The 72,089-nt window shown below is 38.2% G+C and overlaps 2 protein-coding genes and 2 pseudogenes across 2 annotated transcripts; 2 read left to right on the top strand and 2 right to left on the bottom strand.

Annotated features, from left to right (window-relative positions):
* Window positions 1–15,821: 15,821 nt before the first annotated feature.
* On the top strand, window positions 15,822–20,262 carry LOC137722771 (ras-related protein RABE1a). The gene is made up of 8 exons (XM_068461857.1): window positions 15,822–16,012; window positions 17,574–17,646; window positions 17,742–17,842; window positions 18,764–18,829; window positions 19,128–19,225; window positions 19,311–19,373; window positions 19,454–19,546; window positions 19,961–20,262. Exons 1-8 carry the CDS (start codon window positions 15,940–15,942, stop codon window positions 20,039–20,041), a joined length of 648 nt encoding a protein of 215 aa, XP_068317958.1. The 5' UTR covers window positions 15,822–15,939; the 3' UTR covers window positions 20,042–20,262.
* A 6,986-nt stretch (window positions 20,263–27,248) lies between these two features.
* On the top strand, window positions 27,249–29,641 carry LOC137723043 (WAT1-related protein At2g37460-like). The gene is made up of 8 exons (XM_068462195.1): window positions 27,249–27,360; window positions 27,467–27,705; window positions 27,814–27,876; window positions 27,962–28,078; window positions 28,197–28,434; window positions 28,586–28,747; window positions 28,974–29,125; window positions 29,240–29,641. The coding sequence occupies exons 2-8, from the start codon at window positions 27,515–27,517 to the stop codon at window positions 29,406–29,408; spliced, it is 1,092 nt and encodes a 363-aa protein (XP_068318296.1). The 5' UTR covers window positions 27,249–27,360; window positions 27,467–27,514; the 3' UTR covers window positions 29,409–29,641.
* A 41-nt stretch (window positions 29,642–29,682) lies between these two features.
* On the bottom strand, window positions 29,683–32,738 carry LOC137723042 (uncharacterized; annotated as a pseudogene).
* A 1,413-nt stretch (window positions 32,739–34,151) lies between these two features.
* LOC137723653 (type I inositol polyphosphate 5-phosphatase 8-like) lies at window positions 34,152–38,232 on the bottom strand (annotated as a pseudogene).
* Between the last annotated feature and the right edge of the window lie 33,857 nt (window positions 38,233–72,089).

Genomic DNA, 72,089 nt, shown 5'->3' with positions numbered 1-72,089 from the left:
TATTTCTTGGTTATATTACAATATTATTTGTTCTTGTTTTAATATATATATATATATACATATATATATATATATGTATATGTATATGTATATATACAAATCACTAGTTCGTATCGATGGTAAAGAAGGGGGCATCTTCGTTAAATCCTACAACTACATGGAATGCCCACAATATATATATATATATATATATATATATATATATATATATATATATATTGTGATGTATGCATCAAGGAGGTTAAGGCTGGACATCGTCCGGGCACTCACTTTGACAAAGATGGATATGCAAATATTAGAGCTAACTTCAAGGCAGAGACAGGGCATGAAACATATTATTTAAAATAAGTCCACAAAATTCCATGTATGAATTCTTCCCAAACAGGTAATATTTGGTTGATGGAAGTACTACAAGGAAATGATGTGTGATGCTATAGAATGTTTAGGATGAACAAAGATGTCTTTTATAGATTATCCAATGACTTGCAAACTAATTATGGATTGAAAGGTTCAAGGAGAATGAGTGCAACTGAAATATTAGGAATGTTTTTGCATATGTTGGGACATGGTGTGAAAAATAGATTAGCACAAGAGAGATTTCAACATTCTGGTGAGACTGTTAGTAGATATTTTGGTGCTATGTTGGATATCGTATGTAAGATGACAATAGATATTATCAAACCAATGGATTCGGAGTTTCGTGGCATTCCCCAAGAAATAAGGAGAGATACAAGATACATGCCTTATTTTAAGGTAACGTTTGACTCGTCTTCTAACTTATTTGCAAACTATAAGTGTAGGTTGACGGTTTTCTTCTATGTTATTATTTTTAGGATTGTATTGGTGTCATAGATGGAGTACATGTTGAGGCTTCAATACCACCTCCGAATCAAGTTTCATACATTGGTAGGAAAGGAATACCGACTCAAAATGTTATGGCTGCATGTAATTTTGACATGCAATTCACATTTGCTTGTGCCGGATAGGAATGCACTACACATGATAGAATGGTTTTTCTATCCGTGCTACGGAATCCAAATTTAAACTTTTGTAAGCCTCCAAATAGTAATCTTTATTTTTATTATAATGTTTTATATATTTGCTTTGTATAATTATTACAATACAAAACAAAATTTTCAATTGTCAGGAAAATATTACTTGGTAGATGCGAGGTACCCACAAATGAGAGGATATTTGGGACCATATAAAGGTGAAATATATCATCTCCCTGACTTTCGTAGGGGTGGCGAACTAACGGGTCATAAAGAGGTATTCAACCACATGCATTCTTCTCTTAGGAGCATCATTGAACGAACTTTTGGGGTATGGAAGAAAAGATGGGCATTTTTAAGGGACATGCCTAAGTACCTGTTCAATAAGCAAGTGAAGATTGTCATTGCTACAATGGCTCTTCATAACTACATACGAAGGTATTCTGAACGTGATCATCATTTTGATGACCCCAAGGACTTTTGTGAAGAGAGCGATAGTAGTGATGAAGATAATGAAAAATACCAAAATTATCAAGTTGAAGGATCACATGAGATAGAGACATTAAGAAATAGAATAGCGGCAAGTTTGATGAATGCATCTGATTAGACTACTTTCAAGTACATTAACAATATTGTACTAATGAATCCTAGCTATTCAGTCTAAAATATTTCAATTGAAGTAGTTTGTCATAGTAATTAATATTTAAGATAAAATTTACAAATATTTTTCTTTTAAAAATAAAGTATATTTAGTAATTCATCTTTATTTGTTAAGAAAATTAAATTAACAGCACATCTAGTATTATACCATTTTTGGTCATTTCACACAGTCATAGACAGTCATAGCTATTTTATATAAAAGTTTACCAAACACTATCATACTGCTTTTTTTTTTTTTTTTTTTTCCCAAAGCACTTTTACAAAAAAATTTACCAAACACTGTACTGCTTTATTTCACAGCTGCTTATTCTCACAACACAACAGAAGCAGACTTTTTCAAAGCACAACAATACCAAACCAGCCCTTAGTCTTCTTATCGGTTCTATCTACTCACAGTAGAGACTTTGATTTGATATTTGAATTGGTTGGCATGTGCTTACATGCGGTTGGGTTGGATTGTTTTTTGGTTTTTTTCTTCTTTTTTATTTCTTCTCCTTATCATTAAATAAAATTAATATATGATTTTTTTATTTATTAAAATTCAAAGTTTTGAAGTCATCTACATTAGTTTTCTTTTATATAAATTGTTGTACTTGAAAATGATCAAATATAAAGTAAAACAGTTAAGCGTTTGATTAGGAGTGGATACTTAAAATCAAAATATTGAAATCGTACAAAAACGATCTTATACCAAACCAGTTTCGTTTGGTTTTGTGTTCAAAATCTTCAGTTTCATCAGACTAATTTTATATAAATGGTATGGATATTGTTTGTACCATATTTCGCTAACCCCGATACCACCGAGTATTGGCCAATTGTATACATTCAAAGACCTATTGAAGAGTACATGTTGAGGTGTCTGCCAAAGCACATGAGTTTCTCTCCAATCAAGAGACCAACAACAACTCGGCACACGTCAACACCAAAATAAACTTTAGAGTCCCACTTCGACTGCAAACGAAAATGGGGGACTTTCCTCAACTATAAAATGAGATCATTCTCCATAATAAAGATTCTTCTGATTGAATACCTTTTAATCTATTATTGAACTCACTAATGATGTATCATGCTTATACCTTCGTAGACATAGCCCAACTTAAGATAAACCACGTACATCTTGTGTTTATTTTCCTCTCTATCTCTCTACACACTATCTTTACTTAGTGACTAAGCAACCCTGAGAAAGGTCACACATTGACACTTAACGTTATTTCAAAATCAACCCGATTTTGTAAATCAACAAATTCAATTCTCATACTTTTGAAAAAGTTGATCATTACCGTAGTGAGCCGAATTAATAATTATTTGTTTATTTATTTATAATTATTTAAATTAATTCATAAAAGCCATCAAACTTTACATTATTAGGAATTACATTTGAAAACCAATTTTGCAAGTTTCTTTATGAGTTTTTAATCAAAAAGTTTTCTTACATTAAAACTAATTTCAAAGTGTATGAGTAATAAATCTTCTGGTTGGTCATAATTTTTTAATTGGTAAATTACACTTTACCACCTTAGGTTTGAGGTCTATTATAACCTCATATGTAACATCCCACATCGACCAACGGAGAGGGGGTGATATGCCTTATATGTACATGCCCACCTCCATTTAGCACGAGGCATTTTGGGAACTCACTGGCTTCAGATTCCATTGGAACTCTGAAGTTAAGCGAGTTCGGGTGAGAGCAATCCAAGGATGGGTGACTCACTGGGAAGTTCTCGTATGAGTTCCCAGAAACAAAACAGTGAGGGCCTGGCTGGGGCCCAAAGCGGGCAATATCGTGCTATGGCGGAGCCAAGACTGGGATGTGACAGAATGGTATCAGAGCCACTCTGCCGTGTGGTGCGAGTGTGCCGATAAGGACGTCAGGCCCTTAAGAGGGGTGGATTGTAACATGCCACATCGACAAATGGAAAGGGGGTGAAGTACCTTATATGTACATGCCCACCTCCATTTAGTATAATGCCTTTTGGAAACTCACTTGTTTTGGATTTCATTGGAACTCCGAAGTTAAGCAAGTTTGAGCGAGAACAATCCCAAGATGGGTGACCCACTGGGAAGTTCTCGTGTGAGTTCCCAGAAACAAAATCGTGAGGGCGTGGCCGGGGCCCAAAGTGGACAATATCGTGCTACGGCGGAGCCAAGACTAGGATGTGACATCATACAACATCTTCAAAACATTTCACTTTCATACCTTAAGTACTGTTTTATTTCAATACAATACATCCGTTACATTTTCCATCCATTGATCCGTTAAGAGCTGACGTGGTCGCCAAATTTGTACCATGTGGCAAAAAAAAAATATTTTTTATGCATTAAAAATATTATAATAATTTATCTTATTGAAAAAAATAAAAAATAAAAATGAAAACCCAAAAACCCATTTCCCTCGACCACCTCCCTCTCATCCACTCTCTTCACCTCCCCTCCCATCCAAAAACCCACCCCATCCCACCCCACCCCTACCTCTTTGTTGCTTATCATTTTTCCCAACCCATTCCCCTTCCTCGCAACCTAAACCCCCTATCTCACCCCACACCTACCTCCCCACCCCGAGCGATCCCTAGATCTGGACCTCGACAACTAGTCAATGACCCAAATGCGCTGAACAACCCAGAAACCTCTGAATCCGATGATGGTCTTCTTGCCATGCTCAAGTCTATCCACCAGTCACATCAGGCCCTGTTATCGAAGTAGGCGGTGATGGATGTTTGGTTATGAGGATGAAGGAGATGGAGGTGGTTGCTCCGGTGGGAGGGGAGGATTGACATGGTGGTTGTATGAGATGGGTGGTGGTGATGGAGGAGGAATGACATGAAGTTGGGAGGCTCAGGAGGGATAAGAGGGGTGAGGGGGGTTGCGGGGAAGTGGGGGGGGGGGGGGGGTGTGGGGGGGGGGGGGGTGGGGTTTTGGGGATTCAATTTTTTTTTTTTTTTATAGATAAAAAAGTTATTATTTTTTGCCAGGTAGCATAACTTTGACAGCCACGTGATACAAATGTGGCAGTCACGTCAGCTCTTAACGGATCAATGGATAGAAAATGTAATGGATGTATTATATTGAAATAAAATAATACTTGAGGTATGAAAGTAAAATTTTTTGAAGATGTTGTATGGAGTTATAATAGACTTTAAATCTGAGATGGTAAAATATAATTTACCCTTTTTTTAATTTTTTCTCAACATACTTTGAAATTAGAGGTTTAGCCACTTCATTTCCCCGCGGAAAATAATGGATTGAAGTGGGCCAATGTTGTAGGCCGAAATTATGTGGTATCGAACTAAGCCAAAACTAATTGGTATCAATATGATCTGGTTTCATGCTTGAAAAAGCCTAATACTGAACCATACCTAACCGTTACAAATTTTTGGTTTCAAAGTTTCAATTTTTCACACCTGCAACCATGGACCATGCATGGCCTAACCAAAGAGAAAATTTTCATTGTGACCGGAGTACGAATAGTATATCACGTACTTTTATGTAAGTGGTGGAAAATTTTATTTTTTAAGCTATTAACTTTTAACACATATATCCTACCATTTGCATAGTAACACGTGGTGTATCACCCTGTATTCCGGTCACATTGAAAAATCTCTCTTAACCAAGTGACGTGGATGATGCAACTGACGATATGGCAACCAAATATCAACGTTTTAACAATGTTATATAGACGTATTAATACGAATTATTAACATCAGATCACCATTGTTAATCAAATATTAGTGTAATATCTATTTATATCAGCGCCCCATAATGTTGATATTTAGCCGCACTATCATTGTATGCTTGACTAGCGTCGTTATACAAATCATGTGCAACCCACATATAAAAGGAAGAAAATATGATGATCTAAATAAGTTCTTCCACAGTAAACTTGAAAAAAAGTGAATGTGAAACCAATAAATTAGACACATAAAAATCACATTTTTATAGTGGATCGGAAAATTTAAGTGTGATACTAATATACTCATGAGTTCAATATATTAAGCTTATGAGTGTGATATATTAAACTCATAAGTGTGAAATCAGTATATTGAATTCATATTAGTATAACAATAATGCTATATATATATATATCAAATTCAACTTGTCCGATTCCTATATATAGTTATTGGACTCACTTAAAACTACTGAACCATATCTAACGGGTAAAATTTTAGGTTTCAAGTTTCAAATTTTCACACTTGCACCCATGGACCGTGCATGGCCTAACCAAGAGACATGGATGACGCAACTGACGATATGGCAACCAAATATCAACGTCATTTTAACAACGTTACATTGACGTATTAATACCAATTATTAACATCATATCACAAATGTTAATCAAATATCAATGTAATATCTATTTATATTAGCGCCGTTACCATAACGTTGATACTCAACCAGTCTGTCATGGTATGCTTGACTAGCGTCACTATACAAATCATGTGCAACTCGCATATAAAAGGAAGAAAATTTGATGATCTAAATAAGTTCTTCCACAGTAAACCTGAAAAAGTGAATGTGAAACCAATAAATTGGACACATAAAAATCATACTACTATAGTAAATCGAGAAATTTAAGTATGATATCAATATATTCATAAATTCAATATATTAAACTTATAAATGTGATATATTAAACCCATAAGTGTGAAATCAATGTATTGAATTCACACTAGGATATCAGTAATGCTATTATCTATTCTAAAACTAGGGAGCAATTGACTGTTCATTGGGCTACAGTCAATTGTTTGCCCCTCGATTTCACGCTATTTACAACAAAAACCATCAGATCTGGGCTGGGTTGGAAAGGTAATTCCCAAAAGTTAGGGGGTAATTTTGTCCGTAGGATTGGGCCGAATTTCACTTTATTTACAAAATTGCCACCGCCTTTCCTTTCCCTCTTTCTCTCTCCCTGCTCTCTCGATAACCATCCATCAAATCCCCCGTTCTTCCCTTTTCTCACTCTGTAACCCTAGCACCGTTTCTCTCTCATTTCTCTCAAATTCGAGACTTCTCTCTCCATTCTCTCAACCTAGCCCCAGCGCTGCTCACCCCATTCCTCTTCATAATCTCAGTTAAATCCATCGTCATGGGACCTTCTTCCTCAGACCTTCATGTGTACGTTACCTTTTCATCTAAATTAGGATCAGGGTTCTGAAATTAATTTCCCCCCAATTTTCCCTCTCTCTTTGCAATGGAAGAACATCCATCGTCTTCCTCATCTTCTTCTTCTGCTGCTGCTTCGACCAGTAGGAATACTTCAGGCGGTGCTGCTGTTGCTGCCACTGCCGCTATGACGTTTGAGAGCTTCGCAGGTTCGGGAGGAGGACGATGACAATCAGTGCTACCAACACACCCATTTCTGGCATCCGGAGCTGGAGCAAAACCACGAAATCGGCACTTCGTACGGTGGTAATATGCCGATGAGGTGTCAACATGATTACAGATGACACGTGGCGTGGTCCTGCATCATCGTCCTCCTCACCTTCTGGTTCTTCGGTTTGTATCCAATTGTCAGATTATATTTTGGAATTTTGATGGCAATTCATTATTTGATTATACATAATTTGATGGTAGTTGGATGTTCTGCAACATAACCCATTTTTTTGCTCTCTATAAAAGTTGTTTTCTTTCTAATTTTACCATTTTCTATTTTTTACTTATAGGCCTGCTGCTTTTGCGGTGAGGAATTCGAAGGATATGTGCTTCTGAGCAATTCCTAGGCACTAATCACTCACCATATCCTTTTCCACTTACTGGGATTTTCTTAGTTTGAACTATTTTCTTCAGTTTAATTCAAAACTTAATAGTTATTTAAAGTGTTTTATCCAGTTTTTACAATTACTCTCATAAATTGTACCTGATTTGTGGTTCGGTAGGATTGAGGTGATGGGGACGATTCGTGAGGTTGCAGCCATAAGATATAGGGCCTACGCGCGGGGTTTAGGGGTTTCACGGGGGGAGAGTTCCAGAGGGAGGGGCTGCACACGTGAATTGCAGAGGGAGAGGGAGAGGGAGAAAGAGGGGGAGTAGGGTTGCTGATTTGCTATATTCAAGTTCTTTATTTATTTATTTATTTTTTTTTTTTTGTTTTTTGTGACAGGTTGAGAATGTGAAAGCTTTGCTGGAGGTGGAGGTGAGAAGTTTAATTTAATTCATGATTTATTGTTGTTGTTGTTTTTTTTTTTTAACTTTATTTTTGTGGGATTGTGCTGTTCTGGGGAAACAATATTAAATTGAAGTAAAGTTTAGATATTTCTGTAATTGGGATTTAGAGTAAGAGATGAAGAACTGAAAGTGATTGCAAAATTAAAAGCTTAGAACTTTTTTGATTCTCTCATAAGAAAGGATCTCCTCTTTGGCTTTCTGGGCCAAGTCATCGAAGCTCTCTCTGTAAGTAATTTCTCACCATTTTCATCATATTTACCCCCGTCGTAGTAAAATCGGATTTCTTTGGTTAAATTGATTGCGCCAATCAGTTCATTTGCTTTCAATTTCTTAGTTCTCTGCTTGGTTGCTGGGAAAGTGTAGGAAAAATGATTTAAATTTACTTCCTTTTATGTTTTCGACTTCAATCTTCGTAGTAATTGTACCTAAATGAGCTGACTATTGTTACAGTTTTTGTGGAATTCCATCTTCTTTCTGTTATCTGATTGATCTAATTGATCTAATTGATTTAAAATGTATATAAAAAGTGACTTGATTTTGTTTTTTGCTCTGTTGACTTCTGATTCTGAACTGTTTAATTGGATTCATTATCAAAAAAGCTGATTTTTTTAAATATTTATTTATTATTATTTTTTTTTAAAGAAAAATGATTCTTGAATGCACAATGTTGATAGGTTTTTATTGCCCATCTCAAAGACTGATAAATTCACTTTTGGGGGAACATACATGCCTAGCATTTTTTTCCTGTGCTGATTTGAGCTGCAAATGTACGAGGGTTGGTCTGAATTGACGATCATAGATTTTGCGTATGCAAATGTATACTAATTTAGGATCTTGAGCATTGTGGTGGTATGATCTCATGATAAAATGTCCAAGAATATATGATTTTTTTTTTCTTTTGATTCAGTATCATGGCTCAGTTGCAAAGCACTAAACATTGTAGTTAAATACTTGCATGCTAATGGTTTGGTGTAATGGTAACTCATTTAGAGAGAGAAAGTGGCAGCAGTAGTGGGGAAGGAAGAAGGACTATTCATGTTTCTGTTATCATTTTTGCCATTCGAAGCTCTGGGGTTTGGCTTTGGCTCTGTTAGCTGTTGAGGTAATTATTAATTGTAATTTTTTTTTTCAGTATTCGGTGAGTTTGATCATATGGGTTTGACCATTATAAACCGGTTCACTTTTTAGGGTGGGTAATTTTGTGGTTTGAAAATTATGTGTTAGAAGTGTGTAAGTTTGGGCTTAGAAATGGGTTTTCTGTTAAAATTTCATTTTTGTGATTTTGGGGGTTTTGTTTCAAGCAATCTCATCCTTTTAATCGGACTTATTCCAAATTTTATTGGTGGGTGTTGGGTGCTTTTGAATTTGGTGAAATTTGTGATTTTTCAGTGCTTCAATGGTGTTTTGGAATGATTGGTATTTTGGTGACAAATGCAACTAATTATGTGGATCTTAATTTGATGATTCATTTCTTTCACTCAGTGTGTCAGGAAATGAGTTCAACCATGGATTCATATACATTGAAGTCCACATCAAATTTGTCTGCTCTCTGACCTGATTGAGTGAGGGAGGAGGGATACAGCGCAGAGAGAATATGACGGAAATTGAGGAGGAAGCCCAAGCTTTCAGAGAGTTAGTGAGATCTGAAGCCCATGCCTGGATGAACTGATTTAATTTGAGCACACAGAGCTCAAATCTGGTGTTCAAAAATAAGGCGGAGGCCACAAAGTTCTCAAATCCAAGATGAAAAGGTATAATCCAAGCCTCTGCAACTATTTGTCTCCTTGATATATATATATGCCATTAATTGTTAAAACAATATCTTCGTATGATTTTTTTTTTTAAGTTTATATTTTTGGTCTGCGTCTATTCCCTCTACTCTCATCCCTCTCCTCCACCACACCTCCCCCCCCCCTTCCCCCCCAGAGGCGCGCATCCCATCTTTGTCGTTGTCCATATTCTTCTCTGTGAATCAATGTCAATGTTTAATTTGCATGGGAGGTGCAAAAAAAAATTTGGACTTTTTGTGATCCCACAACCCCACCCCCACATATAATTGGCTTTAAAGGGTTCTGGGTTCTGTAGATTTTGTTCATTATTTCAAAGTATTATTATTTTTTTTAGAAATTTGAAAGATTGTTTTAAACATTGATATATAAAAGCAGTGCAGTTTGGCATATCAAATCAACCTGCTGCTTTCTTGGGACTCTAATTCTTAGGTGAGTTCTTCTGTTTCTCATTTTATTGATGCTTTTTGGTTTTCCTTTCATCTAGGTTCTGTAATTTTCATATAGTTTTTTGTTCTTTTGATGCATTTGCTGCTATGATCTTCTAACTGCTGAAGTTTCTTCAGTCTGGTATGTCATTTTAACGGTTGGAATTCCACAATTTGATTAGTTTTGATAATTTCAGAAAGAAGAAGAAGGCCCTGTGTCCAAGTTTTAAAAGGCACACTTTGTAATGCTTCAAAATTTCATGCTTTTTTCAGGAATTCAGACAGGCAGGATGCGGATACTTCTGACTTTATTGAGGTTAGTGAATTATGTTATTTCTCCACGGGGTGCAGTTTTATTGTTACACTTTGTAAAGCTTCAAAATTTTATGTTTTTTTCAGGAATTTAGTAGTCCCCATCATCATCAGTTTGTCTGCTATTGCAGTTAGAGAAGCATTCCACAGAAGAAGGCGGGGTTACACCTTCAGTTTATTCGTGCAAAGAACCAGTATGTCCAAAAATATATGTTACTCGATTCTTAAAAACTTTATGGCATGACAAAATAAATTTACAAATTGCTAATTTTTCTGTTTTGTATAAAATCTTTGTTCACTCTACCTGAATAGGTACACATGTTAAGTTTTCTTTCATCTTATCTTTGGCACAGAAAGCACCATCAAAATTTAAACTTTTTTTTTTTTTCATTCGGCTGTTGAGGAAGGGATTGTTGTTGGTGGATGAAACCTTTAGGTAATTATCTGTTGCTTATTGAACTCCCCCAATCATGAGTTTTGACTCGGAAGAAGATTTTGATGATGACAGATACTGAATTAAATTTTGGCTCAAATTGTATTGAAAATTGCAGTTCGGAGCAATTTTTATGAGGAAGAAGGATGAGTCCCAAACATATGTATGAATTTAGTCAATTTCTACATGCTCCATTCAGTAGATGAATTGTAAACATATGAATTTCAAGCACCTGAATTGAATAGATGCTTTTAATTCTTCTCTCATCTAAACCTTAGATTTTTCTGCAATTTTATTTCTATGTTGTTTATATCATTGTTGTTTGAATATATGGTTAAACTTATTTCATTAATTCTTGATGCCGTGTGTTGATAATCCTGGAAAGGTAGGGGTGCGATGGTCGTTTTAGTCTGTAGGGTTTCGAACGGATTGGGTGGGTTAGGGAGACTTTCATTTCCTTTCTTTCTATGAGCTGCAGAGGGACTCGGTGAAAGCATGCCGTCAGGAGAGAGAGCAGGAGGGATAGAGATAGGGATTTGGTGAGAGGAAGGCATGCGGCTTGCAGAGAGGAGGAGGGGAGAGAGAGGGGGAGGAAGGAAGAGTGAGAGCGATAGGGATTTGGTAAGGGGAAGAAATACGACTTGCAGGTAGACAGAGTCATAGGGGTGTACGATTCAAGAGAGAGAGAGAGAGGAGATTGAGTCGTTGCATCACTCTCACTACCTGCACTCTTGAGCCATGAAGGCCTGAGATTGAGGACAAAGGCCATGGTTGCACAGAATGACTGAGATTTGAAGCGCATGACAGCCTCAGCTGATTGAGGTGAGGAGTCGTTTTCAAATCTTTTGTGCTTTAGGATTAGGTTTACAAACTCTATTCATATCATGCAGCTTCAAATTTGAAATTGTGATTTTGGTCAGCAAGAATTCTAGGGTTTGTGACGTTTGTGAGGTTTACACATTTTAAATCTCCTTTTGTCTTCCAATTCTCTCTACTTTATATGTGATGTAACTCTTATTCTGTATATTTTACTGACCAATCGAATGTGCAAAGATAGTGATTGAAGCCTTTTGTTGCTGGGAGATCGTTTAGAGGTAAAAACCCAGCTTCCTTTTTTATTTTTTATTTTATTTTTCTTCTTTGTTTAAATCTATTAGTTCTACTTAAGGAATGAATTATGATCAGAATTTGTTTCAAGGAATGCGAGAGTGAAATTCGAGAAAGAATGTGATGAATCATATTAATGTAGAGAACCAGTGCGCCGACCAAAGACGTTAAGGCTGCTCTCATTGATAGCAATTGGGGCTTGATATAGGTTACTTTTCGATATTTAGGGTTTAGGGTTGAGCCTCAAACATGGCGGATGCGTACTGGATGACAAAGACAGAGAGAGAGTGAGAGAGAGAGATTTGGTGCGGATCTTTGATTCCGGAGTGGGAGTTTGATAAAGAATGTGACTTTAAGATGACAGTTTTTGAAATTGTGTTGTGGGCATGTGTGAAGCTGAATGATGCAACCTTTGATCTCTCCCATCTGAATAAAGCTTAATTTTTATTTTAAAATGTAATAATATTCAAATGTATACTAAGTTTCTCGGTAGCCAAAACAGACCCTTTACATGATTTTGTGTAGAATTCGTTTAAAGATTTAAAATTTCTCCACTCTGTTAATGGGTTTGATTTTTCCCCATCTGTTTTGCAGTTTGAGTCTACTGAGTTTTGTGGATTCACTCAACTGCAATCATCTCTTCTGCAAGTAATCTCTACCTTCATTGTTATTCACATATGAATGTTAGGTTTTATTTGGATGTATTAATTGTCATTGGCAGTACTATAAAAAACAATCTTTCTGCATTATTCTAGGTTTAATATCTAGCTTTTTAGTTGTATATTACTTATATGGGTCTTTAACTACAATATCAAATTTCTTACCTTTTTTCATGTTTTTACTTTTAACTTACTGATATTTATTTTAGAATGTGGAATTATATCTAATATTTGTTTATTTCCTGACTGTCTTAATCCCTCACTCTCTCTAGATTTTAAATTTTGGTAAGAACCATGAAAATGACTGAAAAGCATGATGTTGTTTTCGAAATATATATTAGTATCCCCTTCTCACCCAAATGCCAAAATCAGGTGGCTTGATTTGAGGTGTTTTCAGATATTGTAATTGAATGAACAATTAGGTTACACTTTAACAAAAATGTGTAAAAAGGGTTGATAACCACATCTTTAAGAGAGAAGTACTATTTTGTCTTTGATAGTTGTCAACAGATTTGTGGCTGAGTCAATAACATGCTCTGAGTCTGGAATCTTTGCTCCTCTTTTGCATTCCCAAAATTTGTTTCATGTAGCTTGGGAAGAAAATTTTGAGCATGGGTGCAAGATCGTTTACATGTAAGACCATTTGCTCATGCAATTTGGGATGCTCATTTTGCAATCCCACAATAGAAAAAAAGTTTAAAGTCTTAATTGAAAACGTTAATTCCCAGCCATTTATAACAGGATAGCTTTTTAAGTGTGAATAATCATATTGTTTGTTACACATTGTTGTATAACCATTTGTGTTGAAGATTAGCACTAAACAAGTTATGTAAATCCAATCAACTCTTTACATATAGAAGGTTCTGCAAATATAACTAAGCTACCAACTAATACTTAGTAGTCAAAGTACTCCAATGTTTGGAGTCATCGGTAAAATAGGAGCAACTATATTTTGGGCATCTCTTAATATGTATATAATATCAGTGTACATAGTCAAGCTATAAACTACTACTTTATACTTTATACAAACCCTAAACCCTTCTGAGTTCCCACATATTTTCATTGTTTCATTTATACATCTATTGGAGGATTGGAGAGGATTGAGAGGCAGATGAGTGAGACTTCTGATGGTTACACAGAAATAAATGGTCTCTCGCATCTTGAACCAGATTACTCTGGGTTTGGCAGGTATAAATAATTCTAGCCTTTTTTTAGAGGAACTACGCTTTCCATATCAATCAGAATATTCTGTTATTAGAAGCAATTACATTGAGTTAGGCCAACTAAAATGGCTGGACAGAAAAAATGGTCCTAATTGTTCACTCTCTAATGATGTTGGCAAGTAACGTTGATTGTTAAAAACGCTGGTGGTGCTTCTGTTTTCCACAATGTAAGCCCAAGATTATGCGATGGTGCTCAATGTAAGCCTGAAATAATGTTGTCAAGTGCTATACTGAAGCTATCAGATTGAACATGATGTGTGCAACTTAGATTGCAACCATGCAATTGCTTACTTGGAGGTAATAGTCATTCTATTGCATGCATATCTTTAGAATCTTTGTTTTTTATAACTATTGGTGAAAGCACTGCAGACCAAATCATGTTATATATGCTTATTGTAAACAGTTATGTTTGTAAATTTGAAGCCCAAATTAACATAATTTTCTCCCCTGTTTGACCACGCATTTATGAATGTTGGATTAAAATGTGTTTATTTTTGGGAAGAAATGAGACGGTTGGTTTGAGTTTTAGAAGCCTTTGTTTTTCTGCCTTTTATGGCAATGAAAAAAAAGGGGGAAAACATTGGTCTTAATTGTAATTTCCAATTCTTTACGCTGTTAGTAGTTAAAATTAGGGGAATGGCTATTAATATAATTTTTGGTGTATTTCAAGCTTCTAATTCACAAACTGAGTGAAGGTCACAATAAGTATTAGTCACTACGAGAGTGTTGGACTATCCTCATTCTGGAACCAGGTTTAAGAGGCCCCTGACAATGACATTGAAACGGGTATATAACCCTCTTCTTTTCGTCATTTAGTCTTTCGCTTACTCGAGCATATGCTGTCATTTAAAATTAGTGGTCTGGTTAATGTACCTGCAGTATCAGTAGTTCCTCTCTTTTTAATGGAGTGATTCCCTTTCTTGGGCATGTAAAATCTTGGTGTCTGTAAATGCACACATCACATGACTTTTAACACAAGTCTTGCTTCTATCATTTGATGTTGCAGTGGGTAAGCTCTGAATTTAATGAATTGTTCAACTGTGAATTTAATGAATTGTGGTGTTTTATCTCTGAATTTCTAACCTATTAATATTGGAAGACCTAAAAGATTATTCCAATATATTGTTTCTGGATTTATTCAAATTAGTAGTGAAATGATGGTATTTATAAATTTTAATTTTTTTCTTCTATAATTTACATGTTGATGCAGATTTATTCTCTACGATTCTTTGGTTAGGGTAAGCATTTTGGTGAGCTTTGATTTTCTGAGGGTAAGCTCTTAATCTTTCCTCTATCGTTTTGTAGTTCATCCTATTGTTTTAATTTAGAGCTATTTTAATGCTTTTATGTTTGTCGTTCCGTGCTGGGAAATTGGAAAGCTCTGGAAACAATATAGTTCTTGAGCTAATGTGAAGATTTTGGGTTGAACATTGTGCTGTGAAGATATTGGGTTTAATATTTGATTCCGTTTTTCATTTTGCACTTACAAAAACAGAGGATTGTGGTTAATTATTGTGATGTGAAGCTTCTATTTGATGTCGACTTAATGAGTAGCGATGTAAATTAAACTACGTATTTTATGGATCAATTCACATATCTCTTGCTTTTTCTTTCATTTGGAGATAATTGTGTAAATCTGTGGTTTTGTGAGCGTTACTCATGTAAAACATGCGTTCTCTAAATTGTTACATTTAAGAATGCGATTATATCGCTGTAGCATTTTCAGTTAAATTTTCTATGAATATTATTCATGATTTGAAAACCCGCAGCAAAGCGCGGGCAGTCCTGCTAGTATATATCTATTATCAAATTCAACTTGCCTCGGACTCACTTAAAACTACTGAAAAATTCCAGCAATTTTACAACATCTCCGACGCTCTTCACGAGTACAATCGCGTGCTTCACATCCTCTCAGATCTCGTTCCCGTTAATCCAACGGCCAGGAACTCTGTTACCCCACCACAATAAAAACAAATAAAAAAACAAAAAATCAACGGCCGACTGGTGCTGCTGAGTCTGCTGACGTAACAAGGACTCCGCTTCCGCTTCCGCTTCCCTCCTCTTTTCTCTCACATCTCCTTAGATCTCTCTCTCTCTCTCTCACCTGATCTGGTATTTCTCTTCCTCCTCGAATCAATTCTCTCCTTTTTATTATTTTTGTGGCTTTGGGATCCTTGCCATGGCTGCTCCACCTGCCAGAGCTCGAGCCGATTACGATTACCTCATTAAGCTCCTCCTGATCGGCGACAGCGGTATGATTTTCCGTTTATACCCTCTCTAAATTTCTCATCTCCTGGACTGGAATCTGTTATTGCGGAGTCGTTTGATCGTATATTTTTTGGGAATTTTACGTTCTAATCTTAGGGTTGATTTAGGGCTAATGACGTGCATATTTAGGATATTTTGTGATTTCGATTTCTGTTTGGTAGATCGTATTTTGTTGCTGTTAATTCCAGGTACACGATTGATGTGCGTAATAATTGTAGGTGAAAGATTTAGGTTGGGATTTGGTTAGCCTCTTCGTTCGATTAGGCGGCTGAAATGGTTGATCTGTGATTGATTTAGTTAGCTGAAGTTGTAGTGTAGCTTCCTTTGAGCTGCATTTCATGTGTTCTTTGTATTTCAGGTGTATTCCGTATGCATTTCCAGAATAAATAGTTTCATTGTATTCGGGGGACTATAAGAGTTTGGAGCATATGTTGGGTTTTTTGTATTAAACGAATGTTGCTATCTAAGGACTCCACTTAGCATAATTTATTTGATAATGAGATTGGTACTGGTGCATTGTTCTTAGCAATGCTACCTTGAACTTCACCATTGGGGAGTCTCCAATAGTTGAGCCTAAACCTGTTAGCTGTTCAATCATGTGGTGCCTTAAACATGTATATGCTGGTTCATTGATTTTCCCAAGGTGTCGTTCCGTTGAACTCCTTGGACATTACCAAATTTAAGGGACTGTTTGTTGCATGCAGTTGGGTAGTTCTATTCACTATCATCTGGCAACCAATGATTTGTTTGTTTCAAGTGCCTTTCAAGGGTTACTAGGATCAGATGATTTATTTTCCAAATAGGCGGTCTGAGTTGTCAGATTTGCGATTGATTTGGTTAATTGAAGTTCTAAGTTAGCTTTTCTTTTAGTCAAAATTTCATGTGGCATCTGTATTTTGAGGTATGTTCCATATGCATTTTTCAAAGTAATCCTGTTGGGACTAATGGAGTTTGAAGCTAATGTTCGGGTCAATCTATATAATGAATGCTGCTTTCTTAGGAGTCCACTTAGCGTAATTCCTTTGATAATGTGTTCGTGGTTGTATGTAAATTTTCATCAGTGCATTATTTTTAGCAAGTTTGCAAGGTTGAACTTTACAACCGGGTGACTCCTTTTAGGGGACCACACCTTGAGGAGTCTCCAATAGGCAACATATGCATATTTGAGAAACCAATTCAATCTAAAAACATAAACTAATGGTTGAAATGCACTAGCTGTGTGAAGTAGTTTTGTAAACATGTATTTGTTAGTTCATTGATATTTCCCAAGGTGTCCTTCCATCTGACACCTTGGACTTTTTTAATTTTTCAAATTTAAGAGAATGTTTGTTGCATTGGGTTGGTTAGTTCTATTTAATATCATCAGGCAACCAATGATTTTATTGTTTTCAAATGCCTTTCAAGGGTTACTAGGATCCGATGACATATCTTTATTGATTAAGGTTGTCGAGCATGTCCACAATTTTGTTTTATGTTTCCTTGTATACCACATCCATTAGTTTGAGTTTAATTCCTTTTTGTTTTCTTTGTTATGCGACTTTGCAGGTGTGGGTAAGAGTTGCCTTCTTCTGCGTTTCTCTGATGGGTCCTTTACAACTAGTTTCATTACAACCATTGGGTAAGAATTATTTGTGCTTGAATGTGCTTGAGGTTTTGTTATTTCTTCTTTCTGCAACGGTTTCTGAATCTTGCTAAGTTGTAATTCTTTGACAGTATTGATTTCAAGATAAGGACCATAGAGCTTGATGGGAAACGAATTAAATTGCAAATTTGGGATACTGCTGGTCAAGAACGGTTTCGAACAATTACAACTGGTTAGTTCTGTGGCTTCAAAGTGTTTTTTCATTGAATTTGAATTTTAACCATGTCCAACTTTCTCCTAAATGGAAGTTTGATTATATGCTGCTTACAGCTGTATTTGCAAGCTTGTTGATCAGTTATGCATGTTCATGAAGGAGCATGTTTTGACGAAAATTGCATCTTAATGTTTCTAAGTTAGAAGAACAAAATATCTTCAAGCTCAGATGGGCTTGTATCTGGTTACGAAATTCAACTGGAGCTGTAAATTTTATCAAGTTAATTGTTAAAGAGTAGGTTGGAAGCTGTTACTACTAGTGTCCCCTGTCAAAAAAAGGGGCATCATGTCTCTATAGTCTTGTACGTTTACAGTGATACTATGTTTGGATTGACTCCACTGGGATCAGTGTTTTGTTAGGTGTGCACCAATCTGTCAGCAAGACTGCTAGAAAAAAAACTTAAATACTCTGACTAAGCTGGCGTTTGGTCTAAATTTAAGATATTTCTATATTTGTTATCTTGCTGGCTTGTGGCAATCTGAATGTGAAGGGGCTTGTATGATTCCAGGGCTTCTCTGTTGCCTTCTTGCTACAGACATGCACGGAAGAACTATGTAAACATGATGGTTAGGGCCATTTCAGTATGTTGGTTGCAGGCCTTATTTTTCTTTCAGTTTTCAATTTTTGTGGGTCACACTGGTGGGCACATTAAATGGTCAGAGTTGGAACTGGGCCTCAGCTCATTTAGTTTATGCAGCAGCTCTTGCTTTGTCTTATGAGTCCTAATTTTTGGTCGCCCATTTGAGTGCAGCTCCAAAACACATCTAAAGCTGTTATGGTGCTGAGATCTCATATTACCTTTTAGATTGGTAGTTTTTGGAATCTTGCCTTCATTTCCTAAGAATTTTGATAACCTTGTTAATTATTCTGTCTCTGCAGCTTACTACCGTGGAGCCATGGGTATTTTGCTTGTGTATGATGTCACTGATGAGTCATCGTTTAACAGTAACTTCTTCATCACTTACATCACCCTATGCTTATATTCATCATTTGTCCATTTCCTAGCTTTCTAGATCTCTGTTGATCTAGGTTTTTGTTAAAATGATGACAGTGTATTTCTCCTATTCCAGAAAAAAAAAAAAAAAAGAAAGAAAGAAAAAACAGTATGCCTCCTGATATTAGGGTTGTACACTTGGACTGTTGGAATTATATGTGATTTTGTTAGGATCTTATTTTTTATTTTTTACGTTTGTTGGTTATTATAAATGCATGGTAATCAAGCTATGTTTCTACCTGTATTCAGACATTAGGAATTGGATTCGTAACATAGAACAGCATGCTTCTGACAATGTCAACAAGATCCTTGTGGGTAACAAGGCTGACATGGATGAAAGCAAAAGGGTTTGTTCCTATCCCCTCTTTGTATGTTTCTTGAGAGTGATTCAGGGTTCTTCAATCTTGTCTTGACAAAAGTGACTTCTCTCAGGCTGTCCCAACTTCAAAGGGTCAAGCACTTGCTGACGAATATGGAATCAAATTCTTTGAGACTGTGAGTTTCTCTTGGTGTCTTCTAACTTACAAAGTAGTTGGTTTTTTCCCATTTTGCTGAAATGATGCTGTGTATTACAGAGTGCAAAGACGAATTTGAATGTGGAGGAGGTCTTCTTTTCAATAGCTAGGGATATCAAGCAAAGACTCGCCGATACTGACTCGAGGGCTGAGGTATAATGTCCATGTCACTTATATTACTGCATTTCCCTCCTGATACATACGTAGCTTGGTTTCCTTTCTATAACTAAATTATTGGTATTGGTCTCATCTTTTTAATATAATACTTAGTATACGATTTTTTTTTTCTTCCCTCTAGAAACACTTTCTGTTTAATACTTAAACGGAAAAGAATGTCTTTTCTGGCTTAAAGAAGCTCTTTCTGTTCAATAATTAAATCAAAGTTGGTAGTGGGCGCATAGATCAGTTGGTTGTCAGTCACCCCCAAAAGTGCCGAATTTGTTTCTTCACTATTGAGCCTTTGCTACGAACTAGAGTTGAGTGGCACTGGCAACCGTTTGATTAAACCCAATCTGTCATCTCGTGCTGTGATGATATACTGAGGTTACTTTTGTTGGATTTTGGCAGCCTCAGACAATCAAGATTAATCAACCAGACCAGGGAGCTGGGGCTGCCCAAGCTGCCCAAAAATCAGCGTGTTGCGGTTGAAAACTGTGGCGAACATGATATGATGGGTAAATGTTTAAGGCAAACGCAACCACTGCGCTGGGGAGAAAAACTGATTTGTCACGACTCTGTTACTTGTGCTTATATCGCTTTCTTTTTATCATTATTTGATAATTACTACTGATTTGGGTGTGAATGGTAGATCCTCATATGTTGGGAGGTCAATTATATATTAGTTGATTTTTCATGAGCTTTCTCTTTCACCTTTCGCGCTCATTCCTTTATTTTCCTTGGAGAATCCATGACCGAAATTGAGTCGACTATAAAGTTTTGGTGTGAAGATATCCTTACGCCTCCCTGTCTTTCGTTCTTGCAAAGCGAGATACAAGTTGACTGAATTTAATCATTATTTATGGGGGTAGTCGGCACACCTATTTTTCCTTTTCACGTACTTATCTTAACTTTCGTTGGCAAATTAAATGATTTGAAGAAGATCAATAACAAAAATTTAACAAGGGAGGCAAAAATATGGATGTGAATAGTATAGGGTTAGGATTTGGGGCATGGGTTTTTTTATGCACATTTCGATATGATTTTTGTAAGACTCACTCTGTAATGTATTTCAACGATTTAATCATTTATTTTTTATATCATACCTCAAAGGTCGTGCTTACCGTTGGACTAAGTTTAGTGTTTTTTTTGTATAATTGTATCCATCTATTCCAAATGAATATCTTAATGGTTTTGGATTTATCTAATTTTTTGTGAGGACAATCTATGAATGATATACTAAAATGAGTGTCAAAGTTTGTCAAAAGTATGTGTTTTCGGATCTCAACTCTTTTTTATACGTTGTACAAGTGTGGACAACTAACATATGTTTTCATGCTGGTAGTGGTGGTACTAAACCATTGATATTTGTGGAAGTGAATCCGATGCCAATCAATGGTTTAAGGTCATGTACGAGCATGGACAACTAACGACTAACACTAGCATTTCTCAATTATACTTGGTGCTAGTTAGTATTTTGTTCTGGCCGTAAGTAGCGTAGGTGCGAAGTGGGAAGTCAAGGTAGGGTTTTGATTAGCAATCGTGGATCACGCTATGAGCCTGTGTCGTAATACTATTCTACATCGTCTTGTTTCAAATGTCCCTTCAAGACGACGATCAATCTCCTCATCTTATCCCAGTGTCAACATCTCTATGTTTTCTTGTCTGAAACGCTCCGTAAATTGCCGTATTTCTGTCACTTCACCGTGCCGTGCTGTGGCGGTGCATTTGGCATGAAACACGCACACATGTTTTCTCTTTAATCTGTATGGCAAAAGCTGGCATGGCATCAAATTTGCTTTACTTGATTTGGAAGATTTTACGACGTTGGGGTTCCTGTCCTGCTGTGTTGCCCATAGACGATAGAGCTAAAGCTAATAGATTTCCACTACAACATAAAGCTGCATTATTTATTCTTTCAGCAATTGACCAAAAGATGCAATTGCTGATAATTTCATGGGCCATGGCCATTACCAGAAAAGCAAATAAAGCACAACAAAGAAAAAGGAGAAAACAACTTGAAAAAAATAAAATAAAGGAGAAACGCATTCCATTATTCATTCAGCGAGTGCTTACAAGGGCAATAAGTGTGTTTTTGCTTACTTTGGCAATGTGTGATTGGTGGAAGTTGTTATTTTTTTTTGGACACGAATCGACCAAAAAAAAAAAAAGGACGAGGACATGAGCTTTTGTTGTTAGGGTAGAGAATGACCGAGGAAATATAATCAAAGTGATGTCCCTCGTTTTTTTTCCAGTAAGTCGTGGAACTACGTCCGTCGTCATGGCGTGTCAATTATACAAAAATGTGTATAAATTTTGTGTCATTGGGAAAAAAGCACTCCAATAGTGTACAATGAGTGAACTCTTTGCCATGGTCTTTTTAAAAGTTATCATTTTTCTATCTTCTTTTGGAAGTTTGACCGTTAGGGTTTGTGGTTATCCTCAACCCTCACTTTGAAGACCTGCTTAGATAATCTAGGTAAGGACCGACCAAAAGCAAAACCATTTTTTCACCTTTCATGTACGTAAGATTTGTCTACATGCTAAAAAAAGCCTAAAAGCATGCCTGGAAAGGCACACTCAGTCCTTCTGACAGGAAACGCAGTACTACTTGTGTTTTCCACGAAGCAAAGTTTATTTCTGTAAATGAGGAAGCACTTGCAGTGAAAACACTCGAGAAATACAAAGCTACCCCATATACATATATATATATATATATATATAATTGGTTAGTTCGACGATTGGACAACATATCAAGTCATACTAAGGGCAATTGCTGTGTTTGTTTTTTAAAAACTCATTTGCTTTAAGAATAATCAGCTGTAAAATAAAACAGTTGAACATTATTTAATATAAAATAACATAATTGTATATAATGACGAAAAATGAACATAATAATATGGGTGGTGGGAACAACAACATTGGCAGGGGCATGTGGCGGTGATGACTACGACAATGGGAGGTATGGTGTTGGTGCCAATAACGTGGTGTGGTGCATATGTGAAAATGGTGCTAGAGTCAAAGACACAAGCGAGGGTAGTTATGGTGGCAATTGCTGTGGTGGTGGTGGCGGCAGCAGTTGTAGTTGTGGTAGTGGTGCTGGTGATGATGGTGGTAATGACGGTAGCGATGTAAGGTTAATTGATGTAGTGATAGGTGGTCAATTTGTTCTCTAATGGAGAGAATGTGTGTAGAAAAGATAAATAATGTAATTTTTTAAAATTAATGAGGACATTACATGAATTTAAAGTATCATTAAAGGCTCCACTCTGCTTTATATAAACGCAACTTTTAAAAGCAATCTATAAGCTGCTTCTAAAAACTACTGTCTGGAGGTCGTTGCTTTAAAAATAAACAGAATATTTTATTTTTATCAAACCCTTTTTATTGCTTAATTTTAAAATAAACCAAGTTTGGTGCAAAAGAACAATACCAAACAGGATCTGAGTGATCTGTTGTATTGTCAGTAAATATATATTCCCATGTGGAGAAAACTTTCGAGTAATGGGTCATATGCTCATTAAGTGGATAAATATTTTGTCCTGTCGTTAACGTATCTCCTTTTTATCCACAAAACTCATTTCATGACCAGAGAATATCCATGTATACGACAGTGACACAATGAGATATATACCCCCTCATTTACAGATATATATAGTATATATATTGATCATACCAGGTAAATATATCTTACAATCCAAGAATGGATTTGGTGTGTTGCTTGTAACTTGTAGCTTGCCTATCAAGCTGTTTAGATTTCCTTGTAACAAAAAAATTGAGGTTTTACTATAAAATTAATTGGTAATATGGGAAGTAACCTAACTGTTCTAAAAATCCCCGCCTAGTGCCATCAAGGCCCCGCCTAGGCGTTAGGTGGTTGACCACTGTCCCGATTAATGCCTAGGTGTTTGAAAATTAAGAAAGGGTGCCTATACTTGCTGAAGCGCCCGCCTAGACTGCCTAGGCATCCGCCTAACCCGCCCTGACTCGCCTAGGTACCCGCCTAGATTGTGACTCACTTAGATAGAAAATTATTAACTTTCATTTTGCATTTTATTTTTTTTAATAAATTGTAAGAGACTTATTGAATACTTAAATGAACACACATTATATACTTGTTCCCCATGTTTTCATTATGTTCCAATACTTCATAATATATATGTCATTTTATTTTGTAGTTTTTGATGAAATTATATACAGTTTAAATATAAATAGACATTTATTTACACGAAATATAATAGATTTACTTAAATATGCCTAATCCGCCTAAGCGCCCGCTTGAGCCCTGCCTAGCCGCCTAGGCGCTATGCCCCATCCCACCGTCCGACTAGCGCCTAACGTCTTTTAGAACCTTATTATAAGCCATGCAAGGTCCCTCCTCTATTAACTTGGGATTTATTCTCAACATCTTGTATAAAATTTTGTGTGATTGCTCAATGAACGATTGGCCTAATCAGTTAGTAGCTCGGATTATCCTATCATCTCATTCTCATTACTCTTTCTCATTCTCATTATTCTTTCACATATTCTTCTAATTGATCAATTACATGGGCCAATCACATGAATATTGTAGACACAAGAAGATATATTCCAATTATATTTTGGCGGATTCTCTCCATAATGTGAAGTGGTCACGCGATATTCCCAGTTATAGGACAAATTATCTCCATTACAGAGCAAAGCTTTTCATGGCTGCGGTTTTCTCCTCGATGGTGGGTATTTATTCAGAAATTAGACAATTTTTCCTCAGTGGGATTGAACCAAGGTAACAGCAATCACGTTGTTGTGGCTCACTCTTACTCAGATTCCACTGGCCACTTCTGTCATTTCTTCTTTGGCCCATATTCTGGATGGATGCTGTCATATATTCATACATAGTGGCACTTGTGAATGGAAAGATGAAAAATTAAAGTTGCAGTAGTACGCTCTCATATGTCTGGTCTTGTAGGGATTCTAATGCTGGTCTGCCTGCCATCAAATTCCAACCGATTCTTCGTTGCCTACTCAGATGTCACCCATGTTTAATTCCCCATTTTTCAGCCACAAATATACTGATCACTCATGAGCTTGTTATTCTTGAGATCTATGAACAAACCCTACTGGAAAAATTAGGAGGAAATTCTTTTCCATACTGAGAAAATCACTTTGCTAGTGGGTGTATTTACATCAAACAGAATCAATCATATATCACCAAATTGGGATATAAATCTAACAATCATGTTCTCCTGCACCCTATGGTCCAGGAAAATTGTAGTCACCTACCGTTCTATCTAATCCAATGGATGAGGTCATTAACTTTTGTTGTTTTCTTTTCTCTTGCACCATTGGATTAGATCAAATGGTAGGTGATGACAATTTCCTTGAATCATAGATTCCAGAAGAACCTGACTTATAAATCTAATTCAATTGCTGATTAATTTACGTCTCCTTGTGTCAACTTGTATTCAAGTTTTGTTATGAAGAATGTTACGCATTCATATACTAGTATAGTTGGAGTCTTGGAGGTGCTCTGGGATAAGCAGAAAATTAACTTAGAATCTCGTTTTAATCCAAAGAATGAGGCCATTTAACTTTTATTGTTTTATTTTCTCCTTCACTATTGAATTATATCAAACGGTAGGTTAGCATAATTTTCTTGGATCACAGTGTTGTGATTATTGCGTTTAAGAATGGAAAAACAGAACAAAACTCGAGAAATCGAAAACAAAATACTAAGACAAATCACACCACGAATTAACGTAGTTCGGCTATATGTGCCTACATCCGTGGGGCAGAAACAACAATTTTTTACGATATCGATAGTGAGTACAATGGATAATCTTGCCAAATCTCTAGAATTAATACTTGACGATGTTCTTTTACTCTGACTCCTTGAGTGCTATACAACTCAAGGAGTTTGAGTGCTATACAACTCTGACTCCTTGAGTGCTACACACTTTGCTTTTCTCTCACTCTGACTCCTTGAGTGCTATACAACTTATTGTTTTGCATCAATTCAAAACTAGTGCAATAACCCCTTTATATAAACATATAAAGGTCTTTTTAAGTAAAGATTACTAATTCTGATTGGAATCTAGTTATGAATCCTTCTCCAATTGAGAAACTAACTCTAATTGGGAAAACAATAAATTGGGTAAACAATTTAAATTAGGTTGACAATTTAAATTGGGTAAACAAACTTCAATTGGGGAAAGAACTTCAATTGAGAAAACAATTCCAATTGAGAAAACCACTCTAGTTGGAAAAATCACTTTAATTGGAAAAAACCACTAAATCTTCTAAGTCTATAATTCCTAATATACTTAAGACAATTAATTATGGAGTGTAAAAACCGAACACATAGAGTCCAAAATAACGGAATTGGATCTATTCAACTGTTGATGATTTTATGTTACCTTGTGTCAAATCGTATTCCATCATAGATTGATATTGTTAGAAATGCTCTGAAATAAGCAGAAGATTTGAACCTAAATCTATTGTATGTATGTCAATTGGCCACAGTGCATATACCTGAGTATCATACACAGTACCCCCCATAATTGTTGAGTGGCACAAGGACCCACATTCTCTAAACTAAATGATCTAATGGGTTCCAGATAGGAGTTTGTTTAGCCATTTAGCTTAATAATAGTAGTGCCCAGTCTACGGATGAATCATGCTAAAGCACAAGGAAACAAGCCCATTGATTAAAGTTTGTAAAAAACAATGAATACTGGGAACTTTGGATATTCATAGTTTTTGACCGTAAAACTGGCCTTTTCTTCAGTTACCAATATTTCACACATTATTAAACATTATGCGTGTGTGTGTGTGTGTGTACACTTGCAGTGCTACCTCCAACTGAGTAATGCGAGCACATCTCATGTTCTCACCAACTTTCGTTATCAAATAATGTGTTTGTCCATCATTTATTCAAATCTAATCCCGTTCTAATTTTTATTTACTTTTGATAAGTAAGATATTAACATGTGTATAGACACATCATCAGATGTATAAACTTGGTGAAAATAGTTGGTGCATCTCGTGTTAGTAGCTCAAAATTTACGCGATCAAGAAACAAATTCGAGACCATTACATAGGTTAGATTGAGAATCAACCATCCTAGGTATACCATAATAGGGGAATCCAATCGAATAATGTTTTCACCGACTTTCGTTATCAAATAATGTGTTTGTCCACCATTTATTCAAATTTAATCCCGCTCTAATTTTTATTTACTTTTGACAAGTAAGATATTAACATGCGTACAGATACATCATCGGATGAATAAACTTGGTGAAAACAGTTGGTGCATCTAGTGTTAGTAGCTCAGAATTTACGCGATTGAGGAACAAATTCGAGACCATTACATAGGTTAGATTGAGAATCAACCATCCCTGGTATACCAAAATAGGGGAATCCAATCGAAATGAATTCTGTTACACTTTTTCTTCCGTCATTTTAACCTAAAAGCAAAAGGTGATTGTGTGTTTTCAAGTGCGCAACAATATTGTGTCACTATACTTTCGTTTTTTTATCTAATAATTCATGGAGAGATAGGGGGAATTTGTGTACACGGATTCAACAGTAGGGTTCGTCGAACTATCTAAAACCACTTTCCCTGGACATCTATAAAAAAAGGAACTCCGCTTGATCAGCAGTGACCCAAAACCCATTCAAAGATACTTTAATACTTTATTCGAGGGCACTAACAAGGTATCTTTAAGTTGTATTATTTGTTCAATTAGTAGTTCCTAAGTAAATCACAAAAACTCACTCATATCGAATATGAGGCGAAAAAGGGTTTTCGACAAATATTGACATTTCAATAGGTTAGTAGATTCCCTGTATTTTTAAGTCCCTAAGAATCTTTGGGGTTTGTGTAAACAAAAGTTTCTATATAAAAAGGAATATAGTTTCATAAGTTTTTTCATGCAGGAGAAGTGAAGTGTGTACATATTTTACAGTTGAAGTTTCCAGAGCACAATGAGCATAGGCGAAACAATGAAGGCTGCCAAGCCTTTCTTTGCTGTTGTTTTCTTGCAATTTGGGCTTGCCGGCATGGATATTCTCTCTAAGGCAGCACTAAACCAGGGGATGAGTAACTACGTGCTCGTTGTCTACCGCCACGTTGTTGCCACTGCTGTCGTTGCTCCTTTCGCCGTCATACTGGACAAGTCTCTCTCTTCTCTCTCTCTATCTCTCTCTCATGCACCCAAAACACGACCTTAGAAGTTGTGTTGTGTGACTCTCGTTACTAAAGGGCGTTTGTTATTCTTGAGCAGAAAAGTGAGACCGAAGATGACGCTTTCGATCTTCATCAAGATAATGCTGCTCGGTTTGCTGGAGTAATGCTTCTAATTGCTTTCTTGTTGTGCAAGGTTTCTCCTAATTTCTTGTAAATCATTATATATCTATCTATCTCTTTGGCAGGCCAGTTCTGGACCAAAATCTGTACTTTACGGGAATGAAGTACACAACAGCAACGTTTGCAGCAGCTATGTGCAATATTCTTCCCGCCCTTACTTTTGTAATGGCTTGGGTTCTTAGGTAACGTATGCTAATATGCACAAAGTATTTCTCTTTTGCGCCGAAATTATTTTTGTGAAATGTCTAGTTTTTTTGGGGTTGGGATACACATAACAACTCGTTATCGTTTTACCCTCAGGCTTGAGAAAGTGAAATTGAAAAGCATCCGGAGCCAAAGTAAGTTGGTTGGAACTGTAGCAACCGTTGCAGGTGCCATGATCATGACCCTCGTAAAGGGTCCACTTTTGCATTTATTTTGGACCAGACCTAGCCATGAACAGCATACAAGTGCCGCTACTAGCCTCCAAGATTCGATCAAGGGTTCCCTAATGATTACAGTCGGCTGCTTCTGCTGGGCTTGTTTCATGATTCTGCAGGTTACTGTTTCATAAATTTAAGGTTCCTCACATGTTACGATTGGTTGATGGTACTAAAATACATGATGGGTATAGTACGTTGAAAAATATCGAACGTGCATTATTTGACGAGAATCTTCTTAAAAATGCGGTGAAAAATTTGTCTCTGCAGGCAATCACACTGAAAACGTACCCAGCTGAGCTCTCCCTTTCCGCTTGGATATGTGCGTTGGGCACACTGGAAGGAACTGCTGCAGCATTGGTGATGGAAAGGGGAAATGCTGCCGTCTGGTCCATAAAATGGGATACAAAATTATTGGCAGCTAGTTACAGTGTGAGAAAAATTCACTTCTAATTGAGTTGGGGAAATTCTCTCCTGTGCTCATGGGTTGCGCGTGACCCATATGTCAATACGTATTTTTACCATGGTTTAGTGTCGATTAGTTGTATGTCTAGTGTTCTTCTAGCTTTTTTTTTTCTTTCCAAAGTTTGTAATTGTTGTACTTGTGCATATTTCCCTAAATTCTTATGGTCTTTTTATTTACCCAATATCCATGCAGGGAATATTCTGTTCAGGACTAGCTTATTACATTCAAGGAGTAGTAATGAAATACAGAGGCCCTGTGTTTGTGACAGCATTCAGTCCCCTGAGCATGGTTATTGTTGCCGTCATGAGCTCCTTCATCCTGCGTGAGCAAATGTTTCTTGGAAGGTAATCCATCATGTTACATCCTTCACAAATTACCACTCTTGCTTGCATGCTTTATGTAAACTTTTTTTTTCACAAAACGATACTCTAAACTACTATGATTTGATCGTTTTACAGGCTGCTGGGTGCTGCGGTCATAATCGCTGGCCTATATCTCGTTGTATGGGGTAAAGCCAAAGATCACGAGTCCCCGGAAAAAACAATCGGAGATGAATTAACGGCAACGAAGCAAGCACAAGATGAAAAAGCTCTCGAGGTCATCACAATCGCACCATCTTGCAAATGAAATGCAAGGAGATGGAAAAGAAAACAAAGGGAATCCAATATCTATATATCTCTCGCACGAACATAGCCTCAAACAAATTTCACCGAGCAACGTGAACCTTGGAGATCGGTTAGCAAAGTTGGTCACTAATTCAGGCCCTGCTTGTGACTAGTGTTTAATCGGTCAGGCCGAAGATCAATTTTGTTGTAGCGATGTTTTAGGTTTCTCGTTGGTCTATCTATTTACATCAGTTTGCATAATAACAATAAGAATGACAAAAAATCTTTCAGAAAGCAAGTATTAAATTATCTTAAAATTTCATTTCCTTCAAGACTGTTACAAAATACAAACTACAACCCGTCACCATATGTCAAACGACTAAAAACGGAGGTTCTAGTCTGGGCGTAAGGTTCGTCTCAAAGATTTACAAGAACTACTTGTCCTTGACATAACTACCCTGAGCCATTGAGTTAGTGAGGAAGTCACCGTCAGTGAGCAGCAAGTAACAGCCAAAAACGATTACTTGTATTCACAAAACAAAAGATGGTCCTGCCTCCGAACAAGCTTGCTTCATGAAAGTTGCTTTCCCTCTTCCTTGCCATATATACGCTGAAGTTCACGTGTTGCTGCCAAAAAGGATTCTGACATGGAGAAAGAGGAGCAAACATGAGAAGAAACATTCGTAGCATAAAACAAGCATACCAGAAAAATGGGAAAATTCGGAGTGTCAAATGGTGTATCACCTTTCCAAAGGTGGAAGGATTTCTGATTGATAGGCGAACCAATAATAGTCTGAATAACTTCAAACAGCATATTCTGCGGTGTGCTCCTGAGCTCTTGAACAATCCCATATATAGTTTTGCCATTCTCAAAATATATGTGATTATTCGGGTGTTTTGTTTTGCAATCAGCGTGACGCTCAAATTCATATGCATTGATTACCTAAAATGCATTGTTGATTCGAACGGATCACCAAATTGGCCTTCAATATGAAAAAAGAACAAAAAAAAAAACAGAACAAACTCACCTTTGAGAAGTTGCACGACTGACAGCCACATAGATACCCAGAACCTTTGATCACACCCTGCAGCTCCTTCTAAAATGCATATGAAGAATATATGTGTCACCAAATATAGCCTAACCTGAAAATGAATGCATGAGGACAAGGATTTTTACCTCCCGTGACCAGGCTGTATATTTTACAGGAACTCCATCCAGCATACCCGTTGACAATAAACTTCGAACATTTGATGGGAAGTTGTTCGGGGGAACCCTTCTTAGACGTTTTCTGTTCAACTTTCTTTTTCAAAACATTTTCATTTCCAGCAGTTATATGAGGTATATTGACAAGTACACAGGACTTTGATTTGCCCAACTCTCTCTCATTCACAGCTTCTGTTTTAAAAAAAGGTTGACCCATCAGAAGCTCATAACCAGAGATTGCAGAGGTATTTGCATCATCGTCATCACATCTGCCAAAGGATATGATAGTACTCTCACGCTTACCAGAGTGACCAATCGATAACATATTGTTGTCACCCTTGCTGTAGGCATGACCAACGGATATAGTACTCTCTTCCCCTTTATAGTAGAAATGACCCGTTGACATGGTACTTTCCTCTGCCTTATTGTAGGTTTGGCCGATAGAAATGATATTATTGTCACTTTTGTTGAATGTCTGACGCACTGATAGGGTGTTATTGCTCTCCTTGTATGATTGACCAATCGATATGCTTTCATCCCCCTCGTTAAAAGGTTGCCCAATTGAAATGAAGCCATTATCTGCCCTGCGGTAGGTATCACTCATGGATATGAAGTTGTCATCCTCCTTATAAATGAGGCCGGTGGATGCTGAGTTGTTGTCAGACTTGTAAGCGTGAGCCGCCAACACAGCATCATTATCTGCCTGAACATAAGCTTGTCCGATTGAAACAGGCATGACATTCTCAGAGTCCTTTACCTCGCTAACTTTGACTTTTCTAAATCCACCGTAGTTAGGACTGGATCTAGGATCTTCTAGTGTATTGGACATAGATAGACCAAATGAGGAGTCATTCCCAAATAAATCCTCACTAACTTTACTAGCCAAATTCATCTTTTCCATTCCAACAGACAGAATGCTCCTTTGATCAAAATTCACAGCACGGTCTGTTTCAGAATCAAATAGCCTTTCAGTGAAATGGCCAGAGAATGATTGAAAACTAGGAACATTTCCCCACGGAAAAACATTCGCAGTTAACATTCCCAAATACAGATTACTGTGCGGAACTTCAACCGCCTGTTTCTTGTTGGGGAACAGCCCTACTTCAGGACCATCCATGAACCACTGATGAGAACGCTTAGGCTCAATTCTAGAAGAATTATCATAAATCGCCTCACCTTTGTTTAAACAACCAGTACCCTTTGCCATCCAAAGTCCCTGATTCTGAAAAGACTGTCACAAATACTACTCAGAAAGACAACTTCACTACGTAACTAATTTACATATACGAAAATAAGCAAATTCAAATCTCTATTTTGGTTTTAAATACCAAACTAATACTAACAACCTTAAATTGAAAGAGAAACACATCAACCACTATGAGAACTAAAACTTAGAACACATATGCATTCGAAAACCTAACATCCAAACGAATAACAAAAGCACATTGCTAAAAACACATGCAAAGATCCAATCTCGAAAGCCAAACTTCGTTAAAGAGACATCAAACCTACCATTTCTGTTGATTCACTGCAAACTCCACTCCGCCGGGGCTTTTGCAATTGCCAGGGACCTGGTTGAACAACTATTTACACTCCTATATACAAATCTCCTACCACCAACAATGCACATTGACATTCCAATTCCAAGATCAAACTTTCTGCACTTAATTTATCTGCCAAACAAGATTAAACAAATAAGTAAATCTGTAAACCCAATTAATTAAGTATAAACAAAATTAATTAATGATCCACTACAAATATCAGTCATGCTCTGTTTGGCAACCGGGAAAATGTCGAAAACGAAGCGAAAATCGAACTTCTACATGCAAAGATTATCACTTTTTGAAAACCCAGAATCGAAAATCGCTTAGTTAATGGCAATGCAACCAAACAGGGACTTAACAGCTAAACAGGAAGCGAAACTCGTAACCCTAAGACCCTACTCTGTAACGCATCATCCAAAGCAGCGGTATTTTAAATGCAAAAAAGAATACGCCGGCGCCTAAGACCCTACCTGACAGTGGGATCCATAGACGGTGAACGATGAACTTCCCGGCGCCTAAGTGGCCGGAGAACACGCCGGATAATGTAAGGACGGAGATCTTGGTCAGATCTGACAGTGAGAGGGACTTGGATTTTGCAGTCGAGGGAAAAAAAGAATACAAGATGATGTGAGTGCCCTGCACGATCACTATGCGTGGGAATTGCATCAGGGCCGTACACGTGGCATTGGGACACGAACCGTTCTGAAACCGGTTGGACTGAGCTTCAGTTGGAAGTTAAAAGTATTTGAACAACTTATATTATACGAGTAAATCATTATCTTTACATTTAAAATTTTTTTTGATGATGTTAAGAATACAAGAATACTTGCAAGTTTTTTATATATATAGCATTGTATGCATTATAACAATATCCCATAGTAACGATAGGCACGTGCCATGCTATGATGGTGGCTTGAGTTATAAATACGTGACACTTGTCCAGATCTCATTAGATTTGTAAGAAAAAAGGTTGTCCCACCTAAGGGAAATGTATTCTTCGCATTTTTGGGAATTATTTAATTTTATGGGAGGAAAAATACTTTGGTGAGTAGTAGCCCTATGACCATGCACCTTAAAATAGACACTCGAGCTTTGATTGGAATTGGAAGCATCTCCTCCATTACTTTAGATAATTGTTGATGAAATTGAAACATCTAACCCTACCTACTATATTAAGGCTTAAGGGGGGAATATGAAGCTTATAATTGGTGGCCAATGAAAGGGTATGACCCTAAGTATAATGAGAAAGATTTTTCAGTGTGCCGAGAACACGGTCTGATACATCAAATGTAATAATATAATTGGTTGGAAACTTGGAAAAAAAATTTCAACCTATTGTATTATGACACTTGATGTATCGAACCATGTTTCCGACACACTAATTTGTTTTCCTTATAATGGACTTGCTAACAAAATTGGGTGGAAATAATTGGTCCAAAGTGTTTCCATTACCGTCTTGGTGGGCATTTGCCTTGGCTCTCAAAGTTCCATATACTATTGTGTGTGGATCTATTGTTACTAATTCACTTTTTTTTTCTTTTATTATTTTTAATTCACATCGTATTGTTATTAATGTATTTAAGTTATAACACAAGACACTGTTAAGAGTTAGCCAAAAAGCAATGTTGTTAGTCATTTTTCACAAACGTTGAGTTCCTTTATAGTCCTTTGTAATGCAACAAAATTATAAGAAACATAAAAAATCACTGCATCAATCAGCTCTCAACAACAATCGTCACTCAAACATTCGAGTTTGAGCCGTCAGTCATAGCCTCTACAAAGATTCTTCACAACAAAGCAGATTATGGTGTTTTGTTAAGTTGGATGGGGATATAGCGCTACAAAGTTGGTGAGTTTAATACGGCTAGACCGACTCTATTTCTATTCCGTTGGTGACACAGTAATTACTACTAAAAATTACTCTTTATAAATAGAATATATGACTTGGTGAGATTTATGAAATCAAATTTTAACAGAGCCATTACCCAAAAATAAGTCGGAAATATGAAAGGGTTTCACTGGTAAATTGCAAAAGCAAACAATATGGGGAGCAAAGACACTATGCCAATACCCCAAGTTCCCTCAACAGAAACATTCATTCAAAACTGTCCTTTTTTCTACATATTTCAGCTTCTAATAAACCTCCTCTCTCTGTTCCCTCTCCCCCTACTTAATCTCAAACAAAGATGCATTCTTCTGCAAAAAGCTGATTAACCACTTACATTTCAGCTTTTCACAGAAGCTACTTTCACTCGCCATCTCCACTTTCCCCAGTCCTTAGCAGCTTATGTGCTTCTGCTTCTCTGCTCCACTACCAACTCAAACTTCGTCATCATCATGCCTTCAAAAATTTAAGCATGCCTTTGAGAGCTTAATATTTCAGTCCCAACAACTGCCAAAAAAAGCCAGAAACATCAGCTTCTGCTTTTGTCAGTCAGTCAGAACCAAACGCATTACACAACAACTAGCTGTAAATTTGTACATTGGTTGGCTGGCTGCTTCTGCTTCTGCTTTTGGCCTTCAAAAATGTGGGCTGTGTTTGGCAGTAATTAAATCAGAACCTTGAGATGGTGTCTAAGCTTTTGGTTCTGGTGAGCAGCAAAAGCTCTTCTGCCTGCACTTTGGCTGATGACTTGAGCACGCAAGAGTTGGGCTTTTTCTTGGCAGCCCAGTCTAATCGGACCGAAAACAACGAATAAACTGGTCTGTGGTCCGAGAACTTCGACTCCCCTCTCATGTAACACATTTGTTTAAGCCCTTCCCCCTTCCATAAAATCCTGTCACACCTGCCAATATATCAAACCACATAAGCTTCTTTTCCGAACTAAACTTAAGAATATAAGATCGAACATAACTATTTGTGTCACATTTACTGATTGTAACTGCGTCTACAACAAACAGAAATTCGGCGTATGGAAGTGAGAAATTAGAACAAAGCAGATGCTCTGAACGCTACTGGGCACCCTAAACTTAGTTTTTCAGGATCGTGTTGGTTTCTAGAGGAAAAAAAAGATACTACCAAAGGCTTTTTCTTTTTAATTTTTCATACAAGAGATTATATCTTAAATTAATTTAAAACTGCAGAAAAATATATTCAAACTTGAGTGCATAAGAGAGCATCGCTGCTCTAATCAACGCGGCTATGCCGACGTCCGCAGTGGCAAAGGTTTAAATAAAAGCAACTTGTTTTGAATATGAAAATACAGACATGGCGGTCTTTACAAGTCACACGTTCAATTTTTTTTAACCAGATGAAGCAAACGGGTCCATTTTTCACCTGCCGACTCCTAAATTAAACTATTAATCTAAAACATAAATGATGACCAAAAAATAATATCGGTTTCATGTGAACAAAATTGATAATTACTTAATTAGAAAGTGATATCTTATTTAATTATTTATTTTCTCTCTGCTCTCACAGTAATGGTCCCAGCTTAATGATGCTTAAACAGTTAAATCCCACCACCGGCAACACCAATTTTAGAAAAAAATTGATATAGCACGTAAAAGTTAAGCTTTATTTGGATTAATTCAATTGAATAGAAAACGTGAAAAAGTCAGTACTAATAAAAACAATTTGAAAAATAATTTAAACAAATCCGGAACTGCAGCCTGGAGTCAACACAGATTCAATAAAGTTTGCCAGGTCGGTTATAGGACTAAAAGGATGATTACCCTAATTGAATATAGAAGCTTAGTAAAGTTGATTGTCCTTAAGTAGCAATAGTTTAGGTCCAACTAAATGCGTAGTCTAGAATATATTTTCAATGACTACACTACTACCTGATGTGCTTCATTTACGGACTACATTGTCGATGAGTGATCTTAATGTTAATATAACTGATATTGTCTCTCATACAGGTAAAATGGGATCTCGCTTATGAATGTAATTAAAAATTCATACAAAATATATAATTACACTATAAGTTTTGTGTAAGGTGATCACTACCTTGCTTGCTCCTCATTTCAATAACCTCGATGAAATGCGTGATAAAATTTGATGTAATTAGTCATAAGCTCATAGGAAAACTGATTGGAATCTTACCAAGCAGGAGTGCGTCTCTTCTCTCTGGAGTTGGAAGATTGGGCGACGTAATGATCAGAATTTGCTAGGTATTTGTAGGTTGGAGCAAAATATATCCTCCCTTCCTCCCACCCTTTAAACACTCGGCCGGCTTGCTGCTCTAAAATTAGCTGCCAAGAAACAACCAAATCCTAGCGTAAGATTCAAAATGCCAACAATTCCTTTTTTATTCGAGACGTTACAGTAGAACGAACTTACGTTAGTATCTTACCTGATCCTTCTCTAAAAGTGCCTGCCAATCGTGCCTCTTTAGTAGTTCATGTGTGTCACTGCAGCAAGCAGCTGCCAGCCGATAATTTAAATCCCCGAGCCAAATAACCTTACTGAATTAGATTAAAAACAGGCAAAATTGTCTTAATTGGCGAATTAAAACAACCGTAATCTATAATTATTGACAATTAAATGAACAAATACAAGAGAGGTTAGGTTTCGATGACTTACTCATGGTCTAAAATGCTATCAGGAGGAAGCAGTTGTCCCCTTGTTCTACATGAATGAGAAAAGCTTGTTTTCTTTAAGATTTCCACGACATCTGAGTTCCTTCTCATCTCATCCCCTTCTTTCTCCCCAGAGGTCAAATGTGCACACACAAAACAAAATGTTGTTCCGTGCAATGTCATGCTGATTGATATTGAACCCTGTTGCACAAAAAATCATATAGCTAAGAGCGACTAACTCAACTACAACGTTGTCATATGTGCACTACCATATATATTTGTATCATCTCAAGTGATCGACCATCTTTTCAATAGGAGTTGGACCAACCATGCGGGAACTACACAGGTGATCCCGTTTCTGTTAAAGAGATGGTGGTACATTGATCATATGTTCAGTTCGTGTGGATATAGTTTTGTGTTTTGACATTTAACTAACCTTGTTTCCAAGGTATCCCATTATGCCTGTACCAACGCACGACACCTTCGTGTCGCTAATGTGTCTACAAAGATCTGCACGAACCCACACGCACAAAAAAATTCCAACCATCTGCTTGCTTGCTGATAGGCAATAACGATGTCCTTGCCTTGGACTATTGCCTTTCCATGGACACATCAATGGCGAGGCTGGTGAGTTTTCTCCACTTGAAGTCGATGCCGGATTCAAATTCAGAAGTCTTTCAAAGTCCGCATCGCTAAGTTCGTCTTCTAAAGAAAGCAAGTCGGAGAAGCTGAGCCTAGGCTTGCCTTGCTGGTCAAGCTGTGAAGAATGTTGTGTGTGGGTGGCATTGCTGTAATAATGCGAAAGTCCAGAGTCATTCTTGTTCAATGCTTCACGAATAAGCGTCACCCACTTGGCAGCTGGGGCCTTGTCCTCCGCACCCAATACGTTACCGGCATTCAAAGGGACAATTTCTTGGAACCTAATTAAAACACACAAAAAATGAAAAAAAAAAAAAATCCCATTTAAATAATTTGACATAAAATATTGTCAGATTCTAAATGTAAATCATTAACTTCGTAAACTATTATTTAACATCGAGTAATGCTAGATGAATCAAATTTTTAGATCAAATTTGTAAATCATGTGATATGTTACCAACAGGAAATACGCACGTTAACCAACAGTTAAGTAGTAGTTCAATCATCAACCACCACTTCACATGGTTTACGAAATTTGGACCAAATAGTTGCTCTCTAGCATTACTTTTTAACATCATAATCAGATTAACAGTTTGACAAGAAAATATTATCCGTATACTACGTAACTAAAACTTGCAACAAGAACCCAAGTATAAAAAGAATATTGGATTGGATCTAATAAAAGTATAAATTATAGGTTGGACCATTGATTGGCACAAACTCTTCTTTTCAATGTTAAGACTATTATTATTAAAGTGACAAGGCAAAAAACAAGAAAGGAGTCTAATTTGGAATGCAAATTGAGAGGGAGAGAGATGCAAAGCAAAGACTTACCCAAGAACATAGATGTCTGCGGGAGTAGGGGACCTCAGCCACTCCCTCAAGTTCAAGTCCTCGTGGGGTGATTTCCCTCCAACATTCCATGTCCCCACGAACATTCTAAATATATAAACAACTTCGATAAGTCTAGTCTGAAAAAACCTTGTGCGAAGAGAATCATTGTTTCAAAAAGAAAAGGCCCTATATTTTTGCAAGAAAATTATGAACACCACACAATCTAAGAAAAGTTTACGGCCGCGTATTTATTGACCTAAGTATGTATGTGACTGTTGCAATTGGCTGGCAATTACTTACGTAAGCAAGTCCGGCTATAGCATAAACAGATGAAAATGCTGTCATCATTATTCATTGAGTGACACTAAGTAACACATTAGTGGTCCATTTGACGCATTCAATGGTGTGTATAAAGGGGTTCATACACTACCAATTATTTATAGGTATTCACACTTACCACATATTTATGCCCTAAAAGTCTTCGTTTACACAATCGTGATATAAAACTTACGTAGTTATGCTCTAGAAGACGACACTTACACTATCATAATATAGAACTTACTTGAGATTGAGATCATTAGTGAAAGTTGGTGGTTCCATCCCAAAACTTGGCCTATGTGTTGTTTTCCCCACCAAGGTACACCCATCTTATAAGAAAAATAAAATAAAATAAGATTAATCCAACTAAAACCCAAAATTAAAAAAGCTTAATTACTTTGAGAAAGCATACGGCAACGAACACCTAGTTACAGTTCATGTTACTGCAACACAATAACTCCGAACTCCAACATCCTAACATCCTTCACCGTCCACGTGGCCCAACCAGAATTACCTCTGTACTATCCCATGGGGACCCAACCAGAATCAAGGGGAGCCCATCATGACCCAGTTCGTGTCTAATCAAAACTAATAATAAAAGCCGTGGATCGGACGGCTCAGAGGATATCAGGGCGCATGTGAGCCAAAGGTGCACCAAGTACTTGTACAGTGCCGTTGCATGGTAAAATTACCTGAAAAATCGTCCGGTACGATGACATAGCGGTCTTGGTCCGAGCAGCTCTTCCTTCTCCCAGTCTCGTCTGACACAACAACCAAACAAACAAACAACTTCAGTTCGGAAACCGCCGAAAACACCCGATACGAAACGAGACACCACGAAAAATGAAAAGGCCGGAAAATAAATACCGAAATCCTACATTTCGGAGAGTAATCGGAATGAAAATCGTCCCCTTTGTTTGGTATGTTGAGCCATTTCCTCGCCACTGCTTTCGGCCACGAGGGCTGTAACAAAACAATTCGGACATCGGATTTTAATTTCTGTTTCGATTTCGGTTACAGGCACCCTATCTATTACAAATTTACGATAAACGAAAAAATTAATGGCCAAAAGATGAATCGGGTACCTTGGAAATCTTCCCTCCGTCGGTCCGCATTGCTCCGCCGTCCAGTTACCGGACCAAAATCCAATCCACAACTCTGAAAATCTGGATGGAGAGGAAGGCGAGTTTAGTAGGTTGGTTAAGATAATCCGAATCTAAAAACACATTAATAATTTACTTATTAAGAAAAAATTATGATTAGGGAAGTGAAAGTCGTCAAGAAAAACAAAAGGGGTGCTGAATCAAACGAAAAATAATATAATTTATTGACACATATTTCCGGCAAGAGGAAAACGAAGGTTAAATTAGTGTCAACTGGAGCATTCAACGGCAATATAAAAAAAACCCAGTTGCAGGAGATATGGAGACAGCTTCGGAATCAACGTAAGCTTGAAGAAATGAAATTAAAATTAAAAGAAAAAAGAAAAACTTACAATAATAGAGAAAATGATTTTTGTAGTAATTAATAAATGAGAGAGACAGAGAGACAGAGAGAGAATAGGCCAGGTTCATCCTTTTGGAGGAGGAAACTTCTTTACAAGCATGGAGGTAGCCTTTACAGAGGGAGGAGGAGGAGAGGAGATTAAACAAGAACAAGAACAGGGACCAAAGGGTTGGCCTTTTTTTGAGATCTTTAGCCACGGATCAAATCCAAATAAAATATGTCACAAAAGGTTACCTTTTGTAAAGTTTGGCGCTGGTTTTACATGGGAAACATAAAGATTTGGACTTTGAGAACCAAGATATGAGAGAATGATGAGAAACGACTGGAATCCAGAAGCTTTTTTTATCTGGGGAATTTGAGACTTGGGTTTTGTAATATAGGGAAGGAGTCACAAGATCTTGGTGATTAGAGAGACAACAACGGTGTAATAAACAAATGAGGTGCAGAAACGGAAAAAAACAGAGCTTCACAAAAATAGTGCGGCAATAAAACAAAGAGAGAGAGAGAGAGAGAGAGAGAGAGAGAGAATCATAAGGACTGAGTGATTTCAGGGACGTACTGTCAATCGCATTGTTGATTAGAAATGGGATTTATGTCACAAATCAATAATTAAAACAAGCACAACAGTATATTTACAGAAAATAAAAAAAAAGTAGAAATTTTGGGTTTACTGGGGAAATGGTATGCTTACAGAAATGAACCCAGAGGAGATGATGGTAAAATTGAGGAAGGTTGAAAACTTGGAAGGAGAGCCCTAATTCTTTTGTGGAGCTTTCGTCGTCGATCAGGTAAAGAAGGTAAGAGACAAGTCAGAGAAGCCAAAGGCCTGATGTGCGCGGGCTCCTGCTTGTTTGCATCTTTTGGTTAGCTGGGAAGAGGAGAAGAGAAGAATGCCGGGGAATTTGGGGGCGTTCCTCGTAAAACCAAAAAGGCAACAGTTTGGCTTCTCAAATTTATAAACATCGAGAGAGAGAGAGAGAGAGGTTTTAGTGTGAGAGAGGGAGACTAGACGAGGGTGTTCAACTTTGAAACCCAACTTTTACAAAGCGCACATTTTCCGTTCAGATATTTTAGTCATTTTGTTAAAACATGAGTAATGCAAAATTTACTGTGTTTAGTGTTACTAAAATTTTACTAAATTATATGGGGTTGTGCAATTCCACCGGAACTTGGAAGAGATTTTTTTAGTATTGCGGAACATGCCTGATACATTAATATAATAGTACAAGATTAGAAATTTAAACAAATATTCAACCAATTATAATATTACACTTAGTGGATCCCACATAAATTTTGGAATCCAATTCCGAAATTTGGAGGAATTGGACTCCTAACAATTGGATGGTATTTGGATTCCGGAGGATTAAGGGGCTGAGGAGTCCATTTTTCTTACCCATTGTGCCCTCACATAAAAGTTGAAATTCCAACGAAACCCAAGCTCTCGTCCCCAGTGTTATCCCTCTCCTCCCTCACCACTGTCGCACATCCCTTGCCTTTCCCAGGACACAGACCCGGCCATCATCATCTTCCACAACAATTAAACCACAAAAGTAAATCAAACCACAAACCAAGAAGAACCTTGCTGCAATTTTAGTAGGTATTTTATGAACAAAATGTCAAAAATCAAGCCCCTATACCAAACCAATGTGGTTGGCAATGAGGAGAGTCTTGTGGGTGAGGGGAAGTGAGTTGAGGCAGTGGAGGGTGAGAGAGAAGAGGATGGAGGAGGAGAGGAGGAAGGAGAGACGGTGGTGGTGGTGGGTATTGGAGAGGATGGTGCGGTTGCTGAGAAAGACTGGGGAAAAGAAGGAGAGAGAAGAGGAAATAAATTAGGGTGATTAAGAATCTTCTCAAATATGTAGAAGCAAATAAAAAATATTCTTTCATATTAAATTTGTACTAAAAGTTTTACTAAAAATAATTAGCAAATAAAATAGATTAGTTAAGCAAGGGTACTTTAGTAATTATATTAGATTTTATTCCGATTCATATGAATTAGTAAACAGTTTATATAGATCAATGTCATTTCTACTCTGATTCCAGACAGTTTTGATAAACAACTTTAACAGGAATCTAATTCTGATTCCAGCTCATTCCAATTCCTCCTCAATTTGATTACGGATTAGTAAACGTGCCCTCATAGCAGAACATTTCTGCAGTAAATGCCTCAATTCTGCTGTATATTGATCAACCAAAGCAGCATCATCTACTTCACTTTCACACGATGAATTTCGACTTTAGTTGTCCATTTTTTACAACAATTGGAAAGGATAAAAAAATGTATACAATTTCACAAGCATGAAAGGGAATATATCTACTATGTTTAGTGATTAAAATAAAAGAACTTTAACGAAAAGTTCTAGGTACTGTTCACTTTAACGAAAAACTACATTTTTACATTAAAAAGTCAATCTTGGTACTATTCACTTTACCCTTTATTTTGTCCTTATCGTTAAAACTCAAAATTTTCAAGTCTTTTTCATTAGTTTTCCTTTAAAATAAAGGGTACAAATCATTGAGTCTACAACAAACAATTCTCTTCCTTTTGGTGAAAGTCCTTCTGTGACATCCCACATCGCCTAGGAGAGTAATCCTTATATGTATATTCTCATCCCTACCTAACACGATGCCTTTTGTGAGCTCACTAGCTTCGGGTTCCATGGGAACTCCGAAGTTAAGCGAGTAGCGCACGAGAGCACTCCCATGATGGGTGACCCACTAGGAAGTTCTCTTGTGAGTTCCCAGAAACAAAACCGTGAGGGCGTGGTCGGAGCCCAAAGCGGACAATATCGTGCTACGGTGGAGTCGGGCCCGGGAAGTAGTCTCGCCTGGGCCGGGATGTGACAATTTGGTATCAAAGCCAGGTTTCGATCATGGGACATGTGGGTTATGGGCCCACCACGCTTCCGCTGCTTAACTCTGATACCAAATTGTCACATCCCGGCCCGGGCAAGACCACTTTCCGACCCTGACTCCATCATAGCACGATATTGTCCGCTTTGGTCTCTGACCACGCCCTCATGGTTTTGTTTCTGGGAATTCACACAAGAACTTTCCAGTGGGTCACCTATCATGGGAGTGCTCTTGCGCTCTACTCGCTTAACTTCGGAGTTCCTATGGAACACGAAACTAGTGAGCTCCCAAAAGGTCTCGTGTTAGGTAGAGATGAGAATATACATATAAGGATCACTCCCCTGGGCGATGTAAGATGTCACAATCCACCCCTCATTAGGGGCCCGACGTCCTCATCGGCACACCACGGCCAGGGTTAGGCTCTGATACCAAATTGTCACATCCCGGCCCGGGCAAGATCACTTCCTGGGCCCGACTCCACCGTAGCATGATATTGTCCACTTTGGGCTTCGACCACGCCCTCACGGTTTTGTTTCTGGGAACTCACACAAGAACTTCCCAGTGGGTGACCTATCATGGGAGTGCTTTCGCGCGCTACTATTTTAACTTTGAAGTTCCCATGGAACCCGAAGCTAGTGAGCTTCCAAAAGGCCTCGTGTTAGGTAGGGATGAGAATATACATATAAGGATCATTCCCCTGGGTGATGTGGGATGTCACAATCCACCCCTCTTAGGGGCCCGACGTCCTCGTCGGCACACCATGGCCAAGATTAGGCTCTGATACCAAATTATCACATCCCGGCCCGGGCGAGATCACTTCCCGGGCCCGACTCCACCGTAGCACGATATTGTCTGCTTTGGGCTCCAACCACGCCCTCACGGTTTTGTTTCTGGGAACTCAGATGAAAACTTCTAAGTGGGTCACCCATCATGAGAGTGCTCTCGCGTGCTACTCGCTTAACTTCGAAGTTCCCATGGAACCCGAAGCTAATGAGCTCCCAAAAGGCCTCGTGTTAGGTAGGGATGAGAATATACATATAAGGATCACTCCCCTGGGCGATGTGGGATGTTACATATTCTCTCAAGCTGAGAGTGTTTCGCATCTTCTGTGTGAGTGACCAGAGCTTCTGATTTTGTTCAGCTACCAGCCTTAGCAGGGCCTGAGTTAATGGCAACGCCTCCTCTTTCTTCCATGTCTGTTTTCTATTTCTCCCTTTTCCTCTGCTTCCACCTGTTTCTGACCATTCTTTCTTCTTCATCTTGCATCAGATCTAATGGCACCTTAGCCTCCGTAAAAAATTTCTCAATTCCTACCATCTTTTTCTCTCCCCATGTTGCCCAACATCCATGACTCTTTTCAGCCCATCTTCTACCTATCCCCTTGGGTTCCGACCTCTCTTTATCCCCTTATTTTTCAGATCTGCAACTATTTTTTCTAATCGCATTTCGCAGTTCTCTTGGATGGTGTGTAGAGTGTCTGCTCGACCATCTTTTATCTATGTGCCTTTGTTGGCACGATTACTTGTGGGATGTTCCTCCCATGAGTTTCATTTACTTGATGGCTACGGATTTGGAATTTGTGGGATGATGGAAGAGGGTGGAATCTTATTGATTTTTTAGTTTGGAGACCTTTAGTTGGATTCCCGTGACTACAAGAGGCGGTGGTGGTTTGTGGTCAGCGGTGTTGATGGTGGCTATGTTCTTTGGGTTTTTGTTTTTGTTTTGCTTGTTTTTTGCTCATTCCTTGGGTTGGGTGTTTTGTTTTGGGATTCATTTTGTCGTTCTGAGCTCTATTTGTAGTTGAATCCTATTTGTAAATGTTTCATGTGTTGGTAATGAAAAATTTACCTTTGTACCAAAAAAAAAAATTCCATTGAGTCTACAAACCAAACATACAGTAATGGAAGTCCATTGAATTATTAGGGCGAAAATACAAACAACCAATTTTTAATAAACATTCAATTGTTTCTCCTAGAGCTATAGGAAGAAATTGCAGTAAAATTGCAGGCAATAAACATTCAATTTGAATACACGTTGAAAATGATTTGGGGTGTTATAAGAAATAATTTTATTTTTCAACATTTTATGGGGCTTAAATAGTTATTTCATGGCAGGATATATAAGTTGTTTAATAATAAATTTTTATGTAGTGTATATTCAACAATATGTAGGGTGCTAGCCCATTCATAAATTTATGGATTTGATGGAGTCTAGAGATTTTATGTAAAATTTTAAGTAAATTCCCTCAAATTCTCAAAGGTATGAGAATTGAGATTGTTTAAAATACAGTACAAAATACTCTATTTACCTCGAATTCCCCAACTTTGAAAAATCTTTTAAAATCAATTTCTAATTGAATACACTTGAAATGTTATAAATTCCCTTAAATTTTACTTGAATACATCTAGACTTTTAGAGAAGCACTTAAAATCTTGATTGGACACCTCTAAATTCATAAAACGAATTAAAGTCTCTCAAAATCTCAATTGAATACACCCCTTAAATTTTTTTGTCAATTTCTCATCTAAATTCATAATTGTGTGAATACTTCCATTATTTTTTGCTTAAAATTAGTTAAAACATATCATTAGTAATGCATGTGAGCCCTTTTTCAAATAATTTTTTTTTTTTTTTTACATTTAAACCCCGTATGACTTGGAATAAGAATACTAAAGTTTGTGGGACAAATTTTCTGTTCTCTCGAATACTTGTACTCAATGAGTTTCTTAGTCCAAAGTCATCTAGAGGTCATGGATTGATCAAAATACACTTGAAAATGATCTAGTGCGCAACAATAACAAATTGAAATTAAGTAAACATGTGAGGGGCTAATTTTTCATTATTTTTGCTAGATTTGCAAATTTAAGGATCAAAAGTCAACCAAATGTTGGAAGTAGATTTTATAAGAAACACAAACTAGTTAACAACTTAATTCATGCGTTAGCTGAATGGAATTTGAAGCACATTGATGTAACCTAATCTTACCAAGAGTGACCATTGGGTAGAAAAGGGATTCAATGACGTGGTTCATGGTAATCTAGAGCAATTTTAGAGTATATTTTTTCATATTGAAGATATGCTTAAGAGCAGTTCCACCGGGGAACTGATAGGCCGGCACCCAGCCAAAAAAATGGCCCGGCACCCAGGCTTTCCCCTCCAACCCAGCAGATAGGCTAGCACTCAGCCTAAGCCAGGCAAGAAACCGGCTCAAAATCGACAGACCCAGATGCCGGGCTATCTGACATCAGCTGGCCAACCGTGACAACCTCCGATTCCGACAGAACAACGATAAACAAACCCAGAAAGCAACCCGGCAAACCAAGAAAAACCCATATCACAATTTGCAATACCAAGCTCAAGAAATTAATTTTCTGAAAATTTGGATAGAAAAAGGCCACCTTCCAATAGAACCCATGAGGAAAAACTGGTTTTTGTGAGATTTGTTGGCTGTTTGGATGATTTTCCGGGAAAAACCAGCTGAGGATGGAAAAGGTGGGCCGAGGAACCTTACTGCTGTTGCGGTGTTTCATTTTTCTGTGGGGAAGACCGGAAGAGCTCCTTAAATCCGAATGGGGGGAGAGAGAGAGAGAGAGAGAGATAGAGATAGAGAGAGAGAGAGAGAGAGAGAGAGAGAGATACAGAGGGAGGTTCCAGGAGCGGCGCGACATGGTGAGGTTTTGAGGGGGAGTGGGAGTGATGGATTGGGGTTTAATAAAATTGATAATATTTTAATAATTTAAATTATTATTTTATAATAAAAATTAATAATATTTTATTAAAATTGACTAGGCTATTAAGTTTTAAGGGTGGAGATGCTCTTGGCCTATTATTGTTCATTGGGGTCTATCATTGTTCATTTAGTGGATAAATGCACTGGATGCTGGCGCAAAGTCTTTAGGGATGGAATTGCTCTAAAGAAGTCTTTTCCAAGCACTTGTAACCTTCCCTATATCACTTATTTTTTCACAAGAGAAGATAAAACAAAGTTCATCATGCCATTTGTCACTTAACAGTATATCCCTCTTTATTCATAATTTTGTTACAAAGAGGTCTTAGACTTTTATATTCGAATCTCATAAGTTATGAATTTTATTTTAATTTAAATAATATTAGGGAGACCAAATTTTTAACCATATTTACAAATCAAATTATATGTCACCAATAGGCAGTGACAAAGCCAGGAATTGTCAAGAGAATGGGCGAAATTTAAAAGCGTAAAAGGTTTAAAAAAATTTAGACAACTTTCACCCATATTTTATAGGATAGTCAATTTTCATTGAAAACCTTTGCCACTTAGCATAGAAAATTTACAAATGAAATATAAAATTTCATATTTTCACCTGGTTTAAATAAAAATGATGCCTTGTAAATTTATATTTGATTTTACGTTAACTTTTTTGTATTTATTTTCTTATAGTTTTCGTTTTAGATGAGACCAGAATAAAAAAAATTGATTATCTTCATTCAAAATACAAATTGCGGGGTGCTTGAATTTCATCAGGCGGTCCGCACAATCCCACACCTCAATCTCTAATTGGCACCACACTTTCCCACAAACCGCACCATTTTATTTATTTTTTTAAACCCCAAGTCCAACCGACGTCATTTGGTTTGGGTATTTTAAGAAAAAATTAAAACGCAGATTCCGTAAAGCCAGAACCAAACCAGCAACGCAACACCGCATCACACAATCATAACCAAACCCATCCCAGATTCCGGCAGCTTGGATGTTTAAAAAAAAAAAAAAAAAAAACAAACAAACAACTCTGTCACACAGCAACAGAACCAGATCACCGACAACAGTAGTGGGCCAAACCAGTTGGGTTTTCCGGCGAGGGGAAGGGCTGAACCAACACTCCAGTCGTGTTTTCCAGCGAGGGGAGTGGCGATCGCCACTCCTCGCCATCACGTGGCTTCGCCACTACCAATTAGAAATAAACATGTTAACCGACACTTAGTTAATAATCCAATCATCAACAGCCACATCATTTGACTTGCACAATTTAATCTCCATAGCATCACTCTTCCAATTTATTACTCATCATTTGATTCAAAATATATCACTGTATTTTTTGTTATTAAAAAAATACCACTTCAATTAAGATTTAAGATAAGCAAGAATCAAGCGACTCTCAACCATAGTTGTATCATCTTTATATTTCTTTCTTTTTTTTCTTATGAATTTGTTGATCTTAAAAGTTAAAATGTCTACGTGGCGCGCATGCCGAGAAACTATGAGCTAACTACGTTCTTCTTGTGAATGAAGGAGTGCCAACTTCTAATCGAGCTCGATCAGACGAGTAGAATAGATGTGGTGGTGGTGATGTTGAATGAGCTACTCACTTCTATACTTGAGTGATTACGGTTAAGGAAGGAACACATCTCGGTCTTGGGTTCTGGAACCTAAAGACAAGGTTGCCTAGATCACTTCGAAGTTTAGGATCTCTTGCACTAGGTTTGGTTGCCTCGAATATATTCATAAAAATATAGGTGTGCCGAGATCAGGTTGTAGGGGCATAGATATTCAAAGGAGATGATCATTTTTATGGTGAAAATGGTTCGACCATCTGAATGTCAAACTGCAAAATACACTGAGAGTAACCAATCATAGAACACTTCACTTCGTTTAATGAAAGGTGAAAAAGGTTAGAAACTCTTCACCGGCCGAGACTTAAATAGATTAACAACCAACCAAAAGTAGTGTCGTTCACTTGTCCGAACTGAAGATGCTCCTAAATCGTCTAGTTCTACGACTTCAGTGTTGCTCACTTATTCGAACTAAAGATGTCACTGCTTGCCAACATAGTGTTGTTAACTTATCCTGAACTGAAGATGTGTTGGCGGGAGTGAAGATGTGTTAGCAAAAGGGTTAGGATAGTTAGTGTTTTTCTCAGGGGTGTGAGAAGGGTTTTGCGTAGACCGAGGATTTTCGCGTAGAGTGTTTGAGTTGTATGTTGAGTTGAAGGGGCATCTCAACATTGCAAATCCCCTTGTATATATAGAGATGAATTTCTTGATGCCCAAATGATATGCTGAATGGTAAAATTATGATAATATTCTAATTCCTTAGCATAGTCTCTGAATATATTCGAAATATTCTTGGCCGAAACTCCATCATCAACTAGGACTCTCAACCTAGTGCTATTATACAATTAATTCAAACTCCCTCCATCCAGAAGCCAAACCTGATCCTCAAGCAAATTCAAGATAATTTCCAAGATTATAATCAAAACCACAATAATATTTAAAAAAGTTACTAAAAATTATCTTGACCTTCTCCTAATCTGACAGCACCAAACCTATCGGCCGAGTGAACGATCGGGTATAAACATAATCATTTTAATATTTTGACAGAAGACAAAATATAAAGGAATAAATAAGAATAGGATCCATTAAACATATGATATATTATTCCTTCACAAATTGAATCCAATATCCCCAGTTTTTTTGTCATAAAATAAAAGGATCGATGGAATTTAGTTTTGAAGGCATTGATCGTTATATACTGTCACAATGCAACAGAGATCCAGAATTCAAAATCTATGCAGTTGCTTATGTAAGTTTGTGTGTGTGTGTATACATATATGTATAAGAGTAAAAACTCCTTGAACATACAACAGACCAGAAACATTGTGCAGAAGCACGCATGAGGGCATGAGAATTTTAAGAAACATGCATTCATGGTTGGTACTTGTGGCCGCAAAAGGAGCAAATTATAATAAACAGAACATATATTGGGTAAATGCATCCCACAAATTAAATGGAGGGATGGTCAGACCGGTCAAGAGCATCTCTAACAATATTAGTTAAATATTTGTTTCTATAATTAGTTAAATGAATCGATTCTTAATTTGGTTAGCCACCAGTTCTAACAATACTAGCTATTTTAAGTTAAGTTAAAATATGATGTCAATTAGTATTACGATCTCGTGGTATTCCTCTTCATTTGTAAATAAGAGACCTGAAGTTTGATTCTCGCTAAAGACAAATTTGAGCCATATTATTACTAACTTATTATGAGGCTTAACTCACATCCTTTTCTTAGTTTAGATAATATCATTTATTTAAAAAAAATTAAGTTCGTTTTAGTTTTTTATTTTATTTTATTTTAATTTAACAACCCGAGTCTTTTTTCTTTTTTTTTCAAGTCTACAAACAATACAAATTTTAAGTTTTTAATGTTTAGCAAAAATTTAACTCTTTCTTATTTTTGTTAAATTTAATTAGTTACTGTTTACAAAATTAAGATAACTAGTTATTTAGTTAGCTTTTTAGAATTTGATTTTTCTACATATTTTTGTTAAAGTAACCAAAATGCTCATTTAACTGGCCACTCTATTAAAAGTCGGCTATACCTCTTCCGGAGCTCAAGTGACAATTCGGTTGGGGTGCATGAAGCCAAGAACCCAACCATTGTATAGACTACATATAGTTCGCACTCTTGGGTCCCACCCAAGTCCAAACCCTATGAGACCCCAGGGCCCACACAAGGATGAAGTGGCCCCATGTCTGTTCATCAAGCCATGATAATTGATACGTAACTTGGACAAAAGGAGGTATCTTTCGCAAAACGATCATTTGATTGAGGTTTTTTATAGCCTTCTCTAGAAATAAAGAATAGTTTGAGCAAACAAATCGTTGAGTTTGTTTTTTACACAATTATAATGAGATTTATAGTTGGGTTAAACCATATAATAAGTTAATAAAAAATTGTATATAACTTGTGATTTAATGAGAGTCGAACTTAAGACCTACCATTTATGAAAGTCAAACTTAAAATCTTCCGTTCAACCTTATCAAATTAGCAACCAAACTACCAAACGGTTGTAGCGTACATTCAAGAAGAAATCTCTTATAGAGCCGTGATGTCTTTCTTAACAGTGTCTTGATAGACGCATAGTTTTTACACTATCCCATAATATATGTTTTAGAAGCTATCTAGCTCTTTGAATCTTGAGTTTTCGGAACAATAGAGACTCATGCTTTAGTTTTCATTTCTCAAATAGTCTTTGCAACATTAGATGTATTAATTTTTATGGATCTTCCTCTCCTTGAGAGTTTTGCAACATTTATGATTATTATTTTGTTTTTCAGATTTTTGTTTGCATATTGTGGAGCTTAAAATAATCTCAAATATTCTAAAGGTGACACGTGAACTTTTATTCAAGAAGGACAAGATTGCCCTCAATAAATGGGCATGTTTCTCAGATGCTCCCACGCGCAGCTTACATCCCTAGAGGGCTCAGCAGCAGAACACAACTGCCCACAACTCACCTCCCCTTGGCAAGGAATTAAAGATAAAGATTAATTATCCAAATCCTATCTTTAATACATTCCTAATTGAAGATTGACTACAATCAAGTAAGTAATCCTAATTTAAATCAATTAGGGATAATTACCCCATTATCTCAAGATATTATTTCCTATTAAATATCTTGCGAATATTTAGAGAATATCTCTCTATTAAACACTATATGGCCGGCTCTAGCCCTATAAATAACCCATATTCTACCAATTTTTGAGAGGTTTTGCAACCGTAAAAAGCCCTAAACACTTTAATCTCTCAGAGAAACTAACTTAGGCATCGGAAATCCGTTGACCTAACCCCCCCCACCTCGTGGGCGCGTGAGGCTTAGGTTTTTGATCAAATGTGTTGATTGTTTTGCAAGTGCATTTCTGTCAATACTGAAGACGACGAAAATTTGCATCGACAAATTGGTGCTCTCATTGAGAGCTGATTCAAAATACTCAAAGAAGCCTCTCGCATTAGTTTCTTGAATTTTTTGTTACGTTGAATTTCTCACACGTCATATCAATTAATTTTTCCTAGAAAAGTTTCTTGATCAATCCTTGGAGGAAGGATATAATGGTAGGAAATTTAGAAACTACGACGAACAGAACCCCGTACATGGAAGGACTTGGACTGAAGAGTGGAGACGAGGACATAGCTCCACGACGGAGGTCCTAAAGGCTTAACACGACGGCAGGAGGAACCTCACCGCCACAGAGCCGTGCCATTACCATTACTATCGTGACCCAACAGCCATGGCAAGGCCACCAAGCCACTGCGCCACTCCCACCACCGCTGGCCTTGCAACGCCGCACCCTACCAAACCTTAAGCAGGAGGTTCAGAACTTGGCAGCTGCCATGGCAAGCCCTGGGCAGGAGGCCCAGTCCAACGCAGTAGCTACTGTCAGCCAAACAGCTCAATGGGCCCAGCCCCAAGCCGCTCATCTAGAAGGCTAAGATATGGCAGCCCAATGGCTATGCAAGCCCAAGACGAGCAGACGCCGGAACAATGCACCTCATGACCTGGCTCGCGGCCCAATCCATTCCAAGGCCACCTCCAGCGATCCAGATTCCGACTACCGGACCCACGATGGATTCAAGGTTACTTATTCCCCACTTTTCTGCAGGAATGCTCGCTTTGGGCCTGAATTTTGTACCTGCAGTCCATTACACTTCCACCATACATGGAGACGGCCATCATCCAGGCTCTTCTAATCCAAATGGCGAGCACTACCTGCCCCAGCAGGTCTCCAATTTGACGAACACCCTTGCGCAGTTGACCACCTTGGTGAACCAACTCCTCAAGTTCATCGAGATGTAGCGTGCCTTAGATGAGGTGTCTTGAAGCAAGACAAGGGTGAAAGAACGTGACTCATTCCAACGATGTCTTGGCAAAAATCCGCTCAGCCAGCCAAGAACCTTGCATTCGGGTAGTGTGCACTCTCGTTTGGGCCCTTGGGGAAACATCTTTTCTCACCTTGATACCCAACAAAGCCTTCATTCCCGACTCGGCTCATGAGTCAGTGTACTCCGACGAGTACTCAAGATATTCTAGGTGAATCATCCACACGAGGCTAGGTCCACAAGGAGATCCTTCTATGAGGCAACAGAGTAGGCAACCACCTGACGTCCAGAAAAGAGCACGTGAGCAATCCAACTCAAGTTCCACTAGTAGCCCCCGCCCAGAGCGACGACGAGTAGCACAGGATGAACTATGTGCATAGCAACAGCGGCATAAACAAGCAGAACATGCTGAAGAACAACATAGACCAATAGGTCAACATCGAGGGCAGTTGGAGGCTTTACTGCTTCACCAGGCGCAACTCCATGAGGAAGTACAAAGGCTCACAGCAGAGTAGTTATGCGGATTCCAGCGCATTGATACTACTGATGATACCATTCGAAGAAACGTGGCCAACTTGAGCAGGTCACCATTTGTAGACGAGATCGAGCAGACGGAGCCACCACAGAAGTTCAGCCCACCACATTTTACCTTGTTTAAAGGAAATGAAGATTCAGATACACACTTGATGCACTATCGAAGTGCTATGACCTTCTACGCCAACAATGATGCTTTTATGTGCAAGATCTTTGCCATGACGCTCCAAGGGGCCGCAAGACTGGTTCCACACCTTGCCGCCATGTTCGATCCGGAACTTCAACGAACTTTCCTTGATTTTCACTAAGGAATATTTGTCCTACCGCTCGATTAAAAAAAAGTCTAACACATCTTCAACATGAAGAAGGACCCGAATGAGTCACTCTGTACTTACATCAAGAGATTCAAGACGGAGAGTGCGAAGATTGACGGATGCGATGATAGCATCGCATACTCAGCTTTCTGAAAAGGGCTCCTAACGGATCACCCATATTTCGGAGAATTGATTATGGGCGAGAACTTGTCCCTAGAAAATTCTTATGCTTTGGCAGAAAAGCGCTCCCAGAAGCAGCCTAAGTAGCCGTGCAGAGACGTGGAACTAACTCAGAAGAAGGCTAGCGGTAAATCACTCAACATCAAAAGCAAGCCAGGAGACAAACAAATGGACCGATCCCCATCAAAGGGAGGTGCAGCGGCCAAGACATACACCAAGTTCTTGGTCCTAATCAACCAGATCTTTCACAATCTCAAGGTGAAACCGTGGTTCAACCTGCCGTCACCCATGAAGGGGAACACCTCCAAGAAGGACCAGACAAAGTACTACGTATTCCATAGAAGTCCCGGGCACGCAACCAAGGACTACACCATGTGGAAAACGTACCTTGAGCAGCTCATGAAGGAAGGCAAATGCGACCAGTATGTCAACAAACCAGCTACCCGACCAAAGCGACCAATATGTCAACAGACCAGATGTCGATGCCGAACCCGCAACCAAGACAATCCAAATTAACGGAATCTTCGTCGAATCAGAGTATCTAAGGGCCACTAACAACTTCAAGAAAAGGAAAATCCAGCAGGCGAAATCGGTTTATCAGATCCAAGCCATAGATGATGTACTGGACAATCGTCGACTTCATTGAACAGGACGTTGAAGGAATTGACTTTCCCCACGACGACGCCTTGGTGATTTCTGTTCAATTGGCCCACGTCATCGTTAACAAAGTTATGGTGAACAACGGCAGCTCAGTCAACATTCTACAACTGTCAGTCATCCAGAAAATAGGCCTGGAAAACACGATCTAACGCAAGGCGGCGGTCTTGATCGGATTCAACGGACTTACCCCAACCATTATTGGCACTATCACACTCGACGTAACCAGCCCACCGATTGTCTCATCCTAGACCTTCATGATCGTCAACAACCTATCTCCCCATAACGGGATACTAAGCCGACCCTGGCTAGTGAAGATTGGAGCTATGACCTCGATCGAGTATCAGAAAATCCGATTTCGCATCCCGGAAGAAGTAGTCAAATAGATTAAAGACGACCAGGACATGTCCAGGTTGCGCTGTACAAGTTCTTAAGGAGACGAAAAAGAAATCTTTATCCCCAGAAGTAGTAACTGAAGTGCAAAAAGAGGATTATACCTCCACCAAATAGTAATCACAGAAGGCAGGACATGAAGATGGCGTCAAGGTCGACAATGCCCTGGCAGATGAATTAGGATGGAAACCCGAAGAAGACGCTGAACGCATTTTCCTTAATCCTAAGTAGTGGTCAGACCACGCTGAATGCGCATCCAAAGATGATCTAAACGATCATGGATATGAAATCCCCCACTACTCTGAAGGAGATCCAAGGTCTGACCTGACGAACAACTACACTCAGCTAATTCCTCATGCGACCTACTGACCGACGCAATCTAACCCGAAAGCAACGGATGATCTATGCGTCTAAACGGCGGTATCTGAAATAGCAATGAGCTCTGCCCTCATTCAAGAAGAGTTGAGGGGCTAACTGCATGTATTCTACACATCCAAAGCTCTCATCGATGCGAAAGCCAAATACCCGAAAATCAAAACTTTGATTTTGATGCTAGTTGTTGCAACCTAGAAGCTCAAGCCATACCTTCAAATGTACGCAGTCATCGTCATGACATGATATTCCACACAGCCCAGACGCACGATGTTAAAGGCGTAAAAACTGGCGAATGTTTCGACGCACGCAACAACTAACCCCGAAACACCCAAAAGGTACCCGAGCACGCCTTAGCTGCACCAGCCTCACTTGATGGAGATTTTTGGCATTTGCACGTCGATGTATCATCTAACTACCAAGGATCGGGAGTAGTCCTAGTTCTCACTACTCCGGACGGCTCAATGCTTGAGCAGGCTATCACTCTAAACTTCAAGGCGTCAAATAACGAAGTAGAGTATGAAGCTCTACTAGCAAGTCTCCAATTGGCGAAAGACCTAGTGGTGAAGAAGCTTGCGATCTATTCCGATTCCTAGCTGATCACCAACCAAACCTTAGGGGAGTACGCATCAAAGCATCCAAGGATGGCCCGATACCTTGAGAAGGTACGAAAATAGTTGGCAACGTTCCAGGCGTACACACTCACTCAGGTTCCATGAGCAGAAAATGCCCACGTAGACGCACTAGCAAGCCTAGGCTCCATGCTAGACTATCAGCTCATGCGCTTCATCCTAATCAGGTACTTGGAAAAGCCAAGCATAGATGAGGAACCAGCAGTCGAGGTGGCGCAGATCAACATAATCCCGAGTTGGCAAGATCCTGTCATCGACTACATAGTTAATGGAACGCTCATTGCAGACAGACTGGAGTCCAAAAAGCTCCAGATGAAGGCAGTGCGCTAATATATATGGAACGACATCCTCGTTCGAATATCCTTTTGAGAACAACATCTCCGCTGCCTATCACCTGCTGACAACCTAAAGATTCTTAGATCAATCCACGAAGGTGTCTGTGGAAACCACTTTGGAGGCCGCTTCTTTGCACAAAAAGCTCTCAACGCTGGCTATTACTAGCCAACCATGCATCAAGACGCCAATGAGTATGTACAAAGGTGCGACAGCTGCCAGCGCTTCAAGCCTGTGCCCGCACTACTTGCCAACAAACTCCACCTGCAGACGAGCCCTTGGTTATTCATGTAGTGGGCGATCGACTTGGTAGGACCAATGCCGCCTGCCACTAAAGGCAGATGCATGATGATCATAGCAACCGACTGCTTCACAAAATGGGTCGAACCGAACCCATGACTACAACTACCCAAACTGACTTAGAACACTATATGGAAGAACATCATCTGCCGTATCGGCATCCCATACTCCATGGTCACCGAAAATGGTTCGTAATTTGTAGGGAAAGACTTGGCGAAGTTCTTCAAAAAATATGGCATCAAGCAGCATATGTCCACACCCTGGTATTCGTAGGGCAACGGGCAGGCCTAGGCGTCCAACAAGACTATCCTCAATTGCTTTAAGAAGACCCTTTCCGACAAGAAGGGCAAGTGGCCAGACGAGTTCTCCGGTGTTCTATGGGCATATCACACCACCAAAAGACGAGCAACCGATGAAACTCCATTCTCCCTAACGTATGGTTCTGAGTCGATCATTCTTCCCAACATTGTAATGCCAAACATCAGCACTGTACCGCCGAACCTCGAGCAGAACGAAAAGGAGATGGCCACCAACTTAGCAACAACTCATCTCCAGCTACAAAAAAAGGGCAAAAATCCGATAGTTCCAGCCAAGAGACTTAGTCCTCAGAAAAGGCTTCATTATTGTCTGACGGGAAGGCCCTCACCACTATAAGCAACAAAGAAATTGACAAACAGTGGAATGCATACAACATGATGATGTACTACGTGTGACAAAAAGTTCAAAGACTTAAGCAGCTCAGTGAACAAGATCTCGCATGCCGAGAATTATCAATTGTTATGCCATTACTGCCTACGAGCAAAGTTAATAAAAGCCTTTATTTTTAATGAAGATTGAAGGAATTGTTCACGAGCCTGGGCCAAATGCATAGATAAACTGACTAACCCTGTGACAAGCAGAAGACGCCTGCTGCCACACAGACATGTCGTAAGCTCTCCAGCAAAAGATGGTAAACTAATTCCCCAACACTCATATAAGGTTTACTTTCCAGCGCGAGAGGGTAAACTAATTCCCGGACACCCATCTAGGGTATGCTCTCCAGCGTAAGAGGGTAAACTTATTCCCCGACACCTATCTAGGGTCTGCTCTCTAGTGCGAGAGGGTAAACTACTTCGGAATATCCAGACGTGGATGAGTTGTACGACTGCTCAGTTCCCCTTGAATGCAGCGACTACCTGGGCCAGACGACTTTTATAATTGGCCACGATAGTCCTTCCCCTGGGATAGACTCAGCCAACTGAAGCATTTCATTCCCCGGGATCCCGGGTCTTTAACCAGAAGAGATGTTAAATGCAGGACCCCTGCCCATAAAAGAATTCGTGTGACAAGATGGTCCATCCTCGACGTGCAAATGTTCATGAAGTGGCTTGATTTTAAAGTGTTGTAATACTAATTAAGCAACCTATGGAATCAAGCTGTGACTTGGAAGAATATGGCCTATGAGGCTTGATTTCGCCTACACCTCACGCCTAAAATGCCTCCAAGATGCCAGGGCCTGAAGTGGTTACGCAGGTCATTTGCTTCTGTAAGTAAGATGCCCGGCTGACGACCCAATGGCTAAAAGCCCAAGGCAATTCGTAATCTGAGACTTACATCTGCTATGACTACGCGGACTCGCCTATTTACTTACAAGTAACACTTCTGGCTGACGGTCTACAGTTTAAGTTTTGCTGAAACAAGGCCAAGGTACGATTATAGTGGATACATGGACCTCATCTGCTTCCTACGGGAAGCATAAGTTTGGTCGACGACTCTATAAGTTAAACATTTCACAACACGCCCCGGGAGAGCCATGGCTCAAGAAGCCACTCTAAAGTCGAAATACGACTATAGTGGATACGCGGACCTCCTTTACTTCATACGAGAATCATGAGTCCGGCTGATGACTCTATTAGTTAAACATTTCACGACACACCCCGAGAGGGCTAAGGCTCAAGAAGCCACTCCAAAGCCGATGTACGACTATAATGGATACACAGACCTCCTCTGCTTCCTACGGGAAGCATGAGCCCGACCGATAACTCTATAAGTTAAACACTTTACAGCATGCCCTGGGAAGGCCAAAGCTCAAGAAGCCACATAAAAGTCGAAATATAACCATGGAGGTTACAAGAACTTCTCTACTTCTCGTAAGAAGCACGAGTCCGACCGCCAACCCTATAGGTTAAACATTTTGCAAATACGCCCCGGGAAGGCTAAAGGTTTATGAAGCCATTCAAAGCTAAGATTCACAACTACAGTAGCTACACGAACTCATTTGCTTTTTACGGGAGCATGAGTTCACCCGCCGGCTCTATAAGTTAGAAATCTAGCATTTTTCCTCTTACAGGTAAAGCTTTATGAGCATCAAAGCCAAAACTAAAGCCTAAAGTGACCACATGAGTCAACAGCTCCATCAAAGTAGCCAACTCGTTGAAGCAGCTCACCCAGCCCCTGTCTTACGGTAAAGTTTCGCAAAAGACATGGCGAAATAGAAGGATGAAGAAAAAACAAGGAAAGTTGTTTATTAAATTTCTAGCAAATTGATAAATTGGGTCAAAGGCCAACAAAATTCAAGCAAAGCAGAGCAAAAAGGAAAAGAAGAAAATTCCTAAGTCTAAGAAAAAAAAACTACTCTTTAACAGCTTGCGTAACCACTGGTTCCTCGACTACCAAGTCTTCAGCAACCGTGCCATTCCCAGCGGCTAAAGCTTCCATTAACTCATCCTCAGCCGCCCCTACTTGGACTGCCTGACCTTCAGCTGCTCCACCAAAGGCACCATCAAACGAGAAATCAAGCAGATCAACTGGAGAAATGGAAAAAATCTCGAAGTCTTTCTCGGAAAACTCATAATCCGACGGCCTGCCCTGAAGATGGTCTACATAGCCAAGCTTGTAGAAATTGGCCTAACAATAAGCAAGTGCTACTTCGTGACCAACTTTCTCATTCTTCAGTTACGCATTCTCATCAACAAGCCCAGTGTGAGCACCCTGCAGCTTACCCAGTTCCTTTTTCAGGTTCTCGCTAGCAAACAACGCATCTTGCAGATCCATCTCCTTCGACTCAAGCTTACTGGCAACCTCTTTTAGATGAGACACTTCAGCATGCATGAAGATAAGCTCCTCGTCCTTGGCAAAACAAGCAGATCGTAGCTCCGAATTGACACGCTCAAGGTTCTTGACCACCGAAGAAACACGACTAATTTCCTTCTCTGCAGCTTCCAACATCGCTTGAGTTACACTAAGCCTAGCATTCAAATGGGCGACCTCTTGATGAGCGATCTCCAGTTGCAAAGTAGTGGGGGCAGAGACATCAGACCCTTTCAAAATAGTGAGTTCAGATTCGAGATTTTCCATCTTTTCAGCAGTCAAGCGAAGCTGAGCAACCAATGCCACTTCGGCCTCCTTAGCACACTTGACAGAATCCTGATCAACGCGCATAGACTCAGCTGCTAGGATCAAAGTCTTATGCATTGTAGCAATCAAGGATGACCTTCTTGAGTAGGCAGGACGCTTCGCAAAAGAGTCTGAACGGATGACAACTTTCCTTACATTGTCAACAAACTTGGCGTATGCATCAACGTCCTTAAGCAGGTCAGCCTTCAGCAATGCACAAACTTTAAGAAACTCTCTAACCTCAGACTCGGTGAATCTCTCACAACTGCCCGTGCGAGTAGATTCCCCTTCTCAGCAGACGAGTCAGTCACGGCAGAAGGAGAAGCAGGCCCAGACGCCACCTTAGCAGTAGAATTAGCTCTCGACTTAGCTCCTGACGAACGCTTCGATACAAACCCGGACACCGAAGACACCACCGAACTTTTTCGTTGGGCAAGTCTTTCAACAATGGATGCAGTTATCGTCAGAGTAGGTTTCATAGGCTTAAGCTCAACGGTTATCTTTGCCTCTTTGGGGGAAATTAGATCAATGACAAGCTTCTCGGCAGCAAACGGGCTCACACGAGCAACAGAAGAAGTCATTGGCTTCTTCTCAACCGAAGGCTCACAGACAGGTAAGGAAAACCTATTCTTTCCACCACCATTAGCAGTAGGCTCTACAACAACGATCGAGCGAGCCAGCACCTCATCTTTTATCCGCTTTATCTCTTCCCTCGGGGACAGGCCATCATTTTCACGACGAAGAGGGTTGAGCAGCCAGCACCACTCACAGTACTCAGCAGGAATGCCCAAGGCGACGTGCACTTTCTTCATATCTGCCAAAGTCCTGGGGTTAAGCCAAACTCCGAATCTACACAAAGCAAGAAAGACGATCAATAAATTGAAGTCATAGAGTAGCTCAATGAAAAATTCAAGCAGGACAAGAATGAAGCGGTTCACTTACCACTGATAAAGGTAGTTAAACACGCAGCTCAGAAGTAAAGTCAGACTTCCACTATCCTCTCACCTCCAAGGTATCTCTCGCCTGCTCATGATCGCCTTTGCTAGAAGCATCAAGCAGCTTATGGTGAGACCTCGGCTGCCCTACACCTTCCTTGTGGCCAATCTCAAAGAAGTACCAAAACTCATTTATGGTCAAGTCAAGATGAAAGAACCTGCTCAAGTTTGAGAACCCCACCATCATACGAACTACATTCGGGGAACACTGAGCAGGTGCGCATCTTATGGAGCAGATTACCTCCTGGAAAAGACGCAGCATGGGAAAAGTAAATCCCAACACAAAGTAGTACGGATGGAATTTGATAGCTCTTTTCCTAGCAGAGGCACTATCGCTGCATAGTTCATGACCGCTATCATCTTTCACCTGCTTGACGCGAACCCCTGATGGAATCCCATGCTTGTACGCCTCAAGAAAATCCCAAAACAGCTCGTCGAAATTGATCTTGACATGTGCAGCTTTGAAGTAACCCACCTTGTTGGAAGAACCACCTTAACGGTACAAAAGTGGAGGAAACTCATCACTTTTGCGGTCAGAGGAAGACATCTCAAAGTTTCTACAAAAAGTACGAAGAAAAATATTTAGAAGGCAACTAGCAAGAAGAGAATAAAAATAAATAAATAAATAAAGGACCGTAAGCCTAGCACCTTCGCACCATCCCTCACGGCCCTCACCTTCTCTCTCGGTCCAGGCCCAAGCCGCAGGCCATGCCCCACAGCCCAAACCCGGCTCCTTGTCTCCCTTGAGCCCTACACGCGGCCCATACTGCTCCAGCCCAACATAGGGGGAGGCCCGCGCCTTCTTCCCCTTATTCTCTCGTGCCCAGCGCATGCCCAAAGCAAACCCAGGCCTTTCGGCCCAACTCGCGCATGCCAGAGAACCGCCCCATGCTGGTCTCTTTCATTCTCCTTTGATGTTCAGCAGGGTCCGAGCCCAGCACGCGTCATTTGGCCCCGCCGAGCCAATTTTTCAAGTCCCAAGACTTCCAAAAAATTCAAGAAGAAGAAAATTCAAATTTTTCTTACCTTGGTGCGGCACAGAGAAGAAAACAACGAGAAACGACTCTTTGCAAAGGAAAGAAAAGAAGAACGCTAGGGGAGGGGGAATAAAAATTTCCTCTGGCTTCACTTTCTTGTTGGGACAATAATTGTTCTCTAAATTTATTTAATCCTTTGCTTAAGGCAGAATTAAATAGGTATTGGGAATAATTATTTTCCTTTTCTTAGAAGAAATATGTCTCCAAATCAAGAAAAAAGATCAAGTTCAAATTGAGAAACAATTCTGCAAGCCTAGACAGCTTAGGATTCCTACACCTACAATCATTTTCCTGCGTGCAACACATTAGATGTGATGGCATTTGTGGAGCGTAAAATAATCCCAAATATTCTAGATGCGACACGTGGACTTTTATTCAAGAATGACAAGATTGCCCTCAATAAATGGGCAGGTTTCTCAGATGCTCACACGCATAGCTCACATCCTTGGAAGGCTCAGTAGCAGAACATAATTGCCCACAACTCACCTACCTTTGGCAATGATTAAAGATAAGGATTAATTACCCAAATCTTATCTTTAATACATTCCTAATTGAAGATTGACTCCAATCAAGTAAGTAATCCTAATTTAAATCAATTAGGGATAATTACCCCATTATCTCAAGATATTATTTCCTATTAAATATCTTAAGAATATTTAAAGAATATCTCTCCATTAAACACTATATGTCCGGCCCTAACCCTATAAATACCCTATATTCTACCATTTTTGAGAGCTTTTGCAACCCTAAAAAGCCCTAAACACTTTACTCTCTCAGATAAACTAACTTAGGCATCGGAGATTCATTAACCTAACCCCCCCCCAATATCCCATATCGTGAAGTCATAATCTTCGTATAATTGTGCCCGGCAAGGTTTTTATCGAGGCCCATTAAGCACACTATCCTCAGTTTGTACGAATTTTGATTTGCTTAATGAATATCGTACTTTTGCTATAAAAAAAAAACAAAAAATTCTTTGTATAATTGTAGTATTTTGTCCCTTTTATAAATGAAGTATGCAATTTATTTCTTAAAACATACATGAAGAACTTTTTTTTTGTACACATATATATGTAATTGAAAGAATATAAGAATGATAAATACTCGTATCCCACAATGAGGTGAATGCACAAACATATCTCATTCTCTGTGAAAATTTTATCTTCATCACATAATTTTTTTTATGGTCAGAATTATTTAAGTTCTTAATCTTTATTTGAGAAACATTCGTACAAAAAATTATTTAAATCTGATATCATTTATACATAATATTGTAGTACAAAGTGGTGGTGTGTGTATGAGCAAACATGTCTATTTTTGATAAATTCAAATTACTCCTTTTGATTCAAATAATTTTTCACATAACTAATTTTTAAATAAATATTAAGAAATTTAATGGTGCTGTAGCTTATTTTATATGACAAGGTGAAGGGGCCGACAACAAGGGTAGATAGAGGAGAGATGTGTTTGTAAAATAGTAGGAAAATTGTGTGTTGATGATATGTTATCCCCTTACGTAGTGTCTTTATTTATAACAGTAAAATGAGAGAATAAATCTTTCATCCTTAAAGAATATAAGTCTATATAAGAAAGAATAACTATAATAAAATCTAATATAGGATTTAAATAATTGCATTTAAACTAAGGAAATTCACAACAAACGGTTCAATTATAAAATTTAGAAGACAAAGATATGATAATTATATATAAAAATGACTAAACATTATCCTATTTTAAATTTGTGGTACCAACCTCTTTTTTTTTTTTTTTTTTTTTTTTTTTGGCCTTCTTTACTCACCAATCATTGATTGAGCCTTTATTAGCTGTCTAATCTTTGATTTTGATGATTTGCCCTTTGATTTAGATGGTTGTTTTTTCTTTAAATATTTTTTGTCTTTGTCTTTGTCAAATCCATACGCAATGGCAGTCTACCGCCAGTTGATGGAACCGTACGCAGGACTTAAGCTCCATCTCAGTCCCATTTATTGTTACTGTGTTTTTGTGAAAATTGCTGATGAAATGATTATAAACGTTGAAAATACAAACAATAGTTAAGCACTAAAACACAGGGAAGAAGCTCGCCATTGATCTGTGTGCGCCTCAGATGCTAGCACAGCTCAAGAGAAATAATTTATTGATGGTTTCATATTAATCAACTAAATAAGATGCAACTCATACGATTATTCAAATAATCATAGGTCATCCTTGATTTAAAAAAATAATTCGTATGTTCATCTAGCATATGTCATCCATTAATTGCATAACAAATATAATCTCAGTGGACACAATTCAAGTAATATTTTATTTTTCATAGATTAATTAAATTTTCAATTGAAAATTTTATCATGCTTTGATGTACCAATAACCAAAGAATTTACGATAAAAAGTTTCAAACTAAAAAATTCAGTTATCAATAATCTATAAGAAAAATTAACTTTATGTTTATGATCGGAATCTTTCATGATATAAAAATCATTTCTATCAAATGTAATAAAAGATAAGGTTTTTTAGTTATCGATCTGTATACAAATAGTTGGTTGAAATCGGTAAAAGTATTACGAGCACTTAATTTATTTGCAACAATTGGTGGATTAAATGACCTTAGTTTTGTTTGGTTTTTTACCTAGATGATTTTTACCGAGTGATTTATAACATGACGTTGGAGTGAGTTTTAGGTGGATTAGAAATTTATTTATGTTTCCTAATTTGGTTGCGACTCTCTTTAATATTCCTTGTATCACAAGGAGAATATCAGTGTATATATACTGCCTCCCAATGGGAGAAGAATAACAAGAATGAGCGATTAAACCTTAAACACTATACTTTTATCATGGTATTAGAGCTAGGGAACGAGCTTGTACTGTCATGTGATAGGTGGGTCACCTTGGCCCTGCACCATAATGGTGCGTCCCTTGGCCCAGCGTATAAGTTGAGCCCCCTTGGCTCCAAGTGATTATTGATGTATGGATCTCTCACGTGTGACCCACTAATTGGGTCCCACATGAAGGTGCGTGTTGAAATATCCCACACCAACCATATCTTTGAAAAAATAAGAGTTTAAATATTTTAACCTCACTCCAACTAATACCGAAACTTTTTATTATAAAGCCCTACACCTGACGGATTGTGCACGTGGTAATTAGTAAGTTGAAGATAATATTAGTGCGGTTAGAAATGAATCTATAATACGTTTCTCTGATAATCCTACACATGACAGTTCCAATCATATTAATCAACAATAGTTAAGTATTAAAACACAGGGAAGAAGCTCGCCATTGATCTGTGTGCGCCTCAAATGCTAGCACAGCTCAAAAGAAAGAATCACTGATGGTATAAAATGCAACTCATACGATTATTCAAATAATCATATGTCATCCTTGATTTTTTTTTTTTAAATTCGTAAGTTCATTTAGCACATGTCATCCATTAATTGCATAACAAATATAATCTCAGTGAACAAAATTCAAGCAATATTTTATTTTTCATAGATTAATTAAATTTTGAATTGAAAATTTTATCATGCTCATGTATCAATGACCAAAGAATTTCCAGTTAAAAGTTTCATACTAGATAATTCACCTATCAATAATTTATAAAAAAGAAATTTGACTTCATGCTTCTGATCAGAAATTTTCATATTATAAATTACTATGTAAAAATAATTTCTGTCAGTATAATAAAATATGAGGTTTTTATTGAACTGTATACAAATAGATAGTTGAAATCGGTGAGAGTATTATGAGCACTTAATCTACTTGCTACAGTTGGTTGATTAAATGATCTTGGTTTTATTTGATTTTTTTACCTAGATAATTTTTACCGAGTGATATATAACATGAATAGGGTTACGATTACAAACATTTCCTATCATAACCACTGAAGCTTTGTGAGTTGACAACAAAGCGTTTTGAGGAGTTCCTCCTCGATTCACCTTGAGTTCATAATCATAACCATTCATATTACAAATCTCTCTATAAATATCATTTTTACAAAAAAAAAAAAAATTAAAATTAAGATTGTTTAATCAATCAATTGTATCAAATAGATAAACAGTTCTACATATTTTTACTAAAATCATCCATCTATTTTAATACAGTTTAATGACTAAACAATGTCATATTTTATTTGTTTGATGGCAAAAATGCTCACAAATGCATATCAAAACTACTCACGATTTGAAATTCAACCAAAGATACTCAATTTGAATGTGCTACTACCAAAACACCCTTAGTATAAACAAGTCCCTCCCTTTCTTACGAGCCCTAACCTCTCCTGTTCTAATCTCAAGTTTTCACCCTCCAGGACTCCCATCTCTGTCGAGACTCCAATTTATGTGTCTCGTTTCTCAACTCTCACTCACAATTACCCCTCTTCCCTAAGTTTTGTCATTTTTCAAGACTTGTTTCCTTCTAATGTTTTAGTTTAATCACTTACTAATTCTCACTTACGTCTCCAAATTTTGGTTTGGTTTATTTTTATTTTGTTCGGGATTCTCCTTAGGTCAAAGGTTAGGTCGTTGGCCTGCTGGGATACATCTTCAAATTTATTGTATCGACTGTGTATATTCACCATATATGGCAGCCTTTCATTTGGTGGTACTTCTTGATATTGCCTCGTATTTGAGATAAACCAGTAGAAAGCTTAGAAGGGTTAATGCAATACGAAGAATAAGGAAGGTGACGAGAAAGGAGGAGAAACTTGGGAGCTGGACAAAAATGGGAGCTGGGAGGGGAAAATGGAGAACCTGGGGAGAGAAGGGGGGGATAAGACCATATGCGTATCAACGTTATTTTGGTAATAGCACAATTCAAAAGTAGGTACATTTGGTTGAATTTTAAAGATAGGAGCTTTGATTTGCATTTGCAGATCGGGAGTCCAAAAAATTATTTTTATTAATTTTTTTATAAAAATAGTATTTACAAAGTATTTATATTATTAATGTTTTCAATCATAGACATGAAATTTCTTAAAACAGTCTCATAGTTAATCATAATACTTCACATTATTGAATGGGTTCCGTTGAGGTAATTAATCCAAATCGAACCCATAAAGCAAAATGATTGTCAGTCTGGGTCATAACTTGCAACTCAACTCGAGGAGAAGGGAAAACTCGGGGGGGGAAGAGAGTGATCAAGACGCTGACATAGAACTTCTGTTGCTGCAGGATCTGTCCACATTTTAATTAAATAAAATGGTGGCTGCAGGCCTCTACAGCTCTGAGATATATATATATTGATATGACACTTAGTAAATAGGTTGCTATGCATCATACTTTCAAGAAATAGGATTCTATTCCTTTCTATTACCATCTCATTTAATCTTTTCCTCTCATATTTTTTTCTATCTTATTCTTTATATAAAAATTTTAAAATAAGATGTAAATGTAACGTAATCGTAATCGTTTAAATTGAAAGAGATAAAATCAAAAAGAGATTAAGAAAAAAAAACTCTTAATCCAACTTTGAAAGCCACTGCCTGCCAGCAGTAAAGTTGTTTGTTAGTGTAGTAGATTACGAGGGGACAGTACACTTGTGCACGCAATTAGGATCGGTTAGAGATTTTTGAAGTTGGGAACGTAAAAACATATGCGTTTACTTTATATAAAAAAAAAATTATTTATTTTTATACGTAAGATATCGAGAAAATTATATATAAAAAAACATTTCAAATTTAGTAATTTAAAAATACCGACAAACTAATTTATTTTATATTAAGAGAAGGAAACCAAAATCCTTCAGGCTTATAAGTAGATGGATTATGAGTTTTGTCTTCCATCTGAACTTTTAAAGTGTTTTTGTATAAATCGTGATGTGTTTTTTCTTATTTACTAATTTCGTTAATATAAGACTAAAAAAAATAATATTTTCGAGTCTTTAAAGATATATATAAGTAATGAAACATTTTGATGATAGCTCATATGATTTGCAAATTTAGTTTAAAAATTTAGTCTACGCATTACCCTTTGTTGAAGGTTAGACTTGAATTGGAACGAATGTTTAAAAGTAGCAACTCATATAGTTGCTAGCTAGTAATTAAAAATAAATTAACAACCAAACAAAAATTCGTAAAAATTGAAAAAATTAAACACATAGCATTTCGAACTTAGGACCTCTCGTTAATTTTAAATACAAAAGTCATTGCTTCTAATAAAACTTTTGATCATTTAGCGAAATTTTATAACTTTATATTGTTATGAAAAGAAATTTGTAAAAATTGAAATTTAAATATGCACACATGGTGTTTTGAACCCAAGACCTCCTTATTAATTTCAAACAACAAAATCACTAGATCTAGTTAAATTTCTTTGTCATTAAACCAAATTTTATAAATTTATACTCTTATGAAAATGTATATAAATATGCCACACTAATAATTTTGGTGCCCCTAAATTTTTGGGCCTCGGGCGGTCGCCTTATCCACACTAGGCCTGAGCCGGCCTTGGCAATTAGGATCCAACCATGAACCAAAACCACCAAACCCTAGTTCTTGTTTTTTATTCTAAAAATTATAATAAAAGAAGAAAAATATTATTCATACACTTATTTTCATCTTTCGCATACTCTTATTAATATTTGGTTATTGATTTTCTATTAATTCATCTGATCCTGTTTGGGCCCAAAATAACATTGTTGGGCCGAGTGTAGGTTTGTGCTCGGCCCAAAGCCGTATCAAAAATACTATGGGCTGTCTGGTGATTCCGGGGCATTCAGCAAGGATGGTTGAGTCCTATCACAAGAATGAGTAGTTCAGATAAGCAAAAAGGGTCGAGGAAGTCCTAGTGCAATTAGGATTCTCGACCAATAATGAATAAAGCCCCAAAAATGGGTGAGTTCAAAGTCCTAATGGGAGTAGGGTTGTTCGAAGCAAAGTTGGAACGAAACAAGAACTCTCAATCCATATATGAGTTTAATTCAATCTCAAGAAGGAGTTGGTGCTATAAATATAAGACATTGTGCAACGATTTGGGACCTTCAATTCAACACACAATTGCCCTGCGCAAAACCTCTCAAACATCTTGAGATTTTTTATTTTCTTTTTCTCGCCGACATATCTTCAGTTTGGATAAACAACACTGTGAAGGCAACCGGCGAACACCTTCAATTTGGATAAACAGCACTGCGTCGAGGTCGACTGGTTACCTATCCAAGTCTCGGTCGAGAAGGGTTTTCGAATCCTTATCGGCAGAGGTCATCTTATTAGCCTTTTCGGTGAAGCAAGGTGTTATGAGTTACGACATTTGGCGTATTGGACGCCGAGTGATTTTACGATTAGGTACTCACAAGTGAGTTTCAGAGTTCGGCATTCTGACGGCCAAACCACCTTCACCATTAAGACGTACATCACCTTTGAATACTCGTGTTCGTATAGTCTGGTGTCGATTCGACGTGCTTATACTCTTACGAATATAATCACTGTGACCGAATCGGGCACCGACGATTTGTGAACTTTGCAAAACTAGTAGCCTTGTCTTCAGGCTCAAGAATCCAAAGGCCGAGATTTGTACATTACTCGGCCGCAATCGCAAAATAAAGAAGTCAGCAATGTGCTCAACGCAACATCAACAAATTTTACTCCTCGGTCGAGCTCGGCCGACGAGTTGGCACGCCCCGCATTCAACCGAATAACGTAGTTAGCTTATTAGTTATTCGGCCTGCGCGCTATGTAGGCTTCGTAATTTTTAGGGTCAACAAATCCGACGACTAAAATCCAAGAATAATGTGTGAAAAAAATAAAAAATAGGCGTGTGAATAATGAATATCCTAAGAAAAAAAAAAAGATAGCTGTATAATAGTGAAGTTCAGTAACAATATTCTTTGTATGATTACACATTGTTCATTTCCGATGAAACATATGTTAGGCACGAAGTATAGAAAATGACAGTGTTTATATGGTGCAAATAAGACAGGTTGGAGAGTAACCAGCATAAGTCAACCAATAGTGCACTAGTTCAATTAGATCAAGTCAATAAACCAATCCCAAATTTATGGTGATGATATTAGATACATATATTTACATGACTTATATCTAACCGTCAAATGATAATTGTATTAAATATATGTAAGTATTGTACTCGAATCCTACACGTAAAGACTAAATTGTAAGGTTAGCATTAGAATTGAGTGTGCGTAGTTAAATGAGTTTGAATCACGTTTGGACAAAGGTCCAATTCCTGCCATGTAACCCAAAAATGAAAAACTTAGTATAACATCAGTTTTCTACCCTTATGTTTCGTGGTTTTTAACATTTAGTACATCAAGTTTTTTCGTCCCAGAATCATACTAAAGTATTAATTTTGGGACAGTCTTATATATCTGTTAGTCAAACTGTTAAGTTTACCGTCAATTAATGATGTGACGCCTATGTGAACAATAACTGGGTACCACATGTCATTAAAGGGTCCACGTCGAATTTTATTTTATTTTTTTTGAAGAAAGGGTTAAAAAAAAAACCTGTCTTCTACCTCCCCCAACGCCCCCCCCCCCCCGGCACCCTTTCCCTCCCTTATCCTCCTACACCATCTCCCTCCCTTCTCTCTTTTGCAACTTGCACTCCTTCCCTCCCTTCTCTCTTCTACAACTTGCACCACCCTCCCTTCTCTCTTCCTTCCTCCCTTATCCCTTCATCCTCTCCTCTGCACCAACCTACCAAACCCTCATCTCCTCTCTTCTCGGCGGTGATTTTCCAATGGAGTCCACATTGTCCGCAGTAACACCGACAACGACAGCTCTCCTCGCTGTTTCCAAATCCCTAAACCGTCGACTGGAAATGAGGACCTTTCTCAGTCAACGCCTCCTAAGTCGTATTCCTGCTCGCAGACACCTCACTTCAGTTCACACCAACTACTAGGGTTTTTAGGCACTTAAACCTGATCTTTTCTCATCCTCATCTCTAAGAAGTGTCTGCGTCGCTGGCTCGCTCTTACGGCGTCATTTGCCGGGTCGCCATTGTGTTGAAGACCCTGTACACCTTCCTAGGTTTCTGGCAGCCGGACTCGCACCCTTTCAGTTCTCCCATTCCCTCGTTTTCAGCCCTTCCGAGAAGGCCCATTTGCTCGCTTGCATCAATGAGGCACGACAAGTCGTTCATCAGGAAAATGACCCCATCCTCCCGCGCAACCGTCGTCCTCTCCAAATCAAGTTATGAAAGATCTCCCTTTTCTAAAAATTACAGAAACCTTTTGTTCTTTATATTGATTTTTGAAATTTACATGTTATTTTGGAAATTTGTCTGAAAAACCCAAAATTTGTTCTCTTTTATTGGAATTGAATTTTTGGTTTCTTAGGATATTTGTTTGAGGGGCATTTGACGGTGGATCGGGAGGAGAGCAGATGAGGGTTTGGTGGGTTGGTGCAGAGGAGAGAACAGAGGGATAAGGGAGGAAGGAGGAGAGAAGGGAGGGAGAGGATGCGGAGGGATGAGGGAGGTAGAAGACGAGGCTTTTTTTTTTTTTTTTGAATTTTTTTGAATACCTTTTCCAAAAAAAAAAAAAATTCACATGGACCCTTTAATGACACGTGGCGCTTAATCATTGTTCACATAGGCGCCTGTTTGGGCCCGAAATAATATTGTTGGGGCAAGCATAGGGTTGTGCTCAGCCCAAAGCTGTGTCAAATACTATGGGCTGCCTGATGGATTCCGGGCCATTTAGCAGGGTCGGTTGAGTCCTATCATAAGAAGGAGTAGTCCAGATAAATAAAGAGGGTCGAGGAAGTCCTGGTGCAACTAGGATTCTCGGCCAGGGAGGAATAAAGCCTCGAATGGGGGTAAGTTCAAAGTCCTAATGGGAGTAGGGTTGTTTGAAGTAAAGTTGGAACGGGGCAAGGACTCCTAATCCAGATAGGGGTTTGATTCGATCTCAAGGAATGGGTGTTATAAATACAAGAAATCATGCAACAAAGAAGGACCTTGAATTCAACATACAATTGCCCTGCGCAAAACCTCTCAAACACCTTGAGACTTTTCCTTTTCTTTTTCTGCCAACACACCTTCAGTTTGGATAAACAGCACTGTGAAGGCGATCGGCGAACATCTTCAGTTTGGATAAACAACATTATCGCCGTAGAATCAGCCAACCAAGGAGCATCTTCAGTTTGGTTAAACAGCGCTGCGTCGAGGTCGATTGGTTACCTATCCAAGTCTCGGCCGATGGGGGTTTTCAAATCCTTATTGGCAGGGGTCATTTTATCAACCTTCTCGGCGAAGTAAGGTGTCACGAGTTACGACATTCGGCGTATCAGACGCCGAGTGGTTTTATGATTGGGTATTCACAGGTAAGTTTCAGAGTTCGGCATTCTGACGGCCGAACCACGTTCACCATCAAGACATACATCACCTTTGAATATTTGTGTCTGTATAGTCTAGTGTTGATTCGACGTGCTTATACTTTTACGAACATAATCACGGTATCGAATCAGGCATTGACGATTTGTGAACTTCGCAGAACTAGCAGCCTCGTCTTCAGGCTCTAGAACCCAAAGACCGAGAGTGTTCCTTCCTCGGTCGCAGTTGCAAGATTAAGAAGTCAGTA

This window comes from Pyrus communis, chromosome 17, assembly GCF_963583255.1.
Source record: "Pyrus communis chromosome 17, drPyrComm1.1, whole genome shotgun sequence".
Classification (NCBI taxonomy): domain Eukaryota; kingdom Viridiplantae; phylum Streptophyta; class Magnoliopsida; order Rosales; family Rosaceae; genus Pyrus; species Pyrus communis.
The sequence above is the reverse complement of the archived record's forward strand: the minus strand, read 5'-3'. Positions and strand labels throughout refer to the sequence as shown.

Excerpts from the sequence above, each read along its gene's own strand:
- LOC137722771 (XM_068461857.1), top strand. The coding sequence starts at position 15,940 with ATGGCTGCTCCACCTGCCAGAGCTCGAGCCGATTACGATTACCTCATT. Across the intron at positions 17,647-17,741 it reads AGTTTCATTACAACCATTGG|TATTGATTTCAAGATAAGGA; the intron begins GTAAGAATTATT and ends ATTCTTTGACAG. Across the intron at positions 18,830-19,127 it reads TGATGAGTCATCGTTTAACA|ACATTAGGAATTGGATTCGT; the intron begins GTAACTTCTTCA and ends ACCTGTATTCAG.
- LOC137723043 (XM_068462195.1), top strand. The coding sequence starts at position 27,515 with ATGAGCATAGGCGAAACAATGAAGGCTGCCAAGCCTTTCTTTGCTGTT. Across the intron at positions 28,079-28,196 it reads GTAATGGCTTGGGTTCTTAG|GCTTGAGAAAGTGAAATTGA; the intron begins GTAACGTATGCT and ends TTTTACCCTCAG. Across the intron at positions 28,748-28,973 it reads TATTGGCAGCTAGTTACAGT|GGAATATTCTGTTCAGGACT; the intron begins GTGAGAAAAATT and ends ATATCCATGCAG.